General features: G+C 45.1%; 1 protein-coding gene and 1 long non-coding RNA gene across 3 annotated transcripts; one reads left to right on the top strand and one right to left on the bottom strand.

The window, feature by feature from the left end:
- Positions 1–4,042: 4,042 nt before the first annotated feature.
- LOC114588401 (cholinesterase-like) lies at positions 4,043–13,623 on the top strand. 2 transcript variants are annotated; one of them, XM_077925160.1, is made up of 4 exons: positions 4,043–4,191; positions 6,063–7,539; positions 10,282–10,445; positions 12,116–13,623. In XM_077925160.1, the coding sequence occupies exons 2-4, from the start codon at positions 6,071–6,073 to the stop codon at positions 12,181–12,183; spliced, it is 1,701 nt and encodes a 566-aa protein (XP_077781286.1). In that variant the 5' UTR covers positions 4,043–4,191; positions 6,063–6,070; the 3' UTR covers positions 12,184–13,623. The 2 variants fall into 2 exon arrangements, with proteins under 2 accessions (XP_077781286.1, XP_077781285.1); XM_077925159.1 differs by lacking the exon at positions 4,043–4,191 and adding an exon at positions 4,370–4,481.
- A 20,354-nt stretch (positions 13,624–33,977) lies between these two features.
- On the bottom strand, positions 33,978–38,028 carry LOC114588699 (uncharacterized). The gene is made up of 3 exons (XR_003704497.2): positions 37,775–38,028; positions 36,406–36,525; positions 33,978–34,346 (listed from the first exon to the last, which is right to left on the bottom strand). It is a non-coding gene; the product is annotated as an uncharacterized LOC114588699 (long non-coding RNA).
- Between the last annotated feature and the right edge of the window lie 18,835 nt (positions 38,029–56,863).

The raw sequence follows: 56,863 nt of genomic DNA, 5'->3' as shown, positions 1-56,863 counted from the left end.
TTCGCCACTGTGAGAACAGGGGAAAATCTTTTAAGTTTCCATTTAACAAAATGTATATACTGCTTCTTCAGTGGAAAACCTCTAAGCGGTTTGCAAAGGGCAATCTGAAACATTCATTTAAAAAGTACCCCGAAAGAGTAAATATTAAAAACAAGGGAACACCATTTTAAAATGTTGGGTTGGAATAAACGACAGACGAATGGCAGGTGTCATCTGGGAGGCACCTCTCGAGCAAGTCTCTTTTATTGAATATTACATGCATTGCCACGTATGTGCTGGTTGCTGATTGGTTAACACAAGTACAAAGCAAAGATTACATATAGGCATTAATCACCAATAGATTAAAGGCTGGGAAAGGGAGCACAGAACTAGACAGGCATGAAAACCTCCTAACTAGTGATTAATATATTAAGACTTAAACAATTACATTCCAATAGATGTGGTCAACTATGCATTAAGAACAGGTCAGAGTGTAATGTTTTCATGAACTCAAACTGAACTGAACTGAACATTCTGGGATGATGAGGGAATGTCTTAAGAACGGTTTGTGCAGCATCATGTACAGAAGCAAAGCTTAGAAGCAGAGCTTCCCATCATGCCACAGTCATGTGCAGAAGCAAATGTGTAGAGACGAGTATTCCTATCATTAAAAGATGCTGGTAAACTCTGTGATCTTTAAAACTTTATACATAAAATAAAACGACTTGTTAAAACTGCATGTTAAAATGACTCACCTGTGACAATTACTGGCTGAAACAAGAAAGTTTTAAAGGTAAAGGGACCCCTGACCATTAGGTCCAGTCATGGCCGACTCTGGGGTTGCGGGGCTCATCTCGCTTTATTGGCCGAGGCAGCCGGTGTACAGCTTCCAGGTCATGTGGCCAGCATGACTAAGCCGCTTCTGGTGAACCAGAGCAGCGCACGGAAACGCCGTTTACCTTTCCCCTGGAGTGGTATCTATTTATCTACTTGCACTTTGATGTGCTTTCGAACTGCTAGGTTGGCAGGAGCAGGGACTGAGCAACGGGAGCTCACTCCGCCGCGGGGATTCGAACCGCTGACCTTCTGATCGGCAAGTCCTAGGCTCTGTGGTTTAACCCGAGTGCCAAAAACAATGCAGCAAAGTCTTCCTGACTAATATTAATGGGCAGGGCGATCCAAAGTCTGGGTACTGCCACCCTGGAAGATCAACTCTTTGCAACTACAGAATGAACACCAACTGATAAAATAAAAGGTTCTCCAAGCCACTGAGGTAGGGCTGCCATGTTTCAAGAAGTAAAAATATGGGCAGAAAAAGTGATACTCAGACACACGTGTACTGCTTCTATTTGCCAGCCCATGCGCTAACCCCCCGGCCCTGGAGCCAGCCCGAAATATGGAGACATGACAACGATATACGGGATAAAATTAGGCCACAACTTTATCGATTTCAGATGTAGGAAACCTTGGCTTAGGCATTGGACGGCAACCCTCTCAGCCCCAGCTGTGAAGGGGACTGTGAAATGAGATTTTACACAGCGTGCCCCCCACTTCCCCTGATGTTGGTAGTTCGACCTTTCGCCGCCACTCAGGGCCAGTGACTCCCGCAAACACCCCTTTAACGGGCCCTGCAGATGACGCCACATGGGGATACATAATAATGCTACCCCCCATTCCGAAGAGAGCCAGTGTGGTGTAGTGGTTAAGAGCGGTAGACTCGTAATCTGGGGAACCGGGTTCGCGTCTCTGCTCCTCCACATGCAGCTGCTGGGTGACCTTGGGTTAGTCACACTTCTCTGAAGTCCCTCAGCCTCACTCACCTCACAGAGTGTTTGTTGTGGGGGAGAAAGGGAAAGGAGAATGTTAGCCGCTTTGAGACTCCTTCAGGTAGTGATAAAGCGGGATATCAAATCCAAATCCAAACTATAGGATACTGATCAAGGTCTAAAACTGCCAAAGTTGTGACCATTGCTAGTGGGGGAGGAGGTGGAGTGCCGGCCAGTAGGCAGAGAGGTGTCACCCTGGAACGGGAAGCCTGCACCGGGTCGTAAACCCCACCCACTGCTGAATGTGTGAGCGGTAATTGCAAAAAAAAGGGGGAATCAGCCTTGCCATTCCCCTAGACCTGCTCATCTTTACTGGAATAATATTCCTTCTGTATGAAGATTGGTAAGGTGAGAATTGGTACCATCAAAAACATTGTTGCAAAGACACATGTATGTTCTTTATTTTGTGAATATTGTTGTCGACATACAAAAATGAATTTGGTGCACGTCCATACATTTTATATGTATGCCACCTTTCCACAATTTAAACCATGCTCCATGTGGCTTGAAACATGAGGAAAATACAGAACAAAAGTAGTCAGAAACAATAAATAAAAACGTCAAAAAATACTTCCCTTAACCTCACTACAAGACCACCACATATGATAAAAATAACCTTCTTTCTCTTTAAATTTCCAACACTTATTTGATTTGGATTTATACATTTGTTTTTGCCAATTTACCATCAACATATCATTTTCATATAATTTTCTCTTGGATCATAGCATGCTCTAAATTTTATATCCATATTCCACAATCGTTCCCATGTTTCCATATCTCTATTATGACCAATAGCTATTGCCCATTGTATCACTGAGGGTTTTACGTGCTTCAAGGAGGATTGCAACCAACCAGGTTGGGGGGACACAGGAAACACCCCCAGCACTTCAGCCATCTTGTCCTTTACCTCAGGCAGGAAGACCCCTTGATATGGCCCTGCTACAGGACATCTCATTGGGGGACATTGCATGCTCAATAAATAAAGATCCACCTGCCCTCACTATTCAAACTCAACCTGGCTTTTGATGTTCTTCAGTGCCAGTCCATTGCTACCGACAGTGGTACCTCGGGTTAAGAACTTAATTCGTTCCGGAGGTCCGTTCTTAACTTGAAACTGTTCTTAACCTGAAGCACCACTTTAGCTAATGGGGCCTTCCCCTGCAGCTGCGCCACCGCTGTGTGATTTCTGTTCTCATCCTGAAGCAAAGTTCTTAACCTGAGGTAATATTTATGGGTTAGCGGAGTCTGTAACCTGAAGTGTATGTAACCTGAAGCGTCTGTAACCAGAGCATAGCTGTCAACCATCCCTTATTTGGCAGGAAAGTCCCTTATCTCAGCGCTGTGTCCTGCTGTTGTCCCTTATTGATGATGTCCCTTAAATTTCCTGGGTTTCAAAGGAAGCAGCTCCTCTCCCTCCCTGCCTGCCGGCCAGGGAGGAGGGAGGCTCCAACTGTGTTGCTTGGCTGCGTTGCTCACCCAATAAGGAGTCTAAGAACGACTGGGGGGTGGAGCTTGCATGCCTTGTGCCGATCAAATCGGCTGCATTGCCTGAGGACTCGCCTTTGTTCAGCGCTTCCCAGTGGAGTGGTGACGGTGGTTTTCCGTGCTGCATCCCCTTTGTCGGGTTGCTACGCTGTGGGAACCACCGCTTGAGGCTTTGTTTGGCTGCTGACTGGGCTTTCTGCCTTTGGCTTGGAGGGGCTCAGAAGTTGAACATACCTGTGTTGGAAAAATCCCTTATTTTGGCTGCTGGTCCCTTATTTTCGAGGCTGCTGGTCCCTTATTTTCAAATCTGTAAGTTGACAGCTATGAACCAGAGGTACCACTGTACTTGTGTTATGTATTGAAGTTCTCACCCTGGCCACCAGGAGTATTGTGTATATAGTTTTCACTCAGGTCCACGTCATTTAGGCGGGAAACCCTGGGCTGTTGTTGTTACAATGTTGACAGCCGGCTGCCTATAAAAGCAGGCTGGCTGAGCTGTGTTCGGTTCGGTTCAGTTCCAGCTTACTTATAAAGAACTACTTGGAGAAATCTCTGTGTTGTCTGCTTTGTCAACCCGCTACTTAATAACTTGCATTTCCTTATGTCCAAAAGGCCAGAGACTTTGCATAGCCATGAAACCCATTTTGTTGTTGTTGCATGCTACAGCTCTCCCTCTGTGCCCTCTGATGTGTACTCTTACCTAAGATGCCTCGTCCCCTGGAGAAGGCAGAGCCTGGCGGTCACTGCCCTTTGCATACACACATATTGGCAGCTGCCTTCTCACTGGGTGTTATTTGCCAGAGCTGGAAGTGTCCTATAAGCCTCGGTATCCACCTTTCCCCTTTGGATTGAGCTACAGAGGATACCAAGGAGCAGGAAAACCCCACCGGGGATAAAGGAGGTGAGTCTTCAGGACGCAGAAGGTTTAGATGCCTCCAAGAGTGGGATGAGAAGTGGGGAACAAGCCTTGGGAGTGGGGGAGATGACAGTAAACGTGGCACAAGAAAGGAAGTCAGGAATCCTGCATTCTAGCACCATAGCTTCTTGCTTCGTTTTGTTCCAGTTGTTTAACATTTGGGAAGTTAACCCTGTATCATGCTGTAAGTCTTGGACATATGCGTGTGAGGGTCTGCGGATTGGGACTTGCTCCCTCAAAAGAAAAAAAAAGAGAAAGAGGTGAACAAAGTCAAGGTATGAGGCGACTGCAACATCTCTGTTAAGGAGTTCAAAGTCAGTAAACTAAGTTGCCCACTTTCAGCTTTAGTGGAAAGTTAGATGTTGGAAGATTCCAGCTCAAGGAATTACACAACCGGCCTTGCCATCCCCCTAGACCTGCTCATCTTTACTGGAATAATATTCCTTCTGTATGAAGATTGGTAGGTGAGAATTGGTACCCTCAAAAACATTGTCGCAAAGACACGTGTGTGTTCTTTTTGTGTGTGAATGTTGTTGTCGACATACAAAAATGAATTTGGTGCACCTCTGTACATAAATCATTTTATATGAATGCCACTTTCCCACAATTTAAACCGTGCTCCATGTGGCTTGAAACACGAGAAAAATACAGAACAAAAGTAGTCAGAAACAATAAATAAAAAAGTCAAAAAATACACATCCAAACTGAACAATTTTCACATAAACCACAAGATCTAAAATAATGATACAAAAAACCACCACCAGCAACAGAAGCAATAGCAGCAACCCCCCAACATGCCTCCCAAACAATAGATATATGACCCCTCTTATTGGACTTCTGGGAATGTTTGCTTGCTGATAGAGTTGTACCTTGGTTTTAGAACAGCTTACGTAGTTCCTGAACGTTTCGGCTCCCGAACATCGCAAAGTGACTGTTCCGGTTTGCAAACTATTTTTGGAGGCAGAACATCTGACAGGGCTTCTGTGGCTTTTAATTGGCTGCAGGAGCTTCCTGCAGCCAATCAGAAGCAGCAATTTGGTTTTCGAACGTTTTGGAAGTCGAATGGACTTCCGGAACGGATTCCGTTCGATTTCCAAGGTACAGCTGTACATTTAAAATGTTCCTATGCTTTCAGGATCAGTGTTGGTTTTTGTAGGCTCCAGGTAGAGATGTGCATTGACCCCGCTGTCATGGCTCCTTTCCTCCCTCCCTCCCCATCAAATAAAAATACTGTTGGATCAAGCCAATGGCCCATCTAGTCCAGCATCCTGTTCCCACAGTGAGCAACCAGAAGCCTATGGGAAGCTCACAAGTAGGACCAACTGTTAAGTTCTTCTTCTCACTGTTAAGTTGTGGGTGAACATATCAGACGACACAGCGATTCTTCAAAGGGCTCTTGTTTATTCACAGGCCAGAACAGAACTGAACTGAAGGGTTCAGCCAGCCTGCTTATATAGATCTCAACTACAAAGCAACAGTAACAACTTTCTGTAACTATCCAGTCACTTTCAATTCCTTATTTGCACATGTGGACCTGAGTGAAAACTATCTACAGTATCCCCCTGCTGGCCCAGGGTGAGAACTTCAGTACATAGCAACAACAGTCCACCTGCAATTCCCAGTACTCACATGGAAGCTGTCCCTCTGATGCCAAGTTTTTTTTTTTAACGCACCTATAATCCACTGATATCCAGAAGGGGATTGGGTGGAGAGAAGGGTTTTCACCTGCCTTCTCCCACACAATACAGTCGATATGCTGGGGTCTATGCTTTTTATTTTAAAAGGGGGGGGGGCTGGTGTATGTCGCTTTGGATCAGAGCTAAGGTGTAACTGTGCCTGGGTCACCTTTCTTTCAGCTTCTGCAATGCCTACTCTCCTCCAGGCATCCTTGGGCCTCTTCCTCTCCCTCTCCCTCCTGAATTCCAGCTCTGCCTCTGAAGATGACACCGTGGTGGTGACCAGCAGTGGCCCTATCAAAGGCAAGCGAGTCCCGGTTGGCTCGGCCTCCGTCACTTCCTACCTCGGTATCCCTTATGCTGAACCCCCCCTGGGGAAGCTGCGCTTCCAAAAGCCCCTCCCCCACCAGCCATGGAGCCATGTCTTGGAGGTCACCGACTTTGGAAAGGCTTGCTTCCAGACGACCGATTTTCAATGGCCTTTCAACAAAATGTGGGTTGCCAACGCGCCACATTCAGAGGACTGTCTCTTTCTCAATGTCTGGGTGCCTCACCCGCGGCCTTCTGCACCGGTTCCTGTCCTTGTCTGGATCCACGGCGGGGGATTTCTGGTTGGTGCCAGTTCCTTAGACTTGTACAACGGAGCACTCCTGGCTGCTACTGAGAACGTCATTGTGGTTTCCATGAATTATCGGTTGGCGTTCTTCGGCTTTCTGTTCCTCCCGCCTGAGGTCCCAGGAAACATGGGGCTGTGGGACCAACAGCTAGCTCTGAAGTGGGTGAAGGAGAATGCAGCTGTCTTTGGTGGGGACCCTCTTCAGCTGACCCTCTTTGGCCACAGTGCGGGAGCAGCCTCTGTGGGGTTTCACCTCCTCTCACCTGCAAGCCAACCCCTTTTTGCCCGCGCTGTGGTGCAGAGTGGAGCTCCCAATGCACCCTGGGCTTGGAAGGATCCTGAGCATTGCAAGTTGCGCTCCTTGCAAGCGAGTCAGCGGCTGGGCTGCGACGATCGGAATCACAGTGTGGCGCTGCGCTGCCTGCAGGAGAAGGAAATGGATAGGGGAATGTTCCAACTTTTGATGCATCGCTTCTACCCCACCACAGATGGGGACTTCCTTCCGGATGAGCCAAGGAAACTTCTGCAGAGTGGGCTCCTTCAGGCAAAACCACTGCTCATAGGCATCACCAGGGAGGATGGGTCTGTCTTTGCACTAAGCGGTCTTTCGGATCGCATAGAAGATGACAGAGCGTCAACTTGGGAGCAGCTCTTGAAGGAAACAATGGCATTGTTCGAAATGTCTTTGGAAGAAGATGTTGCCAAGACTGTAGCGCTGAAGTATGCTGAAGATGGCCATGGGCCAGAAAAGTACCACGGGGCCATGGTCCAACTGTGCAGAGATTATTACTTTTTGTGCCCATTGGCTGAAGCTGCTGAAAAGATGGCAGCAGGTGGGAGCCTTGTGTACACCTACTCCTTCAACCACCACATCTCTGGCTCCATTTGGCAGGAGTGGATGGGAGCAGCCCATGGAGTTGAGGTGCCTTACCTGTTTGGAACTCTGTCGTCGCTACAGAGGGCAAACCAAACGAACACGGAAGCTGACGCCCCTTTGAGCCTCAAGATGATGCGCTATTGGGCGGAGTTTGCTAGAAGCGGGTAAGACATTCATAGCTCTTGTTCTAGAGCCCCAAACTCATTCCATCAACTTGACCCTGGTTGTTCTAGACATGGTTTGATAGTCCTTGCTCTGGGCACTCTACATCCCAAGGTTCTGCCTGAACCTCCCAAGGTCTTTCATTCCTTTCCTCGGTATCTTTGAAAAGGGCACTGCCGCATCAAGTTTCAGTATAGAGGGGCCAGTTTCAGAGAAAAGCTCAAAGGCCTAACTCAGGGATGGAGAACTTGTGGCCCTTCAGATGTTGCTAAACTACAACTGTTAACATCCTTGACCGTTGGCCATGCTGGCTGGGGCTGATGGGAGCTGGAGTTCCCGTCAACAAATAGTTGGACAGCTGGACAGTTCCCAGTCCCTGTCTTAAACAAAAGACATGTATCTTCCTTTGGTGTTTTTTCTTCTTCTCACTGGCAAACTGCCTGTTAATTGGAAAAAGCCCCTAGCTCAGTTCCAGGGACATAGTGGTCGAGTTATGTATAAGGAGCTTCCCAAACAATTTCTTTCACCCTCTTGGGGTCTTGAGACCTTCTGAAGAAGCAAATGCTATTAAAAAAAATAATAAACAGGGGTTTTTTTCCTGCTCAGTCTGACTGGCAACCCAGTCAGATGGGTGAGGTACAAAAATTATTATTATTATTAATAATAGCTTGTCTTGATATGTTTTAATGTGGCTGATGTTATGCACTTTTGATTTGTTTATCTGTTTTTTTTAAAAACCCTACTGATACTTCAAAAAACAACAACATGTTATATCATATTTTTATTATCACTGGCAATTTCAGGGTTATGGTGGGATGTGAATTGAAATAACCAACTAACCTTTGCAAAAGATGATTGAAGATGGAATGTCAGCTATTTTGGCTGACACGTTTGGCACTGCTGAAATATGACTGTGATTTCCAGGCCACAAGTTGATTACCATAGCAGGATTCCCATCTGATTTTATTTTATTTTTGGGTTGATGGAAGGAGAAAAGAAAGCCTCGGATTTAGTGAGGCAACGTTTTTTGGATTTAGATTTCCAGGAACGGTTGCCAGAGATTAATACACAAAGAACATGTACCTTCTACCCATGACTGAATGCTAGGAGCTCTCTCCTGCCATATATGACAAAAAGCACATAATCAAAGTGTTGGGCAATACTTACCTTGGCAAAAACGAATAGTGTTCCTTTTCCAGGTACATTAGGGCAATCAGAGCGATAAACAACTACCTGACATTCAGAAGACATCTTAAGGCAGCCCTGTTCAGGGAAGTTTTTAATGTGCGATATTTTAGTGTATTTTTGGTTTCTGTGGAAGCCGCCCAGAGTGGCTGGGGAAACCCAGCCAGATGGGCGGGGTACAAATAATAATAATAATAATAATAATAATAATAATAATAATAATAATAATTTCTGTGGAGCAGGGCTAATGTCAGTGTGAACCACCAGCTACAGTGTATTTCACATTGCACCACTTTGTATTCCATATAGATTTTTACTATCTGTAACCCAGTTGATTTGCTTATGTATTGTTTTAATTCTATTAGAATTTAATTACTTTTTAACGACTATATTTTATATGATATTGTATTTTATCTGTGTCTGCTTTTTTATTTGTGTAAGCCACATTGGGTTCTGATCTGGTGAAAAGAAGGGATAGAAATAAAAATATAGCTGCCGAGACAGAATTCCAAAGCACAGAGGTTGGGGAACAAAATGGATTGGGCAGAAGAGGACCTACTGGGAAGCTAGACTCACAGGATCATATTTGATATAGCTGGCCTCCTATCTCCAATCCATCTAATAAAAAGGAATGGGCCAAATCTCATATGGTTGACTGCCAGCACAATTCCAAGCAATGAAAGCGGGGCCCTGAGGAATTGAGTCAAATGACAAATGATAGGGTTTCACTTATTTTGTAGTCTGCTATTATTGCAGTGTGGGATGCGGGTGGCGCTGTGGGTTAAACCACAGAGCCTAGGACTTGCCGATCAGAAGGTCGGCGGTTCGAATCCCCGTGACGGGGTGAGCTCAGCCAATAAAGTGAGATGAGCGCCGCAACCCCAGAGTCGGTCACGACTGGACCTAATGGTCAAGGGTTATTATTGCAGTGTAGATGAGCCATTTTTGTTTTTATAATGCTACGAGTGATTTTCTCTCTCTTTGTTTTGTGCTATTGATGGCCTTTGGCTTAAAAAGAAGATTTTGATCCCTGTGCCACCACTTGATTTCTCGCTGCCACCACCCAGGCCCTACCCGGTACAATACTGAGTCCAGTCAGGTTTAAACTGGAACATAAACTTCTGTTTATTTATTGCAGTTTAAGAAGCGTGTGGTTTCATAAATGGTATCGGTCAATTACAATCATAGGGTGCCTATCCAGACCTATAACTTCTGCTACCTGCCCTCCCTCACTAAACCGCTTCTCAGATATTTACTTGTCTTCCCATCTCCTAACTGTTCCTGTCTCAGCTTATTTCGCTACACTAACTCAACCTACCCACAGACTCCATCCCAATTCACTCCCACTCCAACCAACCATCCAACTCCCAATGAACTCCCCTTTCGTCCTTCCCAGAGCTGGTTTTATAGTCCCTCTGACTCCACCCCCTGGGTTCTGATTGGGTAACTTGTTTAACTATTTCACCTCCAGCACTCTCATATGTTAACGTCACAATGGCCTTTGGCTTAAAAAGAAGATTTGGATCTGGACTGTGGTTTTTTTTTTGTTTCCTCCACAGGAACCCCACTGGGTCCGTGCCCAATGAGGTGCAATGGCCGCTCTATAATGCCACAGAGGAGAACTTCTTCCACATCAGCGCAGGGCCACCTGAGATCAAGAAGCCGTCTCCTGCCCACCACTGTGATTTCCTGGCAGCCCATATATTCAACTCAACACTCTCAAGTAAGTCCAGGTCCTTTGGCTGAAGAAGTTTGGGCTCAGTTCAGCAACAGTTAGTACTGACTTAGGTCTTGTCACATTTATATTGTTGTTGCAGTGGGGTCCTATGCCAGTTCCTCTTTGTAGCATTTTTTGGCAATATTTCCAGTGGACAATAAAGCACACAGGTTCTGCCCTCTCTGTCTATCTCAGAATCAGCTTTCCTGCTAAGGTAGTGTTTCTCTCGCCTCTAGAGATGGGGGAGAAAGTTCACATTGAATGGTGAGCCTTCCCAATTCTCATTTTTTTGAAACTATGTGAGAACCAAAACACAGCCACGTTTCAAAATTTGCACTTCTTTGAATTTCGTAATGCAGTTATCCAGCTGTTCCCATTAGTGGGAAGTGTGCATCTATTAGTGCAAATAACTTACAAAATTGCATTGTTTTGGGGGCAAATTGTATTGCAGAATTGCGTACAATAGGAGAAATCTGCATTACAATGTTGATGAATTTCCATGAGGAATTTGTTTTTGGTGTTTTATTGTGTGTAGGGGGGCAATGCAAACTGGTGTGGGAATGTGGAGAAATGAACTTAGAATTGGAAAAAGGAGAAACTGAAATTGACATATTCCTCCATCCCTAGTCCATCTCTTCGGCCTTTTCTTTCATCTAGCTCTCTTTTTATGGCTCCTTTGGTGAAGGGCTTGCCAGTTCTTCTCTCTTCCCTAGAGTTATTGCCTTCTTTTGTATCAATGGCAGCCCTTCTCCCTAGTCACCTTGGCTTATGTCTGCTTCCTGTACTTCCTTTCACTGCCATCCATTCCTCCACTCCCTCCTGCTTCTCCCTGGCTCCTTCCTGCTGACCTCTCGCTCTACCCCACCGGGATGTAACCATCTTGGTAAAGGTAAAGATAAAGGTAAAGGGACCCTTCACCATTAGGTCCAGTTGCAGACGACTCTGGGGTTGCGGAGCTCATTTTGCTTTATTGGCCGAGGGAGCCGGTGTACAGCTTCTGGGTCATGTGGCCAGCATGACTAAGCTGCTTCAGGTGAACCAGAGCAGCGCATGGAAATGCTGCTTACCTTCCCGTCTTAGGTATAAAAAGGTAAAGGTACCCCTGACCATTAGGTCCAGTCGCGGACAACTCTGGCGTTGCGGTGCTCAACCCGCTTTATAAGCCGAGGGAGCCGGCATTTGTCCGCAGACAGCTTCCGGGTCATGTGGCCAGCACAACTAAGTTGCTTCTGGTGAAACCAGAGCAGTGCATGGAAACACCGTTTTGCTTCCCGCCGGAGCGGTACCTATTTATCTACTTGCACTTTGACGTGCTTTTGAACTGCTAGGTGGGCAGGAGCTGGGACTCAACAATGGGAGCTCACCCCATCACGGGGATTTGAACCACCAACCTTCTGATTGGCAAGCCCTAGGCTCTGTGGTTTAGACCACAGCGCCACCTGCGTCCCTGTCGTCTTAGGTATACCCCTTTTAAAATTATCAAAACTTGGGTAAGGAGGGAGCAGCAGAAGGAAAGGAATGAACCCCCCCAAACTTTTGGTTGAAAGTGATTGGCTGTCCATTGTTGATGCATTTCAGTTAAAAATGGAAGTTGAGTTGTACCCAGTCTCTTGCATGAAGGGTTGTTTGGCTCTCTGTGGACCATCATTTTTCCAATTGCTTTTTTTATTTTGCAGAAAAAGTCCAAGAAGACTCTTCTGAATCCATTTTGGAGGAAGATATGAAGAATGAGACCAGAACTTAACAAAAAAAAGGCGGAATGCAAAAATAGCTTACATCAAGTGCGAATGGAACAGAGAGGGTGAAGACCTGCCTAGAAACACTTCAGCAAAGCCCTCACTTTGTAGGATTGGTGCCCATTTGCAAATATAACGGTTTGCTCTTCATTGTGAGATGATGCTGAATGAGAAATGGAACTTAATGCCGGGTTAGAACAAGATAAGCCATTGGGACCATCATTTTTGAATGCCACCCCATTTTCCTCTGCAACATCCACATGTTAATTATGAGGGGGAAATGACATATCCAGCAGCTATGAATGATAGTGGCTTATTTTCAATCACTTTTGCTTTATTCTGCAAGCAACAGGTTATTTTGCAGCCTCAATTCACTTCCTGAATTTTGCAAAGCCTCATATATTGAGGAGCTGTGCCTTGGAGCTAAAGGACAATTAATTTCTCATTGTTACTATGTTACTATGTAACACCAGGGAAGGAAGCTAACTCCCACCCGGTGCTGTCCCTCCCTCCTTGCATAGCTTGAGCACTGTGATCTGGGTGGAATTTGAATCTCTGGGTATCTGCAGAACGTACATAGAGCTGAAAGAGGAAGTTGGAAGAATGACACTCTTTCTCACTTCCTCTTTCATCTCTATGTGCTTTTCAAGGCTCAGATTAATTTTGCTGGATCCACTTAGATCCATGGGGTCTACATGACTTATAAGATTGGTAGTTCCACAAGGAGTTTCTCCATGCCCCAGAATTATTGCCATTCACGGTGTCCCCATGGCCAGAACAGGGACAGGGAAACATACATCTCTGTGAAATCAGGATGAGAGGCAAGCTGATGTAGACATCACGGGGGAATGGATGATGCCAAGAGCCATTTTGTCAGTGTTAGCATTGTTTTCCTGAAGATTTCTGGTCCGGATTAATTAATGTATCGGTTATTCAAGTTCTGCCCATGTTGCGTTCTCACCTTGTGGTTGGTGGATCTTCTCTCCTGTTCTTTCCCTACCTTTTGATCTGTTCTCCTTCCACAGTTCCGTTGGTCCTGGGAATGCTTATCAAATGCTCCTGAGGCAACTGCTGAAATCTCCCAGAAGCCAGTTATTCTCACCCACCACTAGAACAGAACGCTCAGTTGCGCCGATGTCTATGAAGGGTGCTCAGTTTGCCAGAACAATTTGAGTTTATTTCAAAGTCAGGGCATGTGTGGTACACATGCAGCTTCCAAATGATTGAACTGCAGAGAGCTGGAGGTGGCTCAGAAGTACAGTTCCTCAAATGCCATTCCAAGGCTCCGCTCCTACATCAAGAACAAACCTCTCCGAGGTGCCTCAAATGAAACTGAGGTCACATAAAAGATTATGGGTTGCTCTGGTTAAACCTTTGTGTACTTCTAGCTGACAGACTGCATTCGGCGCATGTGATGTGTAAATAAAAATTCTCTTCGAGGCACTGTTCTTATTTGTTTATTTACTGAGAAAGATTTTCTAAACCACTAAGAGCTCTCTAAGTGGTGCACATAATAAAACTGTAGGTCAGTGTTTCCCAAACTCGGGCCTCCAGCTGTTTTTGGACTACAACTCCCACCATCCCTAGCTAGCAGAACCGGTGAGCAGGGATGGTGGGAACTGTAGTTGAAAAACAGCTGGAGACCCAAGTTTGGGAATCACTGCTGTAGAGAAAACACAGCCCAAATCCACAGGGCTATCATTAAAAGGGGGGTCATTAAAACACACATTAGCCTCCGCAAAACTTAAAAAAACAATGTAGGTATCTAAACTATATGTCTGAGCAGACTTGCAGTAGTAGTAGTAGTAGTAATAATAATAATAATAATAATAATGCATTTTTATTTTTGTAATACACTGCTAAGATTCTACGGGAAGAGCCATAGCTCAGTGGTGGAACATCTGCCTTGCATGTAGAAGGTCCCAATCTCAACGTCCAGCATCTACAGACAGGGCTGGGAAAGGCTCCTTGCCTGAAACCTCAGAGAGCCACCACCAGAAAGTGTAGACAGCAGCTTACAAATATTCTGAAATAAATAAAAGGGTGAATAATGGCTGCCTGTCTGCTTCTGGGATGGCCGTATCTCATGGCTAAAGAGCAGCCTCCAAGTAGGGGTCACCACTGCAGCTTGATGGAAAGGAAGCATTTTGCAGTAGGGGAAAACCAGGGGTAGGTATAGGCATAGACTTTGAAGATTCAGCTTCCTTTGTCTTAACCAGTGGTGTAGCATGGGTTGTCAGCCCCCGGGACTGTGCACATAAGTGGGTGGGTGGGAGGGAAACAGATGGAGTACACATGCACATCCAATTGCTTAATGGTGTCTGCATTACTCAGGAGATAGCAGCCGCAGAGATAAGAAAAGAAGAGTTGTTCCGTTGTCTGGAGAGGTCACTTCCTGGTTCGCACGGAGAAGCAGTTTTCAACGGAGCCCAGCAGTGGAAGCATGCAACTGTATTGAGGCAGCACCAGGTGTTGAAATTTTGTGACTGTAGCAATTTTGCGCCCAGGGCAACCTTCCCAGTGGGGCCCCCATGCTACACCACTGGTCTTAATGCGGTTGGCCTTAATGCACTCCTGGGGGCCTCTTCCTGTGGGTATACACACGCAAGTATCCAGGAGAAGACTGAATCCCCAAAAGTCGAAGCAGCCATGCTAAGCCAGTAATGAATCCCTCCTCCACCCCTTGGCTAGGTACTAGGGTGGAGTCATCGTTCCTGCGTCTGGAGCACACATGTTAATTATTTCTTTTTTACTTTACTACCTTTATACCCTCCCTTTTCTTCACCACAGCGTCTTGCCTGCCAGAGATCTAGCCTGGAAGACCAGCATGACGAGGGGTTTCTCCTTCACAGCCTGTGTTCTGCTTTGCCTTGCCCTCTCAGGTATGTTCTAAATCGCAATCGGCAAACTCCCCACTCCCACCTGGGTTGAATCAGACAGGCTGGGAAATAAAACAAGCCACGTCCCTCAAAACTGGGTCAGGGCTTAACTGGTTTCCAAGCACACCTGAAATCAGATTGACCCTGCCCCTATGCCCAGTCCCACAACACTTTCTGTCTCATTCCCCTAGTCTTGGTGCCTTCTGCACCATGGGTTCCATGATACCTTCTCTTTTGCCTAACACCTACCGATTGTAGGGTTGTAAGGTGAATGCTCTGGTTCCCCCTGTGTTATTGTCAGGCTGTTGCCAGTGACTCCCACTGCCGGTTGCCCCGGAACGTACAAAGACAAGGAATGTTCTTACCGTCTGCTTTTTATTCGGTATTTACACAGAGAGGCTACAGAACCCAGCCTCTTAGATAATGGCGTTGTCCCGAGTGACTCCACCCTCTCCCCATCTCTCCCACTTCCTCATTCATCATCCCTATGGGTGCTGACAAGTGCCCTCTGCCTTTGAGCTCTTTGCTCTCCTTCTTTCAAGGCTCGCTGGGTTCTGGAAGATGGTGGGCCTGGAATGCTTTCTAGTGATATCATGTCAGCCAGCTGCTCCAGCTCTGCCTCCTTCTCCTCTCCCATTATTTCCCAGCTTCCCCCCTCATCTGCCTCTGAGCTGTGACCTCCCTCAAACCCCTGTTGTAATTCTGAGCTGTCTTCCTCTTCTCTGGAAGGGTCAGGCTGGGGAGGCGGTCTCCACCATTCCTCCTCTGCCCAGTCCCTGACGGTTATTTTGCCCTGGGAGCCATTTTGTGCCAAAGAGGATTCCACCAGCAGGGACAGGGCAGCAGCAACACTTGCATTGTCCCCATCCTTGCCTTACAAGCATCTAGTTGTACACACGTAGATTCGTTTTGTACGGGGTGTTCACATGGCGCATTCAACAAATGTATGATCTGGTTAGTACCAGTACTAACACAAACATTTGAGCTGCACGCCCGTGCTGTTATTCACATGTAGCATTAGGCAAGGATGTGGACTATGCAGCTGTGTATGGAATAACTGAGCCATACAAATAAATAATCAAAATGTTAGTGGTAGGCCTCCCATCTAGAAGCCTACAACCCTACAATTGTCTTCAGTGAAAATCACAGACCCTCCAAGTGTCCCTATTTTTCCCGGATTTACAGAAGCCATCCCGTTTTCTGGTTTGATCCCAGAATGTTTTCCTGCTTCTCCTTACGATGTCCCTATTTTCATTGGAGAAATGCTGGAGGGTATGGCGCAAGCCAAGGAGATAAGTAACTATATAACCTCTAGAAGACATCTAAAGTCAGCCCTGTATAAGGAAGGTTTTTTATGTTTACTGTTTTATTATGTTTTTATATATGTTGGAAGCTGCCCACAGTGGCTGGGCAACCCAGTAAGATGCGTGGGGTATAAATACAACAGCAGCAGCAGCAGCAGCAACGACAACAACAGAATAGGACACCCCTATTTTCATTGGAGAAATGTTGGAGGGTAGGGGGTCATACTGTTTTGAATGCCATTTCCAACATTTTGCCATTGCAGCCTACAGCCTGAAGTGCCGCTACTGTATGCGGGATACCCCCGAATATGGCTGTGCTGACAAAGTAAACATATGTTTCCCAAGACCTAACGAACAGTGTATTTCTATCACTTTCTATGAGGGTAAGTTGAACTCATGTCGGGTGGCTATGAGCAATGCTATACGCTTTTTCTGAACCGTTAGGGTGATTTCTATGCTTTTGTAGCTAAACATAGTATCTGTGTACAAGAGGGAGGAATTGGCAGACCTGGGGTGGGGCGAGGCGTGTCCTAAGTTTTGCAGAACAACAACAGCAAAACGACCTTGAGAATTCCCCCCACCGCCCACAAATGTAATAAATAATTTTTAAAGAAATAAAGAGAAAAATCAAAGAAGGCTGGAAGGACAGAGCAGACTCAACAGGCACAGAATGTTTCATTTGAAAAATAAAACGGGAAAAGCAAGTGGGAAGGAGAACAGAATGGCTGGAGAAGAAGGGAGAAAGGGATATGTAGATAGGAAAAAAGGACAGAGAGAACTCTCTCGTAGTCTGGATAGGTCACACATATTCCCTCCTGGGCTGCATTGAAAGCACATCTCTCCCCGCAAATAACCCTGGGAAATTTAGTATGCCCCTCACAGAGCTACAGTTCCCAGCATCCTCAACTGCAGGACCTCAGAATCTTTGGGGAAATAATGTTCTTCAAATGTCTGACGCAGGCTGGATCAGTCCAGAAGAGCCACCGATAGCCCTCTCCTCTACGAATTTGCCTGATCATTTAAAGCAGTGATGAGCAAGACAGTGGACTAGGGGCAGTAGCTTCCTAAATGTTCCCGGGAATTGGTCTATTAAAGTATGAAAACCTGGTGCCTCCTTCCCAAAGCCTGGGAAGCTTCTGCCCAGATTAGGGGGGTGGTGCGGGGCGGTGGGATGCTCAGATGGGGTCCAAGAGTCCTCCTACCACCTCAGGGGTGTACGAAAGGAGGGCGGAGGGGGCAGGTCGCCCCGGGTGCCACCCTGGGGTGTGTGTGACAAGATGGCCCACTGCCTCCCCCCAGCTGTAGAGTGGACGAGGGTGCATGCTCAGTCAGTATGGGCGCTGCGTGTGGGGCGTCCATATCGGCTGCCACTCACACAGCGACAGTATGGGCTGCCTCGTGTGTGCAGTCCGTATGGTATGCTGCGTGCACATAGTCCATATGGGATGCCACTCGTGTGGCATCTGTATGGATTGCCACTCACACGCGGCATCTGTATGGGCTGCCACTCGCATGGTGACTGTACGGGCTGCCACGTGTGCACAGTCTGTACAGGATGCCACATGTGTGCAGTCCATATGGACGTTGTGCATATGCCACTGGGCGGTTCATCCTGCCCCCTCGGCATCCCACCCTGGGTGCCAGAGAGGGTTCCTTCATGACTGCACCTTCCCACAGCCTACCCAGCTTTGGGAAGGAGGCAGAAGGCTCCAGCATCCTCTCAGAGGCCTAGCACTCCTTGCCAAACCCCAGGGAGCTTCTGCTCGGCTTAGGGAGAGAGGCGCAAAGCTTACGTTTGCAGCCTTAGGGAGAACCCGGTGAGCCAGTGTGGTGTAGTGGTTAAATGCGGTGGACTCGTAATCTGGTGAACTAGGTTCGCGTCTCTGCTCCTCCACATGCAGCTGCTGGGTGACCTTGGGCCAGTCACACTTCTCTGAAGTCTCTCAGCCCCACTCACCTCACAGAGTGTTTGTTGTGGGGGAGAAAGGGAAAGGAGAATGTTAGCCGCTTTGAGACTCCTTCGGGTAGTGATAAAGCAGGATATCAAATCCAAACTCCTCTTCTTCTTCTGTAATCCCATCTGTTCTTGCTTCTCTCCTTTTACTCACCTTCCCAATCTTTTTGCAGGTAAAAAAGTGAGGTACCGGTTGGAAGGCTGCACCAACAGTCACAGGGATTGCATGCATAGCATGAGAGGCCAAAAAGGAACCTCTATAAAAACTGTTTGTTGCAAGCGTGATATGTGCAACCACTCAATGAGTTATCTCCACTAGTGCTTAAAGAAAACTCAGGCAAAATCTGAAGTGTGGGTTCCCTGGAAATGCAGCATCCTTAGATATTTTCAGCTGAAACAGCAGCATGCTCTGTGAAAGTGTGTGAGCATGCTCAGATTGGGAGTGGGGGTGAGATTGAGCTTTGCCAATGAACTTTGCCTGTAAGCATTAAATTTCTCTTTCTTTTGCTTCTTGTCCCCATTTCTCCCTCTCTGTCGCACCCTTGTAGAGATTAATTAGACTTGGACCTTGCAGATAGGGGTGGGAGATTTGTCAGTTTGGGTGCTCAGCTTCTCATCTTCCCAATCTTAAATTTAGTTCTCCACATTTCTGCAGCAATTTGCAGATTTATTCACTTTTCACACCCTCCTAGAAATCTATCAGCATTTTTGTGTGAACTCCTCCTGAATAACACACACCTTTACATGCAGTTTTGCTTAATTGTACATATTTTGGAAAGAATTTACCCAAATATATTTGAACTTTGTACGTTATTTTCACTAATGTGTTAGTTTTTAATCACACTTTCGCCTAATATATGTATTTTGGTAAACATGGTTTGGTTGGAGAACTGCACTGCAAAAATTGGGCAAGTCTGAATTTTGAAATGTGGCCGTGCTTTGGCTCACATATTGTTTCAGAAAATTCTGAGGCTTCTTTGGTGTCTCTGTGTTAAATTGTGCTTTCAGTGTATGGTGTGTCAGCACCCTTATGACTGGTGATAATGTTTAAAAAGCTCATACTTAACTTTTTACAGAATTGCACCTATCTAGTGGAAGCAATTATTTTTCTTGCAGTAAACCCTAGTTTAACTTCCTTAGTTTCTGTGGGATGTAATCCATTGGAACAGTCAAATACAACATTCCTTATTTCCCCAGAGTGGGCACAGGCAGGGGGAATGTTACTCCAGTCAGTGTAACTTCCTGTTCCACTGATCTGGAGCATCCTCCCCCTGCATGTGAGCAGGGAGATGGGTGCAGCCCTGGCTGACTCCATAAAAAAGCCAAGTCACACAGCCATTTTTTCTCTCTTGCTCTCCTCTCTTGCTTGCTGCTCTCTTTCTGCCATGCTGCTCTCCTGCAGCCATTTTGTTCTCTTAATGTAATTTTGCTGTCTGCTGGCTCTCAGTCAGCAGCACCTCCATGTGAGATGAACTCGCAGATTGTTCTATAACTACGAGGCAAAGCCTGCCTTTCAGGGATCAAATCGTGAACTGAAATGTGAGTAAACTTCTTGTTACTTTTAAGGAAAGACACTTATGTCTTTATTCTTTTAAGAGGGATAAAAGGGGACACCAGGTGTTATGTACTGAAATTCTCACCCTGGGCCAGCAGGGGGATACTGTAGATAGTTCAGGTCCACATATGCAAATAAGGGATCGAAAGAGACGTTCAGTGATTGGATAGTTACAGAAAGTTGTTACAATTATGTTGTTCTGGAGCTCTATATAAGCAGGCTGGCTGCACCCTTCAGTTCAGTTCAGTTCTGGCCTGTGAATAAACAAGAGCTGTTTGAAGAATTGCTGTGTCGTCTGATATGTTCACCCACAACTTAACATCAGGAATAAGCCACCTGGTCAAGCTAGATTGTATTACTTAACTAAAGAGATTCAAACGAATCTGCAAACAAGCTTCCTACTATATTGAGGGAATCTGCTCTGTTACATCACTCACTCGCAGGAGTGAAGGAAGGATAATACTGATTCAATATATCCTTTCCTACTATCCTTAACATTGGCACAGTTTCTTGGGTGGGGGTGGGCATAAAAATCAAGGAAGCTGAACAACGTTGCAGTGCAAGAGAAATAAAGTCTAAGATGCATCACATCAGAAATGAAAAGGGATTATTTCACCACATCAGCATAAAGAAAGAGAAGTGTATGGGAAGCTTGTAAGACTTGTTGCAGATACTTATGTTTAAATCCAGCCACTTTCTTGAATGAGATCAGAAACTGGGAAAGAAAAGGATGTTTAGAAAAAAACCTCATTAATTACATAAATTGGGCAAATTTTTAAATTTTGCCATGGTGGACAGAACAATGGATAACATTGTTTTTGGCAGAAGACGAACTGCAGCAGAATAGAAACAGAGCTGCAGGTGATGCCTGCAGGGTATGATGGAAAACAGAGCCCTTCTTACATCCTTAGCTGCTAACACCACAGAGAGCTGCACAGCCGCCCCTGTTTCTAGTCTTTACCTTCATACCAGTACCAGCAAGAGAAACTGGCACAGTATGGTGGTCCTACACCGCCACCTTCCTGAGAGCAGCATCACCACTGCTTGTTGAGATGATGCTAGGATGTGCAAGAGGCAGTAGTAAGGATGCACAGCAGAACCAATCACAGTGTGGCCCAACCTTACCATCACGCTTGCACCATCCTGGTAAGGGAAGGTGATGTCATTCTCAGGAGGGCAGGGCACGGCACTGCCTAAACTGTTGGGAGATTCCATTCCACCTTTTGTTGCAGATTTGGGATTGCTGCGTGTCACATGTCTGTTTACTTTCCAGCGCAGTTTGCTGGGTCCTGTGAGCGGAACTTCCGCTCTGTGTATTGCTTTTGTTTTGAGTCTCTCTCCAGGAAGACGGCAAGGAGAGACGACATGTTTCTTTGTCCTGATTTATGTAAAATAAATCCGTAGTTTTAATATGTATCTACAGCCTCAAGCCTCTTCTGTTGTGCAGTTTACTCTGCTAAGTAAAGTGCTCAAGCTTGAGTCGCTGATTTACGTTGGAGCCAGAGGCCAATGAATCTCCACGGCAAAAGTTGAGAGGGAGACGATCCAGCTGGGGCCAAGCCAGCTGCCCTATCGACCCCCAGATGCCGACATCGAGGTTATGTGCCCAGATCTGAGGCTTTACACTTGAGTAGGACTGCTGCTGGCTGCTGCAGTGTTCCGGGAAGGAATGATGTATGTTGACCATTCAATAGAACCAGCTGTTTTTCAAATTAATAAAGGGGGGACAAGACACTGTCTGCTTTCATAAGGTTTCCAAATGGTTACTTTCTTGACCTGCAAAATGAGTGAGCCACGTGTAGTCATAGCTATGCTATTCTGTCTGGCACCAAGGGAAAGAGAAAGGGGGAGGCATTTGATTTATGCTCAACAAAGGATTTAACAATGTTTTTATTATGCTCTCTCCCCTAGGCTGAGGTTTATTTAAATTATCTTTGGACTGGACCAGGAGTATGAAAGAGCAATTAAGAGTAAGAAGCTGAACAGCTGCTAATTAAATTTGGCAAAAGATTGCATTTGTGAAAAGGCTCCGCCTTTTTTAACTTTGTGCTGAGGAAGAACTCCAGAGTGGAATTTAATGGAAGAGAGGGGTCACCTCGCTGGGGAGTTATTTATAGCTGCAGCCTTCACACAAGCTGGTGAACATGATCTCAAAGGAATTGAATGTGACTTTGCAAACATTGCAGAGAACTGAACAAAGGAGGATGGCAATGATCTATCTCAACACACCAGGTCTGGGGAAACATTTATGAAGACTACACACGTGAAATGGATTTTATATTTTTGAAATGTAACAGAGGTACTGAGTAAGGGAATTAGAAAGGTCAGTTGTGAGAATGGGCTAACATCAAGAGTAGGATGAAGAGGAGATTAAAGAAGAATGAAGTAATGGGTATATGCTTGCAACAGGAGCGGGAAACCTAATTTTTAAAATAAATTGTATTAAATTTAAATAATTGGGACTGATTTGTATTAATTTGGAAAACCAATAAAACATAATTTAAATAGATCAATCAACACGTTCTGTAATTTGCCCATTTCTCTCCCCACCTTTTTATATATATATAAAAATCTAGTTTCAAATCTAGCCAATACAATAAAAGCACGTAAGGAGGAACCATGCTCAACGATGCAACATTTCATCTGGCAGAATCATAAACATGTTTACACAGAAGGAAATCTCACTACTTTCAGTGGAGTTTATTCTACAGTCAGCGTGGATAGGGTTGCAGCCCTAGCCATATGTCACCCGCACACTAAGAACCTTCGTTGCAAATGTGTTCATTGTCGCAGCAGTTTCAAATGAATGTAATACCCATTCGGTTCCACATCTGTAAGCATCTGTATAACAGTCCTTCACTTTTTTCACCAATTGCTGACCTGGAATTGTGGAGAGAAGAGGGCATCTTTGTGTTATCACATCTATTAGATCTATTAAATAATATATGTGCCACTGTCTGGATCAAACGGTGGCTGACCCATATTTTTTCTGCATTCGGGAGGGGGGGTACCTGCCAATTTTGATTCCTCTCATTTTCTCCTTTCTCCATTCTGAAGTTCAGATCTCCACATTTCCACACCAGTTGGTGGATTAAAAAAAAAAAAAAGGGGGGGGGGAGAGGAATAGTTCAAGTGAAAATGAATCAGCATTTATAGCAGATTTCTCCTAAAACACACCTTTCTTCGTTTGCAGTTAATATAAAACACTTTGTATGTTACCTTCACTAATGTGTGCATTTTTATATATACTATAGCAGGGGTCAGCAAGGTTTATCTTGCCTGGGCTAGATCAGTCTCACAGAGTTCCTTCCATGAGCCGGGCGCGCCCACGATTTTCAGCATCTGCATGTGCGCAAACATAATTTTCTGCATCTGCATCTGCGCAGATGTGATTTCCAGCCCTGCGGAAGTGAGTCCCCACGCCATGCTGTGCTGGTGGCTTGGTTCAGGGCTGGCTCGTGGGCCGGTTAAATGACCTCCATGGGTTGCTTCCGGCCCATGGGCCTTAGGTTGCTGACCCCTGTACTATAGTACAGTGGTACCTCTGTACCGAATCCCCGCGGCGGGGTGTGCTCCCGTCATTCGGTCCCAGCGCCTGCCAACATAGCAGTTCGAAAGCACCCTTGGGTGCAAGTAGATAAATGGGGACCGCTTACCAGCGGGAAGGTAAACGGCGTTCCGTGTGCTGCGCTGGCTCGCCAGATGCAGCTTGTCACGCTGGCCACGTGACCCGGAAGTGTCTGCGGACAGCGCTGGCTCCCGGCCTATAGAGTGAGATGAGCACACAACCCTAGAGTCTGGCAAGACTGGCCCGAACGGGCAGGGGTACCTTTACCTTTACCTTTTTACCTCTGGTTACGTATTTAATTTGTTCTGGAGGTCCGTTCTTAACCTGAAACTGTTCTTAACCTGAAGCACCACTTTAGCTAATGGGGCCTCCCACTGCCGCCGCGCCGTCGGAGCACTATTTCTGTTCTCATCCTGAAGCAAAGTTCTTAACCCGAGATACTATTTCTGGGTTAGCGGAGTCTGTAACCTGAAGCGTCTGTAACCTGAAGTGTATGTAACCCGAGGTACCACTGTATATGCATATTTGTACATGATTTAGCTGGGCAACCCCCTTGCAAAATCTGAAGTGTACATTTTGAAGAAAGGCTGCACTTCAGTTCATACCTTGCTTAGGAAAGCCTGAATTAGAAACGTTCACCTGCAAATGTGAACTGAATCGAATCTGACTCCCTGTGTTTGTCCCTCATATATCTCAGGATATATGAGATGAGGGGCAAAGAGGCTCCCCATAAAAAAATAAAAATAAAAAAGAGGCCCAGGCACCTTCACTAACACAATGCATGCAAGGGCAGAACTTTACTGTTCCCCATTGTGGAAAATGTGCCATGAGATTCTCCTTGTGGCAGACTTTCTCTTAACTGGTGGTTCGGCTACAACAATCGTGTTAAGTTGAGCTCTGCCCTATTGCAATAGAAGAAGAGTTTGGATTTGATAACCCGCTTTATCACTACCCAAAAGAGTCTCAAAGTGGCTAACATTCTCCTTTCCCTTCCTCCCCCACAACAAACACTCTGTGAGGTGAGTGAGGCTGAGAGACTTCAGAGAAGTGTGACGGGCCCAAGGTCACCCCAGAGAGTGACAGAAGGCTGAACGTGTGTGACAGAATTTGAGGAACCAGTCCTCTATAAAGAGATTGTCTGATAGCACAACCGTTACTTGGAACCAGGACTTCTTTGAAATACAAGAAGAATAAAAGTGTTCATCCATCAAGAAGTCTCAACACGGATTTGAAAACAGTGGGGCACCCCTCTTTGTGTGTGACCTGTTGCACTGCCTCCCCTGCCAGGACACAGTTTGTAGCTTGCTCTCCTTCCATTACACTGGTTTACAAGGACCCATGGGCTCCACCACATTGAACATTTCAAAGAACGTTTTAGCATCTTTATCTAGGTTGGTCTTTTAATGCACTTTGCTGTTGTGTTTACAGCTATGTAACCAGCTTCCAGAGAAGGCCTCAGGCTATTTGCACATAACTACTTGTGTTAGCCAGGGATGCACACACACATACACACAGGACCACTCAATCCAGGCGAGCAAGAGACCTTATCCGAATTCCAAATTATTGCATTTGAGCCAGGAACTTCCCTCTCTAAAGATGGTCTGGAGGAGGGCTGGTGATGTGTGTGTTCTGTAGAGGAGGTGTGGCCTGAGGAAAGTCCTAACAATCAGGCAGAGAGACTGGGGAGGGAAGCCATCAGTCTCTGGGCCTGAGGTCACCCCGCCCACCTTACTTTAGAGACTGGAAATGATTTATTGTTTTGAAATGATGTGACTAGCATCTGAAGGGACCTCCTCCTGCTGCTGTTCCAACCTTTCTGCCCATCCAATATAATATCCGCTGTGGGCAGCACTCTGACAGCATGACACTCCATTGTGGCTGGAGAAATAATTGTGGGTGGGGTATTATTTATAATAATAATATAATAATAAAAGTATTATTATTATTATTATTATTATTATTATTATTATTGACAGGTGTCTTCTTGAGCCATTCCGGTCTGAACTAAAGATTATTGTGCAGCAACACTGGAAATATTGGTACCCTTCTGTCATAATACAGTGGTACCTTGGTTCTCAAATACCTTGGTACTCAAACACCGAAAACCTGGAAGTAAGTGTTCCCGTTTTCGAATATTTTTCAGAAGCCGAACACCCAATGCAGCTGTCGGCTACTGTTTCTGGGGTGCCAGCACCAATCAGAAACTGTGCCTTGGCTTTTGAACATTTTGGAAGTCAAGCGGACTTCTGGAACAGATCAAGTTTGGCACTTTTGTTTTTGCTATTTATTTTGCGTTTTTGTTTTTGAGGCTTTTTTGGTTAATTTGCTGTTGTGACTGTGTGGAACCCAGTTCACCTACTGATTGATTGTGTGACTGTGGAAATGGATAAAAGCCCCTCATCCAAATAATGACTATCACCAGTGCAGGTAAGATTTTTTTTTTTAAATCATCTACAATACTGTCTTATTTATTTTATAGTACAGTACATTGATTATTACTTTCATTTTATGGATTAATGGTCTGGTTAGAGAGTAAAATTCATGTTAAATTGCTGTTTTAGGGGTTGTTTTTAAAAGTCTGGAACAGATTAATCCATTTTGCATTTCTTTCTATGGGAAAATGCACCTTGGTTTTGGAACGTTTGGTTTTGGAATGGACTTCCGGAATGGATTAAGTTTGAGAACCAGGGTACCACTGTAATATCAAACTTCTGAGTAGCATCAGTCAATGCTTTTATCCCTCTACTCTTACAAAGCCTCAAATTTTCAGCCAAATCAGTTCTTCTGCATTAGTCCTCAATGTAGCTGCCTTTTGCACTCAAACCAGGGCTCCTGGGTGACTGACTAGCATATTGTGATGTAGGCAAAAATCTATTTGCCTAAACTCCACCTTCTACACAAGCAATAAAGCCACAGGAATCATGCCCTCCTTTGCATCTCAACAACAGTGGCAAAGGATGGGTGTAAAAAGAAAAGAAATATCCTGGAAGCCCTTCCTTACTTTCATATTGTTTCTCTGTCATGCAGCCCCCATGTGAAAATTCACAGAATCCTTTTATAGGACGGCATTTCTGTGTCGCATCCGCAACTGTACATTTCGAGCAGATGATCCCATGTGCTGTGAAAGACAGACGTTATATTTGAGTCTCCTTGCATACCCTCTTGGGAGGGGGAATGTTCATTGTAGAAAACAGCATCACATCAGGTGTGAAAAAAAGGGAGTGGGGATCCTCCATAATGGAACAGGGCATTGCAGCTGGGAGCCACCACACTGTGCCCTGGCCTCAGTTCATTGTTGAATAAATTGAGGGTATGGGTAATCTACATATGAACCTTCCTCTTGTAGTTGGGACTTACCTCCTGGGCTGAGATCAAAGAAAATGTAAGCAGCAAAACCAAGAGAGAGCCATCCATGGCCTCCAAGACCCTGGGAAGAAACTGGGTCCCATTGAATGGCCTTTTTGCATAGAAAGAGTGAAGCAGCTTCTTCTCTGGCCCTTCAGTGAGATCAGGCAGGGCTCCTGGGAAATCTGTAACAAGACAAGCTGCCCCCAGCAAGATGTTATTCAAAGTAAGGAACAGATGGGCCAATAGTTGCTATATAAGGTCAGATGGGACCTTATTGGCTCCTCAGGTTACCTAATCCTGCTGGATATGAAAGCTCTGGGGGTGGACTTGAAAGCCTCAGGCCATTTGCAGGAGTACATGCAGACTTCTCCAGTTGTGTGACAAGAAAGGAACATGATTTCCACCACTTCCTTCTCTAGGCCAGTGTGATGCAGTGGTTAAGAGCGGTAGACTCGTAATCTGGTGAACTGGGTTCGCGTCTCCGCTCCTCCACATGCAGCTGCTGGGTGACCTTGGGCTAGTCCCACTTCTTTGAAGTCTCTCAGCCCCACTCACCTCACAGAGTGTTTGTTGTGGGGGAGGAAGGGAAAGGAGAATGTTAGCCGCTTTGAGACTCCTTAGGGCAGTGATAAAGCAGGATATCAAATCCAAACTCCTCCTTCTCCTCCTCCTCCTCCTCCTCCTCCTCCTCCTCCTCCTCCTCTTCCTCTTCTTCTTCTTCTAGTACAAGGTTTCTAGTGTCTCACATGCTGACTATAAAATACAGCTACATTCATAAACTGAGCTAAACACTAAGTGCACCTTCAAACACATTCATGTGTTTTCTTTGCTAGCCCGTCCAATAGCCTGCATTTCATTGACCAAAACTGGATTTTAGTCTCACTTTATGCTGAAAAGGTCAATAAAATGCAGGTTTCCGGGTAAGGTTTTAAAAAAGGAACCAGAAAAGCATTCCAAAGGATATAACTTTATTGCATCTGTTTATTGTTTATCTTTTAAAATCTCAACGCAGCTTAAAAAATATTAAAAGACAGACCGTGGTATTCAATGTTAGTCCTACTTAAAGTAGACCCATTGAAATTAGTAGACATGGCTAGCTTACCTTCATTACTTTCAGTGGGCCTTCTCTGGGTAGGACTTAGTTGAATATGTATCAAACATTTAGAATCCATTTAGAATTTAGAAAGCCTCAGCGCCTAGGGCTTGCCGATCGAAAGGTCAGCGGTTCGAATCCCCGCGGCGGGGTGCACTCCCGTTGCTCAGTCCCAGCGCCTGCCAACCTAGCAGTCCGAAAGCACCCCCGGGTGCAAGTAGATAAATAGGGACCGCTTACCAGCGGGAAGGTAAACGGCGTTCCGTGTGCTGCGCTGGCTCGCCAGATGCAGCTTGTCACGCTGGCCACGTGACCCGGAAGTGTCTGCGGACAGCGCTGGCCCCCGGCCTATAGAGTGAGATGGGCGCACAACCCTAGAGTCTGGCAAGACTGGCCCGTACGGGCAGGGGTACCTTTACCTTTATACAGAATGAAATGTAAGTATCATAGAGGTGTTCATCCACCGAAAAGAATTAAAATGAAGGAATTCTAAACCACTAGAAGGTGAACACCGAACCTGGCTAGAATGATATCATATGCTGATTAAACAGAGCTCCCTAAACCTGAGTAAACAAGGACACTTTCACCTTGGTACATTAAAAACTAAAAAAGAAAAATTTGAAAGCAGCAGGCAAGCTTCCTTGGGGATAGTATTCCAAAATACCATAGTTGAATAAGCACCTAGAGAAGGACTGAAGAGGTAGCCCTGGAGGTATTTAATAAATTTAAATAGTTCACATCAGTCAGCAACTGATGTGCCAAAAGCTGAAATGGAATGTTATCCTAGCATAATCCAAAAGAGCAGTTTTCACTGCATTATTGGGACTGAGCTATACATGGTGATTGTCTTTACCCTTCTCCTTCTGCTCCAGGCACAAAACATTAAAAGGCAAAGGGTACATCTGCTATATCAAAAGGAACAAAGTACATCTCCTTCTGCCCACTTCATCCTACCTTGGGACAAGGTAGTTCTTCCTCCAGGCTGGTAATGACCTAAGTCTCACTGCATGTGTCTTGTGCTGTTCAAGACATGTCCCACTTCTGGGCTTCCCAAAGGGACAGTGGCGTAGCGTGGGGGGTGCAGGGGGGGCCGGCCGCACTGGGCGCAACATCTGGGGTTAGGGCAAATCCACAGGTTAGGGGGCGCAAATCCACAGGTTAGGGGGCGCAAATCCATGGGTTAGGGGGCGCAAATTACTTGCCTTGCCCCGGGTGCTGACAACCCACGCTACGCCACTGCAAAGGGATCAGGTTGGCCAATGTGAGAACAAAATGCTAAACTAGGAAGCCTTTTATCTGATCCACCAGGGCTCTTTTAATGTTATTAATTAAGGGCTGTGGAAAGACCCCACAGTCTCATACCCTCCAACATGTCCCAGCCAAAAACTGGGATGTACGTCTTCTAGGTCATGCTCCTGCACAAGTTACCTGACCAGTGAAATACCACAGAGCTAAAAAATGTTCATTTCTGTGTGTCATGCTCTTGCATAAGTGCATGGCCCCCCAAAACAGGATTTCCCGATTTAATCAGGACAGTTGAAGGGCATGCAATTAGCCCTGTGATGTATGGCCCCTGGGTTGGGCCAGTTTACACTGTGCTGCCCTGATGGACACCCTCCCCACCTGGATCTGTCTCTTCAGCAGTTCAGGGGCAGATCTGAGGGTTTCTGGTGGTTTTCTAAAACCCTATTTAAACATACAGTTAAATACAGTGGTACCTCGGGTGACATATGCTTCAGGTTACATACACATCAGGTTACAGACTCCGCTAACCCAGAAATAGTGCTTCAGGTTAAGAACTTTGCTTCAGGATAAGAACAGAAATTGTGCTCCCGCGGCGCAGCGGCAGCGGGAGGCCCCATTAGCTAAAGTGGTGCTTCAGGTTAAGAACAGTTTCTGGTTAAGTACGGACCTCCGGAACGAATTAAGTACTTAACCTGAGGTACCATTGTATAGGGTTTTAAAATACGTTTTGAAGTGAGTGCACCAGAAAAGGATTGGATCCTCCTGTTTACCAGCTTGCAAGGTGTGAAGTCTGATCCTTATTGTACCTCCCCAAGTGGGTTCCGAGGCCTGGATCCCTGGATTCCAACGCCTGCGAAAGGCCTGATTTTGTCAAGATTTGGGCCTCATTTGAATCTGGTGCACAGCTCTGGCTATTAGCCTTTGCTACTATACTTTGGGGGACGCGGGTGGCGCTGTGGGTAAAAGCCTCAGCGCCTAGGACTTGCCAATCGAAAGGTCGGCGGTTTGAATCCCCGCGGCGGGGTGCGCTCCCGTCATTCGGTCCCAGCGCCTGCCAACCTAGCATTTCGAAAGCACCCCCGGGTGCAAGTAGATAAATAGGGACCGCTTACCAGCGGGAAGGTAAACGGCGTTCCGTGTGCTGCGCTGGCTCGCCAGATGCAGCTTGTCACGCTGGCCACGTGACCCGGAAGTGGCTGCGGACAGCGCTGGCTCCCGGCCTATAGAGTGAGATGAGCGCACAACCCTAGAGTCTGTCAAGACTGGCCCGTACGGGCAGGGGTACCTTTACCTTTACCTTTACTATACTTTGACATGAATTAGACTATTTGGATGACCATGTCATTAACTCTAGCAGGAAACAAAGAGGACTAACCGTAATGCACAGCTTGAAATCTCAGAATGATCTTCACTCACCCCCTTAAAAGTTATATGTAATTCATTTCCAGTCCCAGGAGACACTGGGGATTTGTAGCTGGTGTTTCTGTATGAATGAGGTTCTGTGTCTGTAAATTTTATCCACTCTGGTCAAAAAGGAAAAAACCATACACATTGTAGCTGCTTCTAGAATCTGCATAATAGTGAATTGGAGAACAAAGAGCTTCATTTTATACTTGTGGGATGTGATCCATGAGAGGCAGCCAAGTACAACATTCATTGTAATGCTAGGAGAGGACATGTGGGGAAATGTTTGGTCCAGCCAGTCGATATTTCATGTTCCTCCTGGCTGGAACATCCTTGCTTTTGCATGTGATAGAAGGTGGGTATGATCTTACCTGTCCAGGTAATAAAAGGACGAGTCACACAGCACCCCTTCCTCTTTTTGACTTCCTTCATCGTTTGACCAGCTTTTAGCTAGGACAGCTCTGCTAGGGATTATTCCCCCCATATGGGGGTAAATGGGACGCGGGTGGCGCTGTGGGTTAAAGCCTCAGCGCCTAGGGCTTGCCGATCGAAAGGTCGGCGTTTCGAATCCCCGCGGCGGGGTGCGCTCCCGTTGTTCGGTCCCAGTGCCTGCCAACCTAGCAGTTTGAAAGCACCCCCGGGTGCAAGTAGATAAATAGGGACCGCTCACTAGCGGGAAGGTAAACGGCGTTTCCGTGTGCGGCTCTGGCTTGCCAGAGCAGCGATGTCACGCTGGCCACGTGACCTGGAAGTGTCTCCGGACAGCGCTGGCCCCCGGCCTCTTGAGTGAGATGGGCGCACAACCCTAGAGTCTGGCAAGACTGGCCCGTACGGGCAGGGGTACCTTTACCTTTACCTTTTATGGGGGTAAATCCACATGTACATATTTGTAACTAAGTCTGCCTTCAGGAATCCAACTGTGAACTGATGTGAGTAAACTTCTTTTATTATCTTTGAATAAGATTGTGGCACCTTTATTCTTTTTAAGAGGGATTCAGGGGAACTTACCAAGAACGTACAATTCAATCTGAGACAGACTGAATTGTATAATAGTGATAGGCTCACACGAGCTTGCAATCAGTTATCTGCTGTGCGTGGGAAGGGAAATGTAAACTCTGCTAAGTAAAGGAACTTGCTAGAGCAAGTTAGGAAGGATATTAATAAACAACATGTCCTCTCCTGCCGCCCTGACCATTCCCACAATACTGAGCTGCTTGGAACCCTAAATGCAGACTGAGCCAGAGAGAGCAGAGATTCAGAAACAGACCAGACTGTAACAAATGAATTAATAATAAGAGATCTACCATATTTTTTATTGTTGTAAGTTGTTTTTAATGTTGTTTTTTTACCTCTTTAACAGGTACTGTTAATAATAATAATAAAATGTTTAGAAACAGAGCTGTACAGGTAAAAAAAGGTGGATCTCAGGTCTGCCAAACACCCACAGTTTCCGTCTTGCTTGCCCTTCCATTGCAAAAACCAAGGGCATCTGACAGCATTCCAACCGCATATTTCACTAACATGCAGGGCACAGTATCCAGCCTGTGATGCCACCGGCCTCTCTGATGCTGCTTGCTCCCCGGCTAGAGAGAAGATGGACAAAGCAAGAACAAGGCCCAGGATCTGGCTGGCCATGGCACTCTGCAGTGTCCACTAGAAGACCTGCTGCCTGCCAAAGTACTTAGGAAGGTAGAACAATCATCAAACTCTGCATAAGCCAGCTTTCAAATCCTCATTGCGTGGACAGGCGGAGTCCCCAGGTCCCGAGCACCCCCCCTCCCGTCATGTGGAATAAGAACTCAAGACAACGTGCTATGGGATTAAATTGGCCACAACTTTATTAAATTTCAAATGTGGGTAGACCTTGGCTCAGGCATTGGGCGTTCTCCCTCCCCAGCCCCCAGCCGGGGACCTAGGGAGCTTCAGGGTTATCCAGTGTTTGTGTGGGGGATGGGACGGCTCTGGAGAACATATGTTCACGCAGAGATAGCCGCCCCCGTTACGCCGCCGCCACAGGGGAGAGCAATGACGACCTTTCGGCGTACGGTCAAAGCCTCCCTTCAGAAACCCCTTTAACGGGGAACCCTGGTATCGCCGCTGCAAGAGGAAGATGGACAAAAGGATTCCGCCCAAGGCCTGATACCGCCAAAGTTGTGATGTTTTGCTACGGGAAAGGCGAAACCTGCCAATGCAGGGAAATTCCTTTTTGGCCCTTTAACAGCAACCTTAACGTAAGAGCGCCCGCATACCTGTAAGAAAAGTTAACCTGCAAAACCTGTGAAGAAAGTTAACCTGCAAAATTAACCCTCATTAACTGAGGGTGGGTAGGGTGGGAGAAGCTCTGGAGCCAAGTGAGGATTCCCAGGTAAGATCCTCCCTCTATTGTGTGGGCAGGTAATCCCTCCCCTACCTGGCCTGGTCTCCTTGGCAACGCTTCCCCCAGGTGGGATTGGACAACTGACTGAGGTAGGCGGGGACCTCCAGGTATCCCACCTGAGGGAAGGCAAAGCCAAGCCTATGCTGAATGGAGCCGCTCCAGATCCAGGGGCTGCGTGCGTCCACGCAAAGGGCGCCCCCCGTTTTATGCAGGGAGTGGTCATTTTCACCTCCAAGAAAAAGGTACACTGTAGAGGAAAAAATGGTGGCTGCTGGATGGTGGTGGCAGGGGCATCGCAAGGGGTGTGTGTGGAGTGTGGTGCGCCCCGGGTGTCATGCCTGGGTGTGTGTGTGTGTGTGACAAAATCTCCCTGGGCAGATCGGTGTGGTGGCGCTCCCACCCCCAGTGGGCGGATGTTCACGATTGGTGCAGTTGCCGTGAAAATCTGCCCACAGATTGTGCAAATACGCTCAGCAAGTGGTGCTGGCCGCTGGGGATGCACCCGCTGGCTGGCGGCACTCACAACCCTGGTGGCCAACGCCGCACGCCAGGCATATTTGCATGGTTGGCAGGCGGTGCAGCCACCCCCAGGAGTTTCGGTGCACCCATGTGGGCGGATTGCCCCACCTCTGTTTGTGGATCGCAGCACCCCCAGGTGCATGTCATGTTTGCCGCTCCGGGTGCCCAAGCGGTTTCCTCTGCCACTGGGTGGCGGCGACAAGAGTGCCCAAGGGAAGTGTGCTTACCCCTGCGCTAAGGATACCATGAGGTGGCGCAAACTGCGGTGCTGTATCTATGGGTGCGTTCAAAAATATGCATAGACAATGGCAATGGAATACTGTATATGAAGAAAGGCTCAGATACACACGAGGCTACATACAGTCCCAGGTCCTGTGGTAATGTTTGTGCAGGAACAGGCACCCATGGAAAATCCATTCAGATTCATGAAAGCTGATTAGGAGCTCCATGCCTCCAGTGAAATGAGGAAGAGCCTCAGTTTTTCACCACTCTGAACATGGTGCGCAATGGGAATTAAGGAATCACTGAAGCTGAGTGTATTTGCAAAGACAGCAGCCAGCATTTAAAATCATGTTTATTTAGTTCTTCACAGGATTTATAGGTGGCGCTACAACACAATCATCAGGGTGTCTTACAATATTAAAGAAGAAGGGATGCAATTTTTCATCTAGAGTAATTGTATGAATGTTTAATCAGAAGGAAATTCTACTGAGTTCCATGGTGCTTAATCCACAAGAGGTGTTGGTAGGATTTCAGCCTTAACCGTTACGTGTGTCTTCATCCACACTCTACCATTTGTTGTTGCAATTGTCTTCGGCACAGCAGCGTTTCTCATGTTCAATTTTATCTGCATGATTTATCCATTTGGTTTCACATCTGGAATTATCTACATAACAGCCCTTGGTTATTTTCACCGCTCTGCCATCTGGGATTGTGGAGAGAAGAAGGCATCTTTGTGTTACTTATGAGGTATTTCCTAATACAGTGGTACCTCGGGTTACGTTCTGGAGGTCTGTTCTTAATTTGAAACTGTTCTTAATCTGAAGCACCACTTTAGCTAATGGGGCCTCCTGTGGAGTCTGTAACCTGAAGCCTCTGTAACCCGAGGTACCACTGTACCTGTGCTACTGTCAGGATCACCTGGTGTAAGACCCATGTCACATTTTTTGTATATAGTGCATTAGGAATGGACCACCCAGTGACTTCAGCAATGGAGAGTCAGATCCGCTGATACATACTTTGCTGTTCAGTTTTGAATCTTGCTAGTTTGCCACACCAGAGTGAGACAGAATGTTGGGAAGGTGTGACAGAATACAGCAGAACCAGCCTTCTTTATAACACCATTTGCAGAGCATAAGGGTCAGTTGGGCCCAGGGCTTTTTCAGGTTCTTCCTGAGCCCAGCTGTCATTCCTGCTTGGATGGCCTGTTGTACTGCTGCTCAAATCAGTTTACACGTAGTAGTTTGCACCCTATTCCACTAGATAATAATAATGATAACGATAACGATAACGATAATAATATTTATACCCCACCCATTTGGCTGGGTTCCCAACAAAGTGCCAGCCCAAGACATTTTTCTGCCTGAGGTGAACCACAGAACAACTCCCCTTGGGAACTGTCGTTTGTTAATGGTCCATGGGGTCATGAAGTGTCGGACATGACTAAACGACTAAACAACAAGGGTGAACCACCCTGTTCATCTTCAGATGAAGGGCAGCATACAAATTTAATAATACTAATGATATAAGGCAATTATTCACCTTCCTGCTACTTTTTCTTTAGTGAACCTTAAAAAGGCTATTGAAATAAATGGGTTGGAGATAGCATCCCCTGCACAATTCCCTTTCAGCTGAATACCTTCTGCAACACACACACACACACACACACACACACACACACACACACACACACTTTCCCCCTCAGTTGGATGGTGCAGGGAGAGAAAGAGTAGAGGGTGTGTGAGTGAGGGGCAGGGCCTTCACTGAGGTGCCTGGTGGGAAGCGAGGGGTCACTGAGTGGGGTGCATATATCTGCGCAGGAGATGGGGCCGTTGTCAAGATAGAGGTGGTTTTTAATTGCGTTGAGGGACCAGACCATATCCCGATTTGCATCACCGGGATGTTGGAGGATATTCCATTAACATAACAAAAACTACCATAGAGATACTGACATTTTCAAAAGTAGGGGCTCCACAGTACTTAGCTAATTCAACACCACTGGCGTAGAGGATTGCAACTATACAACCTGAGCCTATGCATGTATACTGAGAAGAAAGTGCTACTGAGGTTGGGTTGCTGGTGGCAATGGCAGCTGCTCCTGCTCCTGGAGGGGCAGGAGGCTCCCCCTCTATAGCAGGACCCCAAATTAGCGCTCAGGGAAGGCAGATCCTTCCTGGTGCCTGGCCCTGCTGCCCAGCACCCAAGTTCAGGAAGGCGGCAGCTGGGGATTAAAGAAGAAGGGCAAGGAGGAGCAGCAGCAAATCTTGGCTGCTGCTCTCGCCCCAGCGGCAGAGTGGGCAGGGATTTCAGGAGTGAGCCAGCCCTCAGCACACTGTCTGGAAGAGGGAGAGAACAGCCAGAGGGAGAGAAGTTGCTGGTGGGGAGGCTGTGCCACACAACAGCCCTTTGGCGAATAGCAGACACAGCAGTTGGCCTTGCCCCGCCCCTGTAAGCTCACCCAGCCTATGCTATAGACCACGGCAGCATAAAAAAAACACCCTAGTGGTGGGATTTTGCTGCTCCTGGGTCCTGCTCTATTCTGCTGCTTGAGGCATTCTCCTCAGTCTACCTCATGGCAGGGCCGGCTCTGGGGCCTCAGACTATTTGCACATGACTGCCTGTGGTGGACAGGGACAGAGGTATAAATTGGTGTCGCCACATACAGGTGCATATACACACAGACACAGAAAAGAATCACCCTGCAAGTTCTCCTTACCTTTGTACTCCTTGCCTTTGTACTCTTTCACCCTGCAAGTTCTCCTTACCTTTGTACTCTTTCTCAGTAAAGCATCCCCCACCACGCCACACTGAGCAGATTCCGTCTGCAGGATAGCATGGCAGCCCTGGCTTCTCCATTACGCACCTGTGGCAGTTGATTCCATGCACTGTGAAACACAGAACTTTTACTCTCTGTGCAGACGGCAGCGAATCCGTCCATTAATAATGTGGCGGATGTGCTCCCGCCAACCGCCCCCAATTAAATATAGTGCATCCTCCTCACGGTACACCAATTACATGAATTTCTGCAATTTACCAATAAACCAACCCTTTTAATTAACCGGACTTGTGTGTTATCAGCTGCCACTCACACAGAAACTGCTCCTTTTATCCCTCCCTCCCCCAAATGTGCTGTTCCTCCCCACTCTGTGGCTAGCTGGCTCCGTAGTCCATCAGAGAGAGGCTTCAGCACTCTGCTGGGTTTCCGAGGGACTCCACCACCGGACTCTGGTCTGGCTCTGCTGTCCATCACACAGACATACATGGGCTTTAGTGGAACGTTCGCTGTGGAAAGCTGTCTTTTAAAAATCTTAATCCATTGTGCTTAAATTAATGATGGAATCCATTGTACTAGAATGGCATTGCAGCTGAGAGCCACTAGGATCACAGAACTGTGGCGTCGGAAGGGATCCTCGTGGGTCATCTAAGACCATTGATGCAACTGGCTCAGTTTTGTCTACACTGACTCTTCACAGCCTTCCACAGACCTATCTTTTACTAACTGAAGTTACCGTATTTTTTGCTCTATAAGACACACTAGACCACAAGACGCAGCTAGTTTTTGGAGGAGGAAAACAAGGAAATAAAAAAATTCTGTATCTCAGAAGCCGGAACAGCAAGAGGGATCGCTGCACAGTGAAAGCAGCAATCCCTCTTGCTTTTCTGGCTTCTGGGATAGCTGTGCAGCCTGCATTTGCTCCATAAGACGCACACACATTTCCCCTTACTTTTTAGGAGGAAAAAAGTGAGTCTTATAGAGCAAAAAATACGGTAGGTTGCAGGTATTTGTGACAGTGAGTTTCATACATATATATATTGCATAATGTGTTCGCTGTTGTTATCTTTCATTCACAATGTGCATCTTGTGTCTTTATAGTCACATAATAATGGTACATCACCCTTGGCTCCCCTGGGGGGACGAGAAATTGAGAGGCATAAATAATCAATAAAATAAATGTGTGTGTGTGCTGCACACATTTTTTCTCTCCAAGTTACTATAATTGTCATTTACAATATGACCGCACACATCCTTCCTTTGTTTCCAGTTCAGAAAGTAGAGTGGGATTTGTCACTGTTGAAGAAATTGAGAGTGCAGGTAATCTACATGCAAACCTTCCTCTTGCAGGTGGGACTTACCTTCTGTGCTGAGTCCAAAGGAAACACTTGCCAAAAGCCAAGTAAGAGCCACCCATGGCCCCCAAGGCCCTGGGAAGATGCTGCACCCCATGGGATGGCTTTCCGGAACAAAGAGAGTGAAGTTGACTTCTTCTCTGGCCCTTCTGGGGTCGGGGCGGTTCAGGCAGGGCTCCTCTCAGTGCACAAGTTGCACCCAGCAAGAGGCTAGGCAAAGTAAGGAACACACAGGTAGTGGCTCTATAAGACTCCTCTGCTCGTGTAGCCTTCTGGAGTTGAAAGTTGTTGAGGGCGGAGTTGAAAGCCTCTAGCTTTCAACTCCGCCCTCTATGAAAAACTATGAAAAATGCTGGGTTGAATGGAAATAGAATGGATAGAATGGAAAATTAAGCAAATGAGACAAAGGACATTTGAATCAGCAGTTAAATGTGGGAAACTCCTAGCATGGCAATTGAAGAAGAGGCAAAAATTGAATACAGTTACAAGTTTGATGGTGGATGGAAAGAATATTTACAAGCCAAATGAGATTAGTAATTGTTTCCAGAGTTATTTCAGGAAATTATATGCACAAGGGCCAGTTAACGAAGAAGAAATAGAAGAATTCCTTAAGAAATATGGATTACAAAAAATTTCAGAACAAAGCAAAATGATTTTGAATGAGAAAATAACTGGACAAGAAATAGAGGGTGCCATTCAGAATATGCAACTGGGAAAATCTCCAGGACCAGATGGTTTGACTGCTAGATATTACAAAGCGTTGAAGGAATGGCTGGTACAACCATTAAAGGAGGTTTGTAATGAAATTCTGGAGGGGAAAAAGGCACCTGAGTCGTGGAAAGAAGCTTTTATTTCACTTATACCGAAAACTGAGACTGAAAAGAACCAGGTTAAAAACTATCGCCCTATATCACTACTTAATGTGGATTATAAAATTTTTGCAGACATTTTGGCAAAAAGACTAAAGAGAGTGTTGGTGGGAGAGATCCATAAAGACCAGGCTGGCTTTCTTCCAGGGAGACATATGTCTGACAATGTGAGAAATATAATAGACATTATGGAATTGTTAGAAGTGAACATTAATACGAAGGCTGTGCTAATTTTTGTGGACGCGGAGAAAGCCTTTGATAACATTTCCTGGAGTTTTATGAAGAAGAATCTCCAAGGGGTGGGGGTAGGCCAAGGTTTCGAGAATGGTATAGGTGCAATATACTCTGAACAAAAAGCAAAGTTAATTGTTAACAATGTGGTTACGGAAGAAATACCTATAGAAAAAGGAACACGACAGGGATGCCCAATATCCCCATTGCTTTTTATTTCGGTCCTGGAGGTTCTGTTAAATATGATTAGAGGGGACCAACTGGTTAAAGGAGTTCAGGTCGGAGCCAGACAATACAAACTGAGGGCATTTGCAGATGATTTAGTATTGACTTTGCAACAGCCAGACACTAGTACAAAAAGAGTTTTAGAATTAATTGAAATATTTGGTCAGGTAGCAGGTTTTAAATTGAACAAGCAGAAAACTAAAGTTTTGGAGAAAAATTTAACAAATGGTGAAAAAGAGAGGTTTCAGAGTGAAACAGGTTTGGTGGTAGCAAAGAAAGTGAAATACCTGGGGATTAATTTAACATCTAAGAATGTGAACTTATTTAAAGACAACTATGATAAATGCTGGACAGAAGTAAAGAAAGATCTAGAAATATGGTCAAGGTTGAGACTTTCCTTGTTAGGCCAAATTGCTGTCATCAAGATGAATGTATTGCCGAGAATGTTATTTTTGTTTCAGACATTGCAGATTGTGGACAAGATGGATTGTTTCAAGAAGTGGCAGAAAGATATATCTAAATTTGTCTGGCAGGGCAAAAAGCCCAGAATAAAATTTAAGATACTAACCGATGCAAAAGATAGAGGGGGGTTTGCCCTGCCGGACTTAAGACTGTACTATGAATCGGCAGCCTTCTGCTGGTTGAAGGACTGGCTACTTCTTGAGAACACGGACATTTTAGATTTGGAAGGGTTTGACAATAGATTTGGTTGGCATGCTTATATATGGTATGACAAGGTAAAAATTCATAAAGGTTTTAAAAACCATATTGTTAGGAAAGCACTATATAACGTTTGGACGCGGTATAAAGATTTATTGGAAAGCAAAACCCCCAGGTGGTTGTCACCAATGGAAGCCAAGGAAGTGAAAAAACTCAATATGGGGTCTAAATGGCCAAAATATTGGGAAATTTTAGAGCAAGATGGTGAAAAAGTTAAACTACAGAGCTATGAGAAACTAAAGTCTAAAGTACGAGATTGGCTTCATTATCTTCAGATAAATGAGGTATTTAAACAGGACAGGAAAATTGGCTTCCAGATGGAGAAGTCAAAACTAGAAACAGAACTGTTAGAACCCAATACTAAGAATTTGTCAAGAATGTATAATCTGCTGTTGAAATGGAATACACAGGATGAAAAGGTAAAATCAGCTATGATTAAATGGGCACAAGACATTGGTCGTGACATTATGTTTGCTGACTGGGAACAGTTATGGACCACCGGTGTTAAGTTTACGGCATGTAATGCCTTAAGAGAAAACATTATGAAAATGATTTATAGGTGGTACATGACCCCAGTCAAGCTTGCAAAAATCTACCATTTGCCCAATAATAAATGCTGGAAATGTAATGAGACTGAAGGTACCTTTTACCACCTTTGGTGGACCTGCCCGAAGATTAAAGCCTTTTGGGAAATGATCTATAATGAAATTAAGAAGGTCCTTAAATGGACCTTTCCTAAAAAACCTGAGGCTTTTCTCCTGGGCATGGTTGGCCAATTGGTGTTAAGGAAGGATAGGACGTTCTTTATGTATGCTACCACAGCAGCAAGGATTCTTTTAGCAAAGTATTGGAAGACACAAGAACTACCCACGCTGGAAGAATGGCAGACAAAGGTGATCGACTACATGGGACTGGCGGAGATGACTGGCAGAATCCGTGACCAAGGGAAAGAGATTGTGGAAGAAGACTGGAAGAAATTTAAAATATACCTTAAAAACTGTTGTAAAATTGATGAGTGCTAAAATGTCAAGGGATTGGGAAATAGAGAATTGCAGCTGTAATTGATAAGTTAGAGAAGAACCAAAAAAGAAAATGAATTGAATAATTAGTTAATGGGGGGAGTTGCTGAAGAAATGTAAAAACAAGGATGCAGAAAAGGGGAGGCATGGGGAAGTCCGGGAAGTAAGGTTTAGGAAAAGAGGGTTATGAAATTATACATGTTAAATGTTTGTCTGTTTATGTATTGTATATTGTTTGTGTTTATTTTGTGTTTGGAAAATCAATAAAAATCATTATTAAAAAAGAAAAAAAAGAAAAATGCTGGGTTGAAGTGAAAAAAGATTTAGAAATATGGTCAAATTTGAAGCTTTCATTGCTGGGCCGTATCGCTGCTATAAAAATGAATGTATTGCCTAGAATGTTGTTTTTGTTTCAGGCATTGCAAATTGTGGACAAGGTGGACTGTTTCAAGAAGTGGCAGAGAGATATTTCAAAATTTGTCTGGCAGGGCAAGAAGCCTAGAATAAAATTTAAAATATTAACAGATGCAAAGGAAAGAGGTGGATATGCCCTGCCAGACTTTAAACTTTATTATGAATCAGCAGCTTTTTGCTGGTTGAAAGAATGGCTACTTCTTGAAAACACAGACATTTTGGATTTGGAAGGTTTTAACAATGTATTTGGATGGCATGCATATTTGTGGTATGATAAGGTCAAAGCGCATAAAGTATTTAAAAACCATATTGTTAGAAAAGCATTGTTTAATGTTTGGATAAGATATAAGGATTTATTGCAAAATAAAACCCCAAGGTGGCTGTCACCGATGGAAGCGAAAGCTCAGAAAAAGCTCAATATGGAGGTTAAATGGCCGAAATATTGGGAAATTTTGGAACAAGATGGAGATAGACTAAAACTGCAGAGTTTTGAGAAACTAAAGAACAAAGTGCGAGACTGGCTTCATTATTATCAGATAATGGAGGCAAATAATTTGGATAAGAAAATTGGCTTCCAGGTGGAAAAATCAAAATTAGAAACAGAACTGTTAGAACCCAAAACTAAGACTTTGTCAAGGATGTATAACTTGCTGTTGAAATAGAATACTCAGGATGAAACGGTGAAATCTGTTATGATTAAATGGGCACAAGATCTTGGACAAAACATTATGTTTGCTGACTGGGAACAGTTATGGACCACAGGTATGAAGTTTACGGCATGTAATGCCTTAAGAGAGAATATTATGAAAATGATATACAGGTGGTACATGACCCCAGTCAAGCTAGTAAAAATCTACCACTTGCCCGATAATAAATGTTGGAAATGTAAAGAAACTGAAGGTACATTCTTTCACCTTTGGTGGATGTGCCCAAGGATTAAGGCTTTCTGGGAGATGATATATAATGAATTGAAAAAGGTATTTAAATATACCTTCTTGAAGAAACCAGAGGCCTTTCTCCTGGGCATAGTTGACCAATCGGTGTTAAAGAAGGATAGAACTTTCTTTATGTACGCTACAACAGCAGCAAGAATACTTATTGCAAAGCATTGGAAGACACAAGATTTACCCGCTCTGGAAGAATGGCAGATGAAGGTGATGGACTACATGGAATTGGCGGAAATGACTGGTAGAATCCGAGACCAGGGAGAAGAGTCAGTGGAAGAAGACTGGAAGAAATTTAAAGACTATTTACAGAGATACTGTAAAATTAATGAATGTTAGAATGATGTTGGATTGAAATTAAGTGGTTTCTAGCTAATGGTATAAAAGAATATGAAAAAATGATTTTGTGTAAGTAAAAATTTAATGTTATAATAATTTAAGATTAAAGATCAGGGTAAAATAAAGAGGGAAAGAAACTGCTGAACTAATAAATTGAACTGGAATACAAAAAAGGGAGGTATGAGGAGGTCCGGGAAACAAGTAAAGGAAAGATAAGTGATGAAAAGTTTGATTGTTTTTAACTATTTTTATTTTGTATTTTTTCTTTTTTATTTTTCACTTTGTAATATTGTAAAAACCCTAATAAAAATTTATGAATGGGGCTGCTGTTGCTGCAGGAAGCTGACCAGCAAACCCCATAGGCACCTAGGACTGAAGGTCCTGGAGGTACCGTATTTTTCTGTGTATAACATGCCCCCGTGTATAAGATGCCCTCTATTTTTGGGGACTACAATTTAAGAATTTGGGGGGAGATGGACCAGAGTAGTTGAGATTTTTTGGGGGGAGTATTGGCCAAAGTTGTTGAGGTTTTTTTTGAATCGCACACATCACCAATCACCAAAGCAACCATTCGTTTGCCCGCTCGCTGCCAGCAGTCAGCAATTGTCGCAGCAGAAGCCAATGAAAAACAGCCCTTGCTGCAGCCACTAATCACCCACCCAATTGCCGTAGCAATGAATTAATTTAATAGTTCATGTCAATCAGCAACGGATGTGCCAAAAGCTGAAATGGAATGTTATGCTAGCATAAGCTCAAAGAGCAGTGTGTCTTGACCCTTGTCCTTATCGTTCTGCTCCAGGCACAAAACATTAAAAGGCAAAGGGTATATCTGCTATATCAAAAGGAACAAAGTACATCTCCTTCTGCCCACTTCATCCTACCTTGGGATAAGGAAGTTCTTCCTCCAGGCTGGTAATGACCTAAGTCTTGTGCTGTTGAGCACGTGTCCCACTTCAGGGATCCCCAAAGGCATCAGGCTGGCCAGTGTGAGTACAAAATGCTAAACTAGGAAGCCTATTATCTGATCCACCAGGGCTCTTTTAATTTTACCAATAGGACTGTACTAAGACCCCACAATCTCACCCCCCCCAACATGTCCCTGCAGAAAACTTGCATGTACGTCTTCTGGACTGTGCTCCTGTGCAAGTCATATGACCTTCAGGAGAGCACGGAACCAAAAAATGTACATTTCCGAGTGTCATGCTGTCACATGAGAGCATGGCGCTGCAAAACAGGATGTCCTGATTTAATTGGGACAGTTGAATAGTTTGTGATTTGCCCTGTGACCCCCACCCCTCAAACTGTGGCCCTTGGATTGGGCCAGTTCACCCTGTACTGCCCTAGTGCTACCTGGATCTATGTCTCCAGCATGTGTGTATCTGAAGAAGTGTGCATGCACACGAAAGCTCATACCAAGAACTAACTTAGTTTTGTCTTTAAGGTGCTACTGGAAGGAATTTTTTTTGTTTTGACTATGGTAGACCAATACGGCTACCTATCTGTAACTGGAACTATGTCTCCAGCAGTTCAGGGGCAGATCTAAGTGTTTCTGGTGGGGGTTTAGTGTCAGGAGCTTGTCCTACACTCGACTAGGACCCTGGCAGAGACACATGCCCGACTGGCATGTTCTCTCCCTCCTGGTCTTTCATTCAGAAGCTTCATAAGCTTTCTTCTGCCCGAACATCACAGAGACCGATGCCAACAGACATCGGCACACTTAGGGATCCGAAGACTCTTCGCAGCTTGCGTAACAGACCTCAGCAACTCAGCATTTTGGCTAATCTACTTTATTTACATATAAACACACACGGAGCACTGCAATATGGCCCCTCTCTCTCTAGCATCAGACAGCAAAGAAAAAAAACAAAGGACAATAGTTCCACTTCACGGAACACAGTAACACAAACATCCTGTCTCCGTCACTTCCCACTCTGTGGAGTCAAAACATACACCGTCATGTGACAGACAAAAATCCCATGACTGCAATCACGGAGGAGGAATTCTAACATTTAGAACCCAATTTAAACATACAGTTTAAGTGGGTGGACCAGCACTGTGCAGCATTTGATCCTCCGATTCACCAGCTGGGAAGGCAGGATCCTGCACATTGCTGTTCCTTCCCAAGTGTCGTCCAAGGCCTGGATCCCACTGTATAGACCTGATCTTTCTCAGGCTTTGGGCCTCAGCTGAATCTGGTGTGCAGCCCTAGTTATTAACCTTTGCTAATATACTGTGACATGAATGTACTCTCTGAAGCAGCCTGCTCCCCGGCTAGAGAGACTACAGACAAAGTCACATGGACGATGGAGCCAGCTTCTTTTCTCCTGCCCCGGAGGATAGAACTTGAACCAATGGCTTCAGGTTACAAGAAAGGAGATTCCAGCTAAGCATCAGGAGAACTTTCTGACAACAAAAGCATTTGGACAATGGAGCAGTCTCCCTTGGGAGCTTGGGGACTCTCCTCCTTGGAAGTTTTGAAGCAGAGTTTCGATGGCCATCATGGATGCTTCAGTTGACATTCCTGCACTGCAGGGGGTTGGGCACTATGACCCCCCCCCCCGGGTCCCTTCCACCTCTACAATAATCAAACTCTGCATAAGCCAGCTTTCAAATCCTTATTTTCACCTCCAGGAAAAGGTACGTTGTGGAGGAAAAATATGGTGGCAGCTGCTAGATGGTGGTGGTAGTGGCTGCAGCAGTTTGTTTTTGTTTTTCTAAGCGCCCAAGGGAAGTGTTTGTGTAGCTGCTAGGGCAGGGGTCAGCAACCTTTTTCAGCCGTGGGCCAGTCCACCATCCCTCAGACCATGTGGTGGGCCGGACTATATTTTGGTGAAAAAATGCCCCACAAATAACCCAGAGATGCATTTTAAAGAAAAGGACACATTCTGCTCATGAAAAAACACCAGACTGGCCCCACAAATAACCCAGAGATGCATTTTAAATAAAAGCACACATTCTACTCATGTAAAAACACCAGGCAGGCCCCACAAATAACTCTGAGATGCATTTTAAATAAAAGGACATTCTACTCATGTAAAAACACGCTGATTCCCAGATTGTCCGCAGGCCGGATTGAGAAGGCGAATGGGCTGCAACCAGCCCCCCCGGGCCTTAGGTTGCCTACCCCTGCGCTAAGGATACCGCGAGGTGGCGCAAACTGTGGTGCTGTATCTATAGGTGCATTCCAAAAATATGCATAGACAATGGCAGTGGAATACTGTATATGAAGAAAGGCTCAGATACACACAAGGCTACATACAGTCCCAGGTCCTGTGGTAATGTTTGTGCAGGAACAGGCACCCATGGAAAATCCATTCAGATTCATGAAAGCTGATTAGGAGCTCCATGCCTTCGGTGAAATGAGGAAGAGCCTCAACTTTTCACCACTCTGAACATGGTGCGCAATGGGAATTAAGGAATCACTGAAGCTGAGTGTATTTGCAAAGACAGCAGCCAGCATTTAAAATCATGTTTATTTAGTTCTTCACTGGATTTATAGGTGGTGCTACAACACAATCATCAGGGTGTTTTTACAATCTTAAATAAATATTAAGATTCTGCCCATTTGTATAAATGTTTTCAATAATATGCTCTGTGATTTGTCAATTATATTCTATTATCTATCTATTTTTAATTAGAAAGAAATTTCAAATCTAGCCCATACACATTAGAAGAAGGGATGCAATTTTTCATCTAGCACAATCATATGCATGTTTAATCAGAAGGAAATTCTACTGAGTTCCACAAGAGGTGTTGGTAGGATTTCAGCCTTAACCGTTATGTTTGTCATCACCCACACTCTACAGTGTTTTGTTGCAATAGTCTTGGTCGGTACAGCAGCGTACCTCGTGTTCAATTTCATCTTCGGGAGATGTCCAATTGGTTTCACATCTGGTACCATTTATATAACAGTCCTTGATTCTTTTCAGCAATTTGCCATCTGGGATTGTGGAGAGAAGAGGGAATCTTTGTGTTACTTATGAGGTATTTCCTAATACCTGTGGTACTGTCAAGATCACCTGGTGTAAGAACCATCTCATTTTTGCGTGTATAGTGCATTTGGGTTGGACCACCCAGTGATTTCAGCAATGGGGAATCAGATCCGCTGATACATACTTTGCCATTCAGTTTTGAATCTTGCTAGTTTGCCACAACAGAGTGTGACAGAATGTTTGGAAGGTGTGACAGAATACAGCAGAACCAGCCTTCTCTATAAGACCATTTGCGGAGGGTAAGGGTCAGTTGGGGCCAGGGTTTTTCCTGGAGTCTCAATATGGATTTTGAAATAGTGGGATGAGCCCAGCTGTCGTCTTTGCTCGCATGGCCTGCTATACTGCCTCTCAAGAAGATTGCTAAGTTGTAGTTTGTTAAGTGTGAACCACCCTGTGATCTTCAGACGAAGAGCGGTATACCAATTCAATAATAATAATAAAGCAATCAATCAATCACCTTGATGCCACAGTTTCTTCAGTGAACTTTAAAAAAAGGTATTGAATTGAAAGGATTGGAGATAACATCCCTTGCGCAACTGACTTTCAACTGCTACACACACACACACACACACACACACACACACACACACACTTCCCCACTCTCTTTTTCTTTCCTTTGCATTTTCCCATTCTTCCTCTTCCCTACCTTTTATTTTCCTCTCTCTCCCCCTCCCTCTCTCTCTTTCTTTCTGTGGTGTCCTCTTTCCTGGTCATTACTACTATTATTATTGGTTTTGTTTCAATGCACCTTTCCCTACTGGTTTCCTGTTTGCTTGTTTTTGTGTGTGTCTTTTGTATTTGATTATGTGAGTTAAGTGAGCTTCTAATGGGTGAAGTAGGGTGGTTGAGTGTGCGGTCACTGCTGTCGGCCTCCCCCTGACCCTGTAAGATCACCCGGCCTGGGCTATTTACCTCAGCAGAAGGTAAACACACCATAGTGGTAGGATTTGCCACTCCTGGATCCTGCCAGCTCCCACTGCTTGAGGCAGTTGCCTCAGCTCGGCTCATGGCGGGGCCGGCTCTGCTTGAACAGAACCCACAATGTTCAACCTTTTAGAGAACTAATGCATTCTGCAGTGTTGTTTACAGCTACATGAATCATTTTCAGACAAGGCCTCAGTCTCTTTGTACACGATTGCCTGTGGTGGACAGGGACAGGTACGTGTCGCCCAGTATACGCTAGAGTATACTTTTTCAAAAAGTAAAAACCAGGACACCACAGGCTTTCTATTTAAGGAAACCACCAAGATTGTCCAGCCTTTCTTTTCTAAAAGGAAAACCTGAAACCCCAAAGTCACTGAGCTCAAAAAACTCGATTTTTTCCGTTTGCCTTGCCTAAGATCCAGGACAAAGCGGAAATTCTCCTCGGACGTCAATTCTGCCTTTGAAATTCCGGCAATGTCCGGGAAAATCCAGATGTATGGCAGCCCTGGTATACAAACACACACATGAATGGGAAAGAAACACTCTGCAATGTCTCCTTACCTTTATACTGTCTCTCGGCTAAGCACCCCCCATGATCAACTCTACAGTATGTTGTTGCTGGAAAGCACCGCGACCCTGGCTCCTCGATTCTGCATCGTCGGCAGGTTATTCCATGTGCTATGAAAGAGAGAATGTTGACTCTCCTTGCAGACATACATGGGCTTGAGTGGAACGTTCACTGTGGGAAACTGTCTCTTTAAAATTTAAACCCATTGTGCTAAAATTAATGATGGAATCCGTTGTACTTGGAAAGGCATTGTGGCTGGGAGCCACCAGGATCAAAGAACTGTAGAGTTGGAAGGGGCCTGCCAAGGGTCATCTTGTCCAACCCCCTACAATGCAGAATTGTGCCTGGGGTGTGTGTGTCAGTTCCCAAAGGATCCCTAATGGCGTACAAATAGAGCAGATCAAAATCTGAGAGAAGTACAGTGGGAGCATCACTGCACACTCTATCCCTGTGACTGGGATATCTTTGACTATTTTAATTTCAAAATCTTGTAACCTGCCCTGGGTCCTGCTGGTGATGACAAAGATGCTGAAAATAATGATTGCCAGTGATTAAAATGGAAGCAACAGGCTCTGGAAAAGAAGTAAATAATGGATGTAGGCAAATATGTGATCTCTGGACAATGGTGGGCAGGGGAGGGGGAGAAATGGATATTTTTTATGCCACCGTAGCTTCTACGATTTATTCTAAGACCATTAATACAACCAGCTCAGTTTTGTCTTCACTGACTGACTCTTCACAGCCTTTCCCAGACCCATTTTTTTACTAACTGAGGTTAGGGTGCAGGTATTTGTAAATGGCATTTCAGTGTGCTCTGGCACTCGTCACGGTGTCCCGTTGTGCCAGAAGTGGTTTAGTCCTGCTGGCCACACGACCCGGAAAGCTGTCTGTGGACAAACGCCAGTTCCCTTGGCCTGAAAGTGAGATGAGCACTGCAACCCCATAATCGCCTTTGACTGCACTTAACCGTCCAGGGGTCCTTTACCTCCCCCCCCCCCCCGGTATTTGTGAGAGTGAGTTTCACATATATTGTATAATGTGTTCACTGTTGTTATCTTTCATTTATGACATGCATCTTCATGCCTTCATAGTAAAATAAAAATGGTACATCGCCCTTGGCTCCCTTGGAAGGAAGAGAAGTTTAAAAGCGTAAATAATCAATAAAATAAACATATGCGTGTGCTGCACACATTTTCTCTAAGTTACTATAATTATCATTTAGAATATGACCTCACACGTCCTTCCAGGGAAGATGTAGATAATCTAAATAATCAATAACATAAATATATGTGCGCACTGCATACAGTCTTCTCTCCAAGTTAATTATTATTTAGAATATGACCTTACACATCCCTCCTTCATTTCCACTTCAAAAAAGCAGATTGGGATTTGTCACTGTTAAAGTATATAAAGTATAAAGTTAAAATACATGTGAATCTTCCTCTTGCAGGTTGGACTTACCTCCTGGGCTGAGCCCAAAGAAAACACAGGCTGCTAAAAGCCAAGTAAGAGCCACCCATGGCCCCCAAGATCTGCACCCCATGGGATGGCTTTCTGGAACAAAGAGAGTGAAGTTGACTTCTTCTCCGGCCCTTCTGGAGGGATCAGACAGGGCTCTTGGAAAGCATGTAACAGCTTCCCCCAGCAAGAAGTTATTCAAAGTAAGGAACAGTCTGACCAATAATGGCTATATAAGGTCAGATGGGACCATTTTGGCTCCTCAGATTATCTAATCCTGCTGGACATGAAAGCTCTGGAGGTGGACTTGAAAGCCTCCCACCATCTGCAGGGCTGCTACTGCTGCTGCTGTAAAAGAACTGGCCAGCAAGTCCCCATAACCTGCAGACTTCCCCAGTCATGCGAGGAGGAAGGAACCTGAGTTCCACCGCTTGCTTCTCTAGTACATTGGAACCTTGGTTTTCGAACGTAATCCATTCCAGAAGACTGACTGACTTTGGAAACGTTCGAAAAGCGAAAGCGAAAGCCTCAATACAATAGGGAAACTCAAGACGGAAGCCATGTGGCATGTTTGGCTTCCAAAAAACGTTTGAAAACCAGAGCAGTTACTTCCAAGTTTTTGGCGTCCGGGAGCCAAAACATTCAACTATGGAGGTGTTCAAAAACCAAGGTTCCACTCTACAAGGTTTCTGGTGTCTTCCATGTTGACTGTAAAATATAGCTACATTCATAACTGAGCTACACACTTTGGCCTATCAGGTTGTTGGCATACACTCTCTCTCTCTCTCTCTCTCTCTCTCTCTCTCTCTCTCCTCATGGCTTTTGAGGCAGGGAAGTCATATTTACATGGAATCAGTGGTTTAGTGTCAGGGGCTGGGGGGGTTCATGGCTCTGGGTGCAAAATTCTGATGGGCGCAACCAGCCCACCCCCCCAGCACTGGATTCCACAGGGATCCCTGCCTTGAAACTCTACTACGAGGCGGCCTGTCTATCCTGGATCATGGAATGATGTATACTACAAAATACAGACCTTTTAGATCTGGAAGGGCATGGCAGCCGTTATGGTTGGCATGCCTATTTAGGCTACGACAAGGTCAAGATACACAAAAGCTTTTTAAACCATGTTAGAAGGAAGCCTCTATAAATGGTTTGAGCTCTGGCTCACTGTGAGTGGCACAGATGGAGGGAGGGAGGTGGGAAAGGGGTGAACCCAGCAAGGCATGGCGTGACTTAATTTATTCTACTTTTGCTTTATGCCAGCAGCTTCTGGTGTATAGGAGTGCTGCCTAAAATCACACACACGAAATGACATGGCCATTGAAAACATATATGAAATGGATGGAAATAAAATATAAAATAGATTTAAACTGGGATATGCAGGGAAATAGAGTAAATACAGTGGAACCTTGGTTCTCAAACTTAATCCGCTCCGGAAGTCCATTCAACTCCCAAAATTGTTCAAAAACCAAGGCGCGACTTCTGATTGGCTGCTGGAGCTTGCTGCACTCAAGCGGAAGCCGCATCGGACGTTCAGCTTCCAAAAAATGTTCGGAAACTGGAACACTTACTTCCAGGTTTTCGGTGTTTGGGAGCCGATTTGTTCGTCAACTAAGCCGTTTGGGAACCAAGGTTTGACTGAATAAGTAATGATGATTCTGTTTGAAATGTTTGTCATAAATGAAAATTATATCTTAAGTAGAAAGAAGAAAGAAAGGAAGGAAGGAAGGAAGGAAGGAAGGAAGGAAGGAAGGAAGGAAAGAAAGAACCAGCATGTCTTCCATGTAAGATAGCATCTGGTGCCCACAGAGATCTGGGCCATTCTCTCCGGTGTTCTGTTTGATCCCTCAGCCAATTATGATTTTTCTGAACCATCAGTACACTGTGCCCCAAACAACTCAAGGTTACCACTGCCCACACACCTCTGCTGCTCTTCAGAACCACCCCTGCATAATGCCAGAGGCTTATTGTACCTTTGAAGCCCACCAGAACGAGGGAAGAAGTCAAGAAGATCTTTCCCGGCCTTATATATTGGATGCCTTGAACCTGGCTCTTCACACTGAGCCATGTGCTGCTGACCAGAGGTTCAGGAACAACTGCTCTGCAAGCCTGAGGTCTCTCAGCTGTCAGCCTTCAAAGCCAGCCTCTCCATACTAAAAGGCCTCCCAATGGGGAAGAGCTTCTTTCTTGACCACCGAGGGCTGTGCTTGGCTCAGTTCTGCTTACTTGCATTCTTTCTTTTGCTCTCCCTTAACCATGAAGGTAAGTCCTGCCCCTTGAAGAGTTGAAACCAAATTTATCCGAAAATAGAGAAATCCTCAGACTGCTTTCGGAGCTTTGCCATGTAACCACTGCAAACTCGCGTAAAATACAGCTATTTATTTATTTATTAAAAAAGTAGAAGTAGTAAAATTAGTATTGGTACTTTGGAATGAGGGAGAAATTGGATTCACTTCAGATTTTACCGTATTGGCCCGAATATAAGCCGCACCTTTAAAATTGGAGAAGGGAAAGGAAAAAAGAAAAAAATACCCGAATATAAGCTGCTCCATTCCTCACTGCCCCTGGCTGTGTACTGAGCTCTCTTCCTTCCCGGCCTTGGGGGAGAGGACGGGAGACTGCGCATGGGGTAAGCGCTGCTTTGCCGCTCTCCTGGAGCTGTTTGCCCAGCACTCCTGGCTGCATACTGTAAGGTCGTGAATATAAGCCACACTTTAACTTTTCACAGTTGGAATTGGGAGCAGGGGGAGGGAAATGTGGCTTATATTCAGGCCAATACAGTATGTGACTCTTTCTGCAGCAAGATGCAAATTGAAACACAGTTATCCTCCAAAATGTGTGCTCCTCCCAATTTTGTGATGCTCTCCTCCAACTAACCAATGTGTTAAAAAATGTGCACATTAGGGGAAAGTGTGCACAGGAGATAAATATATGAGTGGAGTTGAGAGAGAGCTGAGCGCCCAAACAATGCCCTGACTTAGTACATGGGACCCCACCAGCTTTTAAAAAGAGGATACAACTGGTTTCCTTAAGGATGATGCTATGTGCAGCAAAGGGGCCTGAGTGGCGCTGTGGGTTAAACCACAGAGCCTAGGACTTGCCGATCAGAAGGTCGGCGGTTCGAATCCCCGTGACGGGGTGAGCTCCCGTTGCTCAGTCCCTGCTCCTGCCAACTTAGCAGTTCAAAAGCAAGTCAAAGTGCAAGTAAATAAATAGGTACTGCTCCGGCGGGAAGGTAAACGGCGTTTCCGTGCACTGCTCTGGTTCGCCAGAAGCGACTTAGTCATGCTGGCCACATGACCTGGAAGCTGTACGCCACCTCTCTCGGCCAATAAAGCGAGATGAGTGCCGCAACCCCAGAGTCGGTCACGACTGGACCTAATGGTCAGGGGTCCCTTTACCTTTTTATGTGCAGCAAAGACAGAACTTAGCCACAAGTTTGAATACAATTTCTATATCCTAATCTATACACACAGAGACGAGTTTTGAAGGGGGGGGGTAGAACTTGCTGCTGCTTCCAGTGTCTATCCTGAGCTATAGAGTGCCAACAGGATTTCTGAGATTCAGGATAATGTAAGTTGATTGGTCCATCCACATATTAAGAAGGCGAGTAGCTGAGCTCTGAGTGGCACTTTGCCTTGCAGAAGGCTCAGCCTTCCCCATTAGGAAAAGCTTATTTTTTATTTTATTTTTAGAGCAGGAAATGCTAGAAAACAATGGGCTTGTGCAAAAGATAGAGGGTTTCGGGACCCTGTTCCCCTCCCCACCTGATTAAGTGACTTTTAAAGAAAGGGCAACCTTTGCGGGGACGAACAATAATCGTTAGTTGACAGTCCTGCATTGCAAGGGGGGGGGTTGGACTAGATGACCCTCTGGGTCCCTTCCAACTCTATAGTTCTTTGATTTTATGAAAAAAATGCCTGCCTCTTACAGCGGATGCCTTAGAATGCAGAGTGTGCGATGGATGGCACGAAGTGAGTTCATGTTGGCCTCTATACCGCAGATGTCCTGGAGAGAGGTGCTCAAAGAAAATTGTATATGACGGTAAGGAGCCTATTTTCCCCACTCCCCCTCTTTTCCCAGGTTCCCTTTTGCAGGTTTGACTCGGCTGACCTAATGTCAAGGAGGACACAGGGGTTTGTGAGAACACAAAGGCAGCTCTGCTGGATCTTCCCCAAAGACCAGCTGGCTCAGCATTCTGTTCCCACAGTCGCCACATACACGTACATGTGCACACACGATGAAAAGCATAACAGTGATGGACTTGCAAAGTGCTCTCAGATGCAAAACTGTTGTCCAGTTTTGCATCTGAGGAGTTACACTTTAGGAATGTGCACAGGCTTCAAGATGCACCTCGTATCTGTATCCTAGCATCTTAAATAATTCTAACTTGCTCTTTGTAATAGCAGCAGCAGCAGCTGCAGCAGTAATAATAATAATAATAATAATAATAATAATAATAATAATTTATTATTTATACCCCACCCATCTGGCTGGGTTTCCCCAGCCACCCTGGGTAGTCTTCACTTTAGTTGTGCTCCAGGTTCTGGGCCTCAATGTGTTTAACAAAGCCCCATGTACCAAATTTACATGGCTGGAGTTTTTCCACATTTGGGCCAAAGTATATGCCAAAGTAGGGACACGGGTGGTGCTGTGGGTTAAACCACAGAGCCTAGGACTTGCCGATCAGAAGGTTGATGGTTCGAATCCCTGCGACGGGGTGAACTCCTGTTGTTCGTTCTCTGCTCCTGCCAACCTAGCAGTTCAAAAGCACATCAAAGTGCAAGTAGATAAATAGGTACCACTCTGGCGGGAAGGTAAACGGTGTTTCCGTGCGCTGCTCTGGTTTGCCAGAAGCGGCTTAGTCATGCTGGCCACATGACCCGGAAGCTGTACGCCGGCTCCCTCGGCCAATAAAGCAAGATGAGCACCGCAACCCCAGAATCGGTCACAACTTGACCTAATGGTCAGGGGTCCCTTTACCTTTACCTATATGGCAAAGTACACATTTTAAAAACAAAAAACAACAAAAAAAGTTTCCTTCTCATAAGCATCGTGCAGCATAGTACCAAGAGCAGAGCTCTGGCCACCGTTTCCCCTCCTTCCCAGGAACACCATTGTCTCCATGCTCACATGGATCCACTAGCTTTGGAAATGATTCAGTCCTTGACAGATTCAGTGCCTCTTGGAAGAAAGGGAAGCAGCAGCAAGGGGGCCACAAAGGTTCTACAATGTTTCCTGCTTCCACACCACCAAAGCAGCTAGCAAACAGACAGATATTTGAAAATGGACAGATCACTGATTAATACGCTCCACGATGGCTATCAAGTTTACACCTCGACACAGGCTTCAAAGAAGGAAACCGAGGCGCAAAATGAACACTCAAGCCCTTCAAGATCCTATTAAGCGGGATTGCTTCCACATGACTCTTAAGGACCATCTGCTTTCAGAGTTCCCTGATAACGTTGAAGAACACTAGAACAAGCAAAAAACATCCATTATTGCAGCTTGTGAACAAACTATTGGATACCAAACCAAGACACACCAGGACTGGTTTGATGAGAATGACAGTGAGATTGAACGCATGATTGACAAGAAAAGGAAGGTCTTTCAGATCTGGCAAAGAGATAGAAACTGAGCCATTAAGAAAAGAAAAGCCTATGCCAACGCTAAGGCTGAGGTTCAAAGAAGAAGCAAAGGACACCTGGTGGATTAAAAAAACTCAAGGGATCCAGCACTTAGCTGACACTCTAGATGCACAGAGTTTATTTAAAGCCACAAAGACCATCTATGGGCCAATAAATCATGACATATGCCCTCTACGCTCAGCAGACGGTACCACACTTCTAAAAGATAAAGAAGCTATTGCATTGCACTAGAAAGAACATTACCAGCATCTCCTTAACTGCAACTCCCCTGTAGCTGCTAAAGTCCTCTCACAAATTCTGCAAAAACAACTAAAGATGAGCTTGCACTATCTCCAAATCTGGGAGAGTTGTGTACAGCTATTAACCAAATGAAAAGCCACATAAAGTTCAAGAAAACCTAACACCTTATATAGCTGAGATCATAACAATATGTTTTCTTTATTATTGTATACTCATTCAACTGAGTTTTACTCAGAAGAGACAGATTAAATTTAATAGATAATTCATTTCAACGAGTCCAATTTGAGGACTCAGCCACATTAGTAAAAAAAAAACAGTGCTTTGAATGCGTTATAAACACGCAACGCCAGATGGTACTGGAGAGCAAAAAAACTTTCTTTGTGATTTTACATAGCGTTTCCCCCCCTTTTCTTATAGCAAATAATTTCTGACTTATTTATGGTGGGTTTTTTCCTGTGTTGATCCACGCAGAGTAAAACTACTACTACTACTACTACTACTACTACTAATAATAATAATAATAATACGCTGAAAGAAATAAAGACCAGATATAATTGGACCCCCTGGAACTTTTTTACGAGCAAATCAAGATGAATATTCAGTAAATTAAAGATAGATCCCCTTTCCTTAATAATAATTAAGCATAGCAGGTTGAATTTTTACCTCAGGCTCTCAATACACTTGGTCATGTAATTGTTCACTGGCTGGCAAGTGCAGACTGCCAGCAGCAGTATGAAAAACACCTGCCATTTCTCACTGAAAAACAGAATATCAGAAATATTTTACCCAACCCTACTTTGAATAGATGGACTCAAGCCTGTTGCTGTGGGGATTCATAGGCCTATTAGTCTAAGATGGACTATGCAATTGTGTAGAAACAGTATTAGAAGTTTTGCCTCATTATGTTCTTGAATGTCAGTTCTGTTCTAACATTAAATTAGAAGACTGCCCTTGCTTAAGTGCATGGAAACCCTGGAGTGTGGTAGGAAAAAGTAAAGTTTCTGTTACAAGGAACAAATAAGTATGTCATAGTAAAGACTTCCCATCTTAGGAAAAAAGTTATTTGGAATCATTTGTAGGGAACTGAGGGTGGGGATTTGGAGTTTTAAGGACATAAATGTATTGTGATATATCTCTCCTGCCTTCTAACACATTTTATGGTAATGATTAAATTTTAGTAGTTTTTGCAAAATGGTAAAAAATAAAATAAAATTCTGTTTTAGGCCTATTTTAATGGGGAGTTTTTAAAAGACACCTTCCTTTTATGTGGCACTTCTGATGCCCTTATTGGTATACAGTGGTACCTCGGGTTAAGAACTTAATTTGTCCTGGAGGTCCGTTCTTAACCTGAAACTGTTCTTAACCTGAGGTACCACTTTAGCTAATGGGGCCTCCCGCTGCCACCGCACAATTTCTGCTCTCATCTTGAAGCAAAATTCTTAACCCGAGATACTATTTCTGGGTTAGCGGAGTCTGTAACCTGAAGCGTCTGTAAACTGGGGTACCA

Source organism: Podarcis muralis, chromosome 2, assembly GCF_964188315.1.
Source record: "Podarcis muralis chromosome 2, rPodMur119.hap1.1, whole genome shotgun sequence".
NCBI classification, from domain to species: domain Eukaryota; kingdom Metazoa; phylum Chordata; class Lepidosauria; order Squamata; family Lacertidae; genus Podarcis; species Podarcis muralis.
This window is presented reverse-complemented; position numbering and strand designations above follow the sequence as displayed.

Coding starts and splice junctions, on each gene's coding strand:
- LOC114588401 (XM_077925159.1), top strand. CDS start 4,406: ATGCGTGTGAGGGTCTGCGGATTGGGACTTGCTCCCTCAAAAGAAAAA. Junction 4,482..6,062: donor AAGAGGTGAACAAAGTCAAG/GTATGAGGCGAC, acceptor CCTTTCTTTCAG/CTTCTGCAATGCCTACTCTC. Junction 7,540..10,281: donor GCGGAGTTTGCTAGAAGCGG/GTAAGACATTCA, acceptor TTTCCTCCACAG/GAACCCCACTGGGTCCGTGC.